Source organism: Apus apus, chromosome 20 (assembly GCF_020740795.1).
Source record: "Apus apus isolate bApuApu2 chromosome 20, bApuApu2.pri.cur, whole genome shotgun sequence".
Taxonomy (NCBI): domain Eukaryota; kingdom Metazoa; phylum Chordata; class Aves; order Apodiformes; family Apodidae; genus Apus; species Apus apus.
Genome location: NC_067301.1, coordinates 6354368 through 6425291, shown reverse-complemented (window position 1 = coordinate 6425291; position 70924 = coordinate 6354368). Strand labels below are relative to the sequence as shown.

Genomic DNA, 70924 nt, shown 5'->3' with positions numbered 1-70924 from the left:
AAACAGTTTCTCCATAAGACAAAGTAAAACAAGCCCTGAGCAGAACTGGTTTCATTACTCCAGCTTCCCCACAGATTGATCTCTCCAGTCCCCCATCCTGAGGACATTGCAGCAAAACCCCTCACCCATGGCTAGCAGCCCCTGCATGGGTCCTGTTGTGTTCTCTGATGTCCCACTGGGCACCAGGCACTGGCAAGAGACTATCCAAGACCATCCACTGTCTCCTGCTTGGGCACCTCAGCCCACCAAGGCACCACCCCTAGGACCACATTTGCTCTCCAAACTGTCTTTAGGAATGCTCCTCCACAAACTAGTCCTCCTTCACAGCAGTGTGGCCAGGGCCTTGAGGTGCCCTCAGAGAGTATTTAGGCAATAGGCTCCCTTTGAAGGCAGATCTGCTGCCAGTTGCACTTGACCAAACCATGCTCTGAGGGTCTCTCTTCCCCATCTAGGCACTGAAAGCTTTGCAGTGGACTCTGTGCCTCTTGTTCCTCTCATGTGGTCATGCAGGAGGACATTCACTAACCCCTTCCACTCCTTGGACCTCCAGTTACAGCACTCGGGCCTTGGGATGACTGACTGGGTGAGGATGCTAGCAGAAACAGGTGATGTCCACGTGTAGTGGAGAGAAGTCTCTTCACCACTGCCAGAGGTGACTCCTTTTGCAGAGGTACTTTCTGGCTTGCTCTCAACCCCCTGTATGCAAAGGTAGGCCAGTTGCCTTGGCTGGAAGGTTTGAGGTCCATTTGCCTTCTGCTGCAGCACTGTCCTTCAGTCCTTTGAAGGAATCATCTAAGCTAATAGCCTGGTCACCTTCTCCTTGATCCTTCCCGGGGACCTGCTGGTGCTGCCGCCTGCTCTGCTGCCTGTGCTGCCTCTGCCCCCACGCAGGGCTCTTGCTGCCACCTCTCACTGCAGCACAGGCAGGATCCAGGTGCTGTGCTGGCCTCACTCCTGCCCTCGGATCTGCTCGCATCTCTGCCACTGGTCACTCTGCTGCTGTCAAGTGTTCTCAGTCTCTGAAGGCCACGTGCTGCTCACCTTTCGAAGCTGTCACTCTGGACACAGGGACATTTGCTGCTTGGCAAATTGTATTTGCACTGCCTGGAGTCAGCTCTGCAGCCAGGCCTCCCTCACTGCCTCCATCTCTCTCCTGGCTGCCTGTTCTCCAGCTGCAGATCAGCCCCTAGCTCTCCTGAGACTCAGCTTTTCTTTCAGGCCCTCTCTGATTAAACCACCTCTTTGACATGTTCCATTTTTCCCACAGTGTTCCCGTGTGCCTGGGGTTGCTGTGCTGCACTTCCAGGACCAGCTGAAAGCTGCCAGAGGAATCAACTGCTTCAAAACCAGCCATTGTCAAAAAGAAGGTGACTGCCCTGACACCTTCCCTTTTCCTGCAACCCATTGCTTGTAGGAGCTGTGAGAAAATCTGCTTGAAGCTCCTTCACCAAGCTGGAGAACTCCAGCTCCAGAGGAGCTCTAGTGTCCTTCATGGACCAGCCTGCACTGGAGCAGCTGGAGGAGCAGAGCAAGGGGGGAAACACTCCTGTGATCCAGCAGTGCAAGAGCCCAGCAGACTCACCTGTGGTGTGGGACAGAACCACCACACCTCGCTCTTCCCAAGATGATTAAAACCCCACCTTTTGCCACCCCCTCAACCTTTGGCAGGAGATGTCTCTCCCAGGGCCATGGCTGGGCACCCCCTGGTCAGTGCTTGCACATAGAGGTGTGGGCCCCAAATCAAGAGCCTCTTGCAGCAGATCCTGCAGGGCTTGGAGAGACAGAGTTTGTCCTGATGAGGACCCTGAGAGGTCTGGCATGATGACCAAACTCAGAAGATGGCTCTGGAGTTGGGCTCATACCTGAGAGAACCATAGAATCACAGAACCATTCAGGGTGGAAAAGCCCCTTGGGATCATCCAGTCCAACCATCATCCCTGCTCTACCAAGTTCTCCCCTCAACCACATCCAGCAACACCACATCCAAACCACCCTTCAACACACCCAGGGATGGTGACTCCACCACCTCCCTGGGCAGCCTGTGCCAGGGTCTGACCACTCTCTGTGAAATAACTTCTCCTCATGTCCAGTCTGACCCTGCCCTGGTGCAGCTTGAAGCCCTTTCCTCTTGTCCTGTCACCTGTGAGAAGAGACCAGCACCAACCTCTCCACAATGACCTTTCAGGCGGTTGTAGAGACTGATGAGGTCTCCCCTCAGCCTCCTCTTCCTCACACTAAACATCCCCAGCTCCTTCAAGCCTTCTTCATCAGATTGATTCTCTAGGCCCTTCCCCAGCTTTGTTGCCTCCTGTGTCCTCACTCCAGCACCTCGAGATCTCTCTGGAATTGAGGTGCCCCAAACTGGACACACACTCCAGGTGTGGCCTCACCAGGGCTGAGCACAGGGGGACAATCTCCTCTCTGCTGCTGCTGGCCACACCATTTCTAAGACAAGCCAGGATGCCATGGGCTTTCTTGGCCACCTGGGCACACACTGGCTCATGTTCAGCCTCTTGTCGATGAGAACCCCCAGGTCCTTTCCTGCCAGACACTTCCCAGCCACACTTCCCCAAGCCTGGAGCGTTGCCTGGGGTTGTTGTGGCCCAAGTGTAGGGCCCAGCACTTGGTCTTGGTGAAGCCCAGACCATTGACATCAGCCCAGTGATCCAATCTATCCAGGTCTCTCTGCAGAGCCTCCCTGTCCTCATGCAGATCAGCACTCCTGCCCAGCTTGGTGTCATCTGCAAACCCACTGATGATACACTCCGTGTCCTTCTCAAGACCATCCATAAAGATGTTAAACAGAAAGGTCCCAACACAGCCCTGAGGACACCACTGGTGACTGTCCCCAGCTGGATTGGACCTCATTGACCACCACTCTCTGGGCCCAACTGTCCAGCCAGTGCTTGCTCCAACAGATCATTTGCTCATCCAGGCCATGAGCAGCCAGCTTTTTTATGAGAGTCCTATGGGGAACAGAGTCAAATGCTTTTTGGAGGTCCAGATAGACAATATCCACAGCCTTTCCCTTGTCCAATAGTCAGATCATCAGGTTATAAAAGGAGATCAGGTTTGTCAGGCAGGACCTGCCTTTCATAAACCCCTGCTGAGTGGGCCTGATCCCCTGGTTATCCTCTATCACCTCTATAACCAGTCTTCTAATAACACTCAAGTTGATAAGAGGTGTGCCCCAACCTTCATGAGAGTGGGAATTTTGGCTCCTCAGCTTTTCCCAAGCTCCAGAATATTCCAGTCCCTCTCAGAGTTACATCAGGTTCTTGGACTGGGAAGGTGGATGTGGTGCCAAAATCCCACTGAAGATGTTGCCTACGTGGCTGAGGCACTTCAAAGTGAAGTGTAAAAGTTTCCAACCAGCCAAGGAAAAATCATCCCTCCCTGTTTATTTGGTCTTTCACAGCAGAGCATCCATAACATGACCAAGGATGAGGATTTCCAGACTGTTTTTCCCCTCTACCCAGAAGAAGAGGCTGTTAAAGTGATTGAAGATCCCAGTGCACCAAAGAGGAGGGAACAAGACAGAGAGGACAAGAGTGCCTTTGCACAGCAGGTGGAGACCTGAGTCCTGCTTTCTCCTTTGCTTGCAAGTTTACATCCCAAGTCTTGTCTTGCCCTAAAGCCCAGGCAGGCAGATGTCCTGGCTGGGCTGCCACCTCTCAAGTTCTACCACATGCACATTAAATGAAGTGTCCCTGTCCTGCCCTTTGGGTGAGGTTTGACCCACGGGGTTGGAAAAACCCCTTATGTGCTCCTGAAGGGCTTTGCAAGTACTTCACATTCAGCAGAAGAGAGGAGCTGAGGGCAACCCATGGCCAGGGGTGACAGATGTCCTGAAGCCTGGGCTCCAGCCTGGCACAGGAGATATGGCACCAGGGACTCCCATGCAGGGGACAACCTCCTGAATGACCATGGTCCTAAACCTAAGCAGGAACATTTCTCATGTCTAAATAATTCCAAGCACATGGTCCACCCCACCAAGGAAAAGGCTCAGAAGTCAATGGGTTAGGTAAAGCCAAGGACTGGGCTGGGACTGGGCTCCTGATGACCCACTGATCATGTCCCCTTCCCTCCAGCAGAGCTGATGCCAATGTCCCCCCCCCTGTTGTCACCCCAAGTCAGCACAAAAGCACCACACTGGGTGTCACTGGGCATGGGAACAGCATCAGAAAGCAGCCAGCTACAGACTGAAGTCAGAATAGTGACCTGGAATCAGCAGGAACATCCCTGTGGCTCTTGGATTGTCTTCAGCCTGTCCCGCTTTGGCACAAATCCATCGCCCTTCCCACAGAGGCATTCCCAGCTCCAACAGGCAAGGACAGAGGCTTCTGGGGCTCCTTGGAGACAGCCCCCAGCTCTTCTGGCCCCAGGAAAGCAGGGCAGCACCCCCACAGCTCAGAGCAAAGCGTTTCCAGAAGCTGGAGGTCCCCGGTGAGCAGAGGGGGTGATGTTGGGAGGAGATGGCAGCACGTACTGGATCAGCTGAGGGTCTCCTTGGGGTGGGACGTGGACAAATGTTTCAAGCACCACAGTGAGATGCTGTGGCTCCCCTCCCCAGCCCCCCGAAACAGACTGTCAGACCTCCTCTGGAGAGACCTGTCAAAGGCAGCAGGCTCTGGTGGCAGGTGGGGGCAGCAGAGCCCCCCCAGGGATGGCCTGATGGACAGGCACTGGTGTGGAGGTGGAGGGCAGAGCTCCTGGGGTGTGGGCCAGCCCCCTGCTGGGGCTGCCAACCTATCCTCACCCACCCCACAGCCCTCAGTGCCCACCCAGGGCTGGCAGCAGCACGTCACACCGCAGCCCCATCCCAACACAGCTGCTCTCCTGAAGCTCCTGGACCACGAGCACGAGCTCCATCTGGTCCCATGGAGGGGATCAGGAACCAGGGACATTCCCACCTGGGCCAGGGGGCAGTGCCAGCTGCACCCCCCAGCCTGTGCCACAGTTTGAACAGTTCCCCTGTCACCCAACCCAGCCGGGAGGGAGAATCAGGAAAAGGAGACTCGTAGGTTGAAATGAAAATAGATTGAATAGAATAATAATCATCAACCCATATTAAACCCGAAGCCAGTATGAGATCCAGGGTTATGCTCAGCTCCAGGTCCCAGTTGTGAGCTGTGAGCTCCCAGCCATGAAGGCTGGATGCCCACACTGCCAGCACAACAGTTGGAACGTGATGGTCACAGCAAGTGGAGGAGAAGGAGGCCTCAGGCAGGGATGGCCAAGGGGATGGACGGGAGCCCCTTGGGAAAGCAGCCATGGCAGAAGAGAAACCCATCCCTACAAACCTCCCCATATACAGTGAGGGTGATGTTTATGATATGGAATAATTGGGTTGGCCAGCTGGGGTCAGCTGCCCAGGGCTTCACTCCTCCTTGCCCACTGCACCTGCAGGGTTCGAAACCATCCTTGACCTTGGTCACTGCAGAAACCCACATACCAGAACTAGGGATAGATGAAAACAGCACCTCTTATCTCCTTCCTTCTCACAGAAGCTGGACTCTGCAACCTCTCAAAACTCGTTTCTCTGAACAGAAAAATGATTTTAGAATTTTGTCCCAGCAAAACCAGGCCACCTTCTTGCTGTCCTTCACCCCCTCACACACAGAAGCTGAAGGCATGGCTCAGCACAGCCCACCAGTGGGTTTGCTCAGGAGTGTTGCTGGCTGCCCAGCCTGGGGCAGCCCAGGAGCTGGGAGGTCTTCATGGGATGCTCTCCAGAAGATGACAGGTCTCCAACTCAGGTTAGGGTGGGTTATCCCCTGTGCTCTTTGCTCCTCCAGCCAGCAATAAAGAAGGTAATTACAAGTGATAATTTACCTATTACTGGTTAACCCGTTTAGTCTGTCTAAGCCTGCTTCTAATCAGAAGATAGCACCAAGCTGCCTCTTCTAGGTGGTCTCCTTCCCTGAGGAGGCTTTTCCATTATCAATGCCCACTGCTGAGCAGAAAGGGAGGGGGCAGGACTGCTGCCCTCCCCCAGCCCAGCAGTGAGGTGCTGAGGAGCTGGGGAGGGCAGAGGGTCCTGGCTGGTGCAGGGAAACCACCAGCAGGACCGTGCACTGCATTGGAGGCTGTGCAGAAGGTCCTGGATCTCATTGCAGAGGGGTCATGTAGCCATGGAATGGTTTGGGTTGGAAAGGACATTGAAGATCATCCAGTCCCAACCCCCCTCCATGGGCAGGGACACCTCCCACCAGCCCAGGTTGCTCCAAGCCCCATCCAACCTGGCCTTGAGCTGCTGCCAGTAGATGCAGCTGGCATCATACCACGTCTGGGGTTGGGGGCATCCCAGGTGCTGCTTGGGTGTGCAACTGCTTTGGGATTTACAGACAGGAGAGGCTGAGACAGGCCCATCCCATCCCTGACATGGCCAGTGGCTGGCACAAGCATGCCAGGGAGGTCCTGAGCCCCTGTGTCAGAGCAGCAAAACTGGCATTGGCTGCTGCAACCAGAACAGTGCCCAGCATCCCATCCAAATCCTACAGAGAATCACAGACTTGTCATGGTTGGAAAGGACCTTTAAGATCACCAAGTCCAACCATCAACAGAAAACTAAAAAAAAAAAAAAAAAGCAACCCAAAACCAAAACAAACAAGCAAACCCAAATGAAACCAAAACCAAAACAACACAACTCATGACCTCAGCCACTAGAGCAGGCCCTGAAGTGCCACATCTGCATGTTTCTTCAACACCTGCAAGGATGGTGACTCAACCACATACCTGGGCAGCCTGTTCCATCTTGATCCTTCTTTCGGTATAGAAATTCTTCCTAGTATCCAAACCTCCCCTGGTGCAGCTTCAGGCCACTGTGAACAGGTAAGGGCTCCCTGAACAGGGCTTGGCTGATGATAGAATCATAGAATCATCCTGGTTGGAAGGGACTCTGAAGATCATCAGGTCCAAACATCACCTGAATCCACCAACCATCACCTCATCTACCCGTTCAGTGCTTCAATCATGTCCCTCAGCACCACATCTACATTTCTTTTAAACACTTCCAGGGAACACTCCACCACCTCCCTGGGCAGCCTGTTCCGCTGTCCAACCCTTCTTTGGGTAAAGAAATTATTTGATATCCAGTCTAAACCTCCCCTGGTGCAGCTTCAGGCCATTTCCTCAGGTCCTGTCATCATTCACTTGAGAGAAGAGCCCAGCTCCCACCTCCCTACAACCTCCTTTCAGGCAGTTGTAGAGAGCAAGGAGGTCTCCCCTCAGCCTCCTCTTCTTCCAACTAAACAACCCCAGTTCCCTCAGCCTCTCCTCAAAGGACTTGCTCTCCAGACCCTTCACCAGCTTGGTGGCTCCTCTGGACAACTCAACATCCTTCTTGCAGTGAGGGGCCCAGACCTGCACACAGGACTCAAGGAGCAGCCTCACCAGTGCCCAGCACAGGGGCACCATCACCCCTCTGCTCCTGCTGCCCACACTGCTCCTGCTGCAGGCCAGGATGCTGGTGGCCTTCTTGGCCACCTGGGCACACTGCTGGCTCATGTTAAGCCCCCTGTCAACCAGCACCCCCAGGTCCTTTTCTGCTGGGCAGCTCCAACCACTCATCCCCAAGCCTGGAGCGTTGCCTGGGGTTGGTGTGACCCAAGGGCAGGACCCAGCACTTGGCCTTGGTGAACCTCATACAAGTGCCCTACCTCCCTCTCCAGGAAACAGGAGCTGCCCTGGAGCAGTGATGCTCAGGGGCAATGCCAAGGCTCTCTTCTCAGTGGAGCTGAAGGAGGAGGCTGGATGCAGCAAAGTGAAAGGCAGGGGGCTGGGGGCAAGCTTGGCGTGAGGCCACTGGTCCTGCCTGGCCTGGAGCACGATGCAGCTGCTGCACCCAGGGAGCCAGGGCTGCTGGGCCCCCCTCTGGGCACTGATCTTCATCTCTTTGAAATATACATTAAAATACATGAGCCACACTCTCTGGCCAGGGCTCCCAGCACTGGATAATTGCTTCTTAAGTGCTTTCTAAATGCAAACTGCATGTCATTCTTACCACCACTGCCACCTCCCCTGCACCCAGGCTTTGATCTTCCACATGTCATGACAATATTGCAATTAGCCCGTCAGTGTCCAGACCTGGAGATGCTGGAAAACACTGGGATGCTCTGGACTGCAGAGCCCTGCCCTCCAGGTTGACTGGCAAGAGTCCTCTGAGCTGTGTGCTGGCCAAGCCTGCTGGTGGGTCCAGAAGAGCACTTGGGAGTCACCAGGGAGGAACACCTCCTGGGTTAAAGAGCAGGTGTGCAGCAGGCTGTGGGAAATGCTGGGCAGCCCCTGGCACTGCCTGTGGTGTGAAAGTTTCTGGGTGTGTGCTCTCCTTCCCCCTGGCGAGGCATCTGCAAAGTCCAGAGCCTTTAAAACTCAACCCCAGCTCCCTGCTTGTGTGTCTTTTTGTTGTTTGTTTTTTTTTTACTGTGGCCTTAAATGATGCTGAAGCCCAGAAATGACTCCACTGCAAAAGCAATTGCTGATTTTTGGGTTTGTGGGAAATGCTGAGGGGAAGAAGGAGAAAGGGAAAGAGGAAGAGAGAAAGAGGGAGAGAGAAAGAGGGAGAGAGAAAGAGGGAGAGAGAGAGAAAGGGAGAGAGAAAGGGAGAGAGAAAGGGAGAGAGAGAGAAAGGGAGAGAGAGAGAGAGCGAGAGAGAGAGAAACAGACAGAGAAAGATAGCGAGAGAGAGAGAAAGGGAGAGAGAGAGAAAGGGAGAGAGAGAGAAAGGGAGAGAGAGAGAAAGGGAGAGAGAGAGAAAGGGAGAGAGAGAGAAAGGGAGAGAGAGAGAAAGGGAGAGAGAGAGAAAGGGAGAGAGAGAGAAAGGGAGAGAGAGAGAAAGGGAGAGAGAGAAAGGGAGAGAGAAAGGGAGAGAGAAAGGGAGAGAGAAAGGGAGAGAGAAAGGGAGAGAGAAAGGGAGAGAGAAAGGGAGAGAGAAAGGGAGAGAGAAAGGGAGAGAGAAAGGGAGAGAGAAAGGGAGAGAGAAAGGGAGAGAGAAAGGGAGAGAGAAAGGGAGAGAGAAAGGGAGAGAGAAAGGGAGAGAGAAAGGGAGAGAGAAAGGGAGAGAGAAAGGGAGAGAGAAAGGGAGAGAGAAAGGGAGAGAGAAAGGGAGAGAGAAAGGGAGAGAGAGGAAAAAAAAGAACAAAAAAAGAAAAGAAAGAATGAAAGGAAAAGGAAAAGGAAAAGGAAAAGGAAAAGGAAAAGGAAACGAAAAAGGAAACGAAAAAGGAAACGAAAAAGGAAACGAAAAAGGAAACGAAAAAGGAAACGAAAAAGGAAACGAAAAAGGAAACGAAAAAGGAAACGAAAAAGGAAAAGAAAAAGGAAAAGAAAAAGGAAAAAGAAAAAGAAAAAAAGGAAAAAGAAAAAGAAAAAAAGGAAAAAGAAAAAGAAAAGGAAAAAGAAAAAGAAAAAGAAAAAGAAAAGGAAAAGGAAAAGGAAAAGAAAAAGAAAAAGAAAAAGAAAAAGAAAAAGAAAAAGAAAAAGAAAAAGAAAAAGAAAAAGAAAAAGAAAAAGAAAAAGAAAAAGAAAAAGAAAAAGAAAAAGAAAAAGAAAAAGAAAAAGAAAAAGAAAAAGAAAAAGAGGAATAACCCCCCAAAGCCAGTGTTCCTTAGGCCTGGTCCCAGCTGCTGATTTCACAGCACAGTTTGCAGAGCTGAGCTCTGCCCCATCCCGGGAGCCAGCCCTGCAGGCAGCAGGGCCCAGCCAGGCCCCCCTCCTGCTCTGCCTGGGGCTGAGGTGACAAAACCCTGCTGTTGAGCAGAGCACGGGTGGGGAAACCTGGGGGGGTGCTGTGGGGGTGCAGCGGGGAGGAGCAGCCCTGGGGTCTTGTCCATCCTCAGCTGCCCCAACGGGGATGGGGAGGCTGGGGCGGGAGGCAGTTCCCAGCAGGGCACACGAACTGGGATGGACATGCTGTGCAAAGGGCCTCCCGTGGTGGCAGAGCCTTTCGGGGTGTCCCAGCAGCAGCTCTGGGAAGGAGATAACCCAGAATGATGGTGTGGAGGCTCTGCAGGAGCAGTGTGGGTGGCACCTGCCCCAGGTCACCTCTGCGGGGTCCCTGTCACTGGGGGGGGTTCCCTGATCCTGGTGCTGCTGTGCCCAGGCTGCCCGAGGGACAGGGTGCAGAGACCTGGCAGCTCCCCTCTCCCCAGGGACAGGACACAGCCAAGTCCCCCATCCCACCGGGACACCCCAAGGGCCACGCTGCTTCCCGGCCCTTGGGGGAGGTGGCAGGAGGGACATGCACAGGAGTTATTGACACCGCTTTCCTTCCCTGCTCCTTCTCCATGGGAAACTCCCTCTGACTGCTCCTAAAACCTCCGGGACCTCTCTGGGTATCACTGCCCACATCATACCCTCCTCTGAGCAAGGTGGTTCCCCGTCACCCACCACTCTTACCTTGGAGTACCCAACAGCTTCTCAGGTGGGATTTTCCCACTTGCAGATCCCCTGGCACAGCAGGGGACACCCCAGGCTCAGCAGGGCACTGCCTTTGCACTCACCCCAGCTTGCATTTGGGGTCCCACTTGGTGGCAACCTGTTGGGGTGGGATGTGCAGCTGGGGTGGGAGGGTTCCAGTCCCCAATCTCCAGACTGGCTCGGGCTCACAGCCATTTGGGAAGGCAGATTCCCCTGCTGCAGTGGCCAGAGGGAATCCAGCCAACTCATGCCTGGCCAACTCATCAGCAGCATGGCAGTGACCTGTGGCCACCACCATGGCCTTTGGGCACACCAGCAGCCACAGCCAGGACCTGATTGGCACAGCTGTGGTTTGGACCCAACACGACAACAAGGAACCAGCCCCGTGGCTGCTCCCCCAGCTCCCCCCACACACCCTGGGATGGGGAGGACAAACCCAACCAGAAGCTCCTGGGTCCAGACAAAGGACAAGGAGGGATCTTCACCCATTAAGGTCCCGGGCAAAACAGACTCAACTTGGGGAAAAACAGTAATTTAATTTCACACTATTCTGGTTCCCACAGGACACAGACACCCCCAGAGCAGGGCTCACACACCTCACCCCACCCCTCCCCTCTTCCCAAATCCCTTTGTTCCCAGTTTCTCTCCCTCCTTCCCCCCAGGCACAGGAGGATGGGGATGGGGTTTAGAGTCAGGTCACAGGCTGGTGGTTCCTGCTGCTCCTTCCTCCTCAGGAAGAAGGATTCCTCACAGTCCTGCCCTGCTTCCCCACAGGGTCCCTCCCATGGCAGAGTCCTCCACCAACCTCTCCTCCATGAGTTCTTCCCACCAGCCCCGGAGCTGCTCCAGTCCTGGGGGCTTCGGGAACAGGCACCTCCCCTGGCCCGGGGGCTTCCACAGCTGCACCATCCGAGGCCACTGGCCAAGTTCCCCCCTCCTGGTGCCTCCAGGGAACGTCCCACCAGGTTCCTCAGCTGCCATCTGCAGGGAAACTTCTCAATGGGCAGCTTCTTCCCCTCCTTCCTCACCCACCAGCACCCTCTGCCTCTCCAGCCCAGCTCTTCCTTGCTCTGCTCAGCTCTTCTCTCAGTTCTTTCATATGTTAATCATTGAGATGCACCTGTTGACCCTCTAATGGCTCCTTGGCTGGTTGAGGAGCTGGGGGAGCTTCTCAGCTTCCTAGGAGCCACCCCTGGGGCCCTTCCCCCACTACAAAGAAACCTGTCAAACCAAACCAGCACAGCATCACCAAAGGGAAACATCACACTCATGAGCTGCTGGGGATCACCACCACTTTTGGAGAGCAAATAGAGCAGAGCAGAGGTCCTGCCTTGCTCAATGCTGGCAGGGATGTGGAGGGAGGTAGAGGCAGGTGCAGGCTGGTCCAGCAGAAACGAGCTGGTGGTTTGCCCTCTGCTTCCTGCAGCCCTGGATCCCACGGACACATCACCTGAACTCCACCAAAAAGCACTTTCTTGCATCTATTTGCCTGAAGGGCCATTTCAGTTCCCCAGGCACTTCATACTTTGTTGTGACTGGTGGATGTGTCTTCTGTGCCCCATTCACTATTATCTCCACCTCACCGTGTTTTCTCTCATCCGTCCCTTCTCAAACTAAATAGCTCCTTTCTTCTCTCTTCTCATGTGGAAATAATTCCCCAGCCATTATCATTTTCAGGATTTCACTTTCTGCTGTATCCTCTGTGATGAGACTCCGGGATGCAGGGGTTTGTCGTGCACTTCTGGGCATGTGGAACATCTGCCTTCACGCTGTCCTGTCTTGTCTTAATGCATGTGGAAAAACTCATTTCCTCCCTTTTAGTGGTGATACTGTCCCCTGGTGAGAGCTCATTGCTGCAGTTCCCAGGCCCTGCCTTGATACAGGGGCTTTGGAAACACATTGTGAGGGTCTTGTTCCCACCTTCACATGATTGTCTTCTTAGCTGTTGTGTTGCCCTCTGGACTTTCCTTCTTTTCAGCCTCTCACGTCAGCATGACAAGCCACACTATGTGTCTCTCCATGGTTCCCCACCAATTTTTTCCTGGATATTAAGGTTCAGCACAGCAGCTCAGAGGCTTTTCCCCTGTGGGCCCTGCACAGTGTGGTCCTGTCTCAGCCATCAGAGAGCTGCCAGCATCATGCTAATAGCACTTTCTCCAGGCCAGGCTCACACTGTGTGGAGCAGCCTCTCCCTTACACTCAACAGAGCCATCGTGGGACACGTCTCCACTGCAAGGACAGCACCTCTCCTGCCTGTGGTCCACTGGGCAGCCTCCCCCAGCCATGGCCAACCTGGCCACATGCACCATCAGCTGCTCCCAGGGCTGAGCAAACACTCAGGCTGGCACGTTCCTGATAAGGCTCTTTTTCATTCCGCAGAGCAATGTCACACTTCTTATCTGACATGAATCTGCAGTGTTGTTCCAATAGTCCTCCAAAGAGGCAATTGAACCCTGGACACGTTGGCATGAGCTTGGGTAATTATGCTCAAGCTGCCTCCAGCTCTGGGAGGGTGCTACAGGTGCTCTGTCTCAGCAAGGTTAGTGGGATTAGATGCACCATCCTCCCATCAGATGGCAGCTCAGTCCTGGAATATAAAGCAGCCTCTTTTCCAGGGTGATGTGTCACCTTTTTCACCTGACCCCAGAACATGGGGCAACCCTTCACACCATCCCCCTGTGCCAAACCAAAGCTTGCACAGGTGAGCAACTGGAGCTGGTCTTTGGGGCCTTCCAGTTCATGGCCAAGTGATTACTGAGTGTGGTCTCCAGGTCATGACCATGTGTCACACCAAAGCTGACCAGCAGAGTCTGGCAATGGTGGGGCTTACAGTGGCTCCCCCCCCCCTCAGCAATGGAAGCACTGGATTAACCCTTGCCACCCTGTCCATTTCCTGTAGAGCCAGGTCAGGTAATGAAAGGGCCACCACTAACTCCCCACAGCAGAGAGAAAGCACCTGCCTTCAGGACAGTCCAGAGAGATGCTGCCCTGCCTCAATGCTTGCTGGGCTCAGGGAGCTTCTCTGAAGGGCAGAACTCACAGCGGGGACAATTATGACACCTCAAGGGTGATTAATGAGCCTAAAGTGTGTCCCACTTCTCCACATGCTGAAAATAACCCAGAGCACTGTGTCTCCCCAGGTCTAAGCCTACAGACATCAAAGACAAGTATGTGGTCTAGACACAGTGGAGAAGGTGAACAGATCCACGCCTTGGTCATTGGGTAACAGGGCAGCAATACCTGCCCCAACATTGCCCTGCTTGGCCACCCTGCTGGGCACCACGGGCAGGGGAGCAGTGTGGGGCAGCACTGGCTCTGCCCACAGACCCACAGCCACTCAGGAACCGGATCCTGCCGGGGTCAGACTGGGACATGCTCAGGTTGGAGGGAAGGGATGACCATGGTCCCTTGGTGAACATTTGCAGGCTGATCCCAGGAATTCTCTCAATCCCTGATATATCCCACAGCTGCCGTCTGGTGGCAGACCTTGCTGCTGGAGGGAAACCTCGTTCATCCCCCAGGCTGTGGCAGAGGAATGGGAATTCCCCAGGGTCAAGGACAAAAGGGTGGATGAAGACCCCAGACATCAGCGTTGTTGTAGGGCTGGGGCAAACTTCAGGTCCGATCTCTGCATGTCTGATGGGAAGAGATGCTTCCCTACACAGGCTGTTCCACTGCAGTGAGGACAAACTCCAACACACACCCAGGGAGGCAGGCAGATGCCAGCATAATTAACCACTAAATAGACTTTTCAGCATCACAGGATGACACAGAACAATAAGAAAGGCCTGCGGGCTGATAATTCCCCAGTGCGCCTCGATGACAAGGAACTGGGACAGACCTGAGCTTCCACTGAGCCAGAGGAAAATGTGTTTTTTTTATTAAAAAAAAGCAGATTATCTGGTTAAACAGAGGGCAGGGGGCTGAGCCGAGAGATAATGGGGGTGCCTGTGACAGCTTTATTAGGAAGTGCCTAATGTCGGAGCGATTTCACAGCGGGGCTCAGCGCAGCTCCCGGGGCTGCGGGCTCAGCAGCCCCCTCAGGCTGCCTCCCACCACCACCCAGCCTGGCTCCTTGCTGCAGGAGATGATGGAAGGACAGGGATGCTTTGCAGGGGGTGGTCAGCTCCCGTGCACCCCTGGGGTACCACCTGAGGGGTGGGATGGGCTCTATTCATGAGCTGTTGTTGGCAGCTGGATTAGCTCTCTTGATCTAGGTGACCCTAGGTCTGGCAGGGGGGTTGGACTAGATGATCTTTCGAGGTCCCTTCCAACCCCTAGGATTCTATATTCTATGATTCTATGATCTGCTAAGAGGGGCGTGTTGGGAAACGTGGGCTGTGCCACTGTCTCCACCAGCAGTGCTGTCAGCCCTGCTCACAGCAGCTCAGGAGATGAAGGATACAACCCTCCCTTTGCTCACAGCTGCCTTCCAGGATGCTCTCACCTGCCTGGTCTCCTTGTCTTTTTGCAGGGCTTCCTTGCTGCTCCTGTCTTGTTCCTTGCTGTGTCATCTTCTCATATGGTGCAAAGCTGGCAGGGCATCTGTCCAAGCAGATCGCAGTCAGGGATGGTCCTCATCACATCTGCAGCACCTGCTGCATCCAGAGCCTGCACAGAGGTACCGCCTGCAGCTCTCACAGTCCTGCTGCCATGCCCCACACCAGCACCTCCCAGCACAGACCCCAGCAGGGCTGAGCTCCCAGAGCTCTGGGAGTGCACAGCTCCAGGGTGCACAGGTAGCACTTTGTGGGGATGCATGTGCATGGGCTACATACCTTCCTCCTTCAGGCTCTGCTGCCAGGACAGGGACCCAGCCTGGCATCAGTGTGGGAGGGACTCACTAAGACACCTGAAGTGGGAGCATCCCACTCCCAGGGATGAGCTAGCAAAGCAGGACACCAGAGGGCATGCATGAAACAAGGCTTTGCCAGTGTGACTCCTAGCTCAGGTCTCTGGGAGCACCTGGAATCAGGGACCGGGGCACTTGAACCAGTCTCTAATCTCAGATTTTACATGAGCTGAGCAGGTCCTGACCAGCTTGCCTGGGGCTTCTGGTGGGATTGACAGCCACAGCCACACTGCTGGGATGCCCTGGCCAGCCAGAGCTGCCCCGAGTGGCTCCTGTCACCCGGGCCAGGGCTTCCCTGGGATTCGAGGGCACGTCTGGGTGCTGGGACTGGTGCTGAGCTGTGCCCGGGCCTGGCTCTGTCCACCCTGCCAGGCAGAGGATGTAAAGCCAAGTCTCCAGGAACAAAAGGCTGCGGCGCCTCTGCCCCCAAAGCTGCCAGCTCAGCGTGAGAGGACTCCCCAAGGCACAGGGGAGCCAGCAATGAAGCTGTCTCTGACAGGGGAAACTAAAGATGTAAGAGGGAGCATGAAATCGTGGGTGACAACCAGAACAGGGACAGCTCCAGACGTTTGGGGGGAGGTGGATGGGGAAGCTGGAGCATGTGGTGGTGGGCTGGAGAACCCAGGTAGGAGATGGAGACATCCCCAGGTCTAGTGGTGCTCTGTCCCCTGTCCCTCACCAGCACCAGGACCGGGTGACGTGGCCCCAGCCCCGGCCATGCTGCAGCTTGCAGGCTCCAGCTGCTGGACCTTGCCACCCACCCCTCTGTTGCTGTGACACTCAAAGAAATACAGGGACCCACAGGGGGGATGACAGCACCTGGGGGCAGGATTACAGGGGGGGGTAGTCGATGACAGACGAGCCCCCAGACCGACCTGCCGCCTTCCCCTGCTCATCCTCCCTGGGCTGCCAGCCTGGGGAGCCCACTGGGACAGAAAACACTGGGAAACGTTGCTGTGAAAGCATTTCCTGAGCAGTTATCAGCTTAACACGGGTTTCCTGAGCCACCACACCGGTCCTGTCCAACCCCCTGGAGCTGCTGACACGCTGCCTGTGCTGCCAGGGCTGCTCCTGGCAGCCCCCCTGCCTCCCCACAGCCCCCAGCTCCCCCTTTTCCCTTTGTCTGCCTCTGCACAAGGGCACCAGAATTGAGTCTTTCAACTTTTCCCCCCCTCTGCTTTCCACCCCCCCACCCCCTGTAACAAATCAGTGAAAAGAGGGAAGAGAAGAGGCTCCAATGACAGATGGAGCTGGCACTATCATCTCTCTTAACTGTCACCGAGAAAATCACACGGCAGCCACTGAAATTCAAATTAGAGTTTTGCTGAAGCTGCTAAAACTCATCAAAAGATATCTTTGAAGTCCACTGGCAGGCTGGTCATTTCTTTTAAATTAGTCCCTGTTGAAAATGAAATTGCAGGGAGTTGGTGCATTAGCATATTGGAGTGGGAGAGGCAGCACAATCCTGCCTTTCCAGGGAGCAGAGGCAGTTTGCTCCTGCACAAAGAGCCCGCTCAGACCAGGCTCTTATTGCATTAGGAGAAATGAAGGAGTCATTTCAAAGCTCCCCATTAAGGGGGACGGGCTGGCAATCAGAGAGAAGATGGCAAAGACAGGTCAGTGCTGTCCCTGCATTCGTGCCCTCAGAGTCAAGCTCCTGGCCACAGCACCACGGATCCATGCCAATGAGGAGCTGCCTCATTAGCAGAGCCAGCCTGAGGGTGAGGGGAGAGGGACCCCTCCCTGGTCCCAGTGCAGGTGGGTTCCCAGAGTTGATGTGATGTGCAGTAGGTGCAGCTCATCACAGCCCTCAGGGGATGTAGAGCCAGGATTGGTCCCACCAAAGCAGATCCAGCCCCCTGAACACTTCTTCCGTGCTGTGCTTTCTTCCAGCACCTTCCAGACAGCCCAGAATTGGCATCCCAGAAGTAGCTGAGCCCCACGTAAGGGCCCTGGGGATCCCAGACCACCTCTGGAAAGCTGCAGCAGAAGCAGCAGGAGCCCAGGGCAGACCACTTCTGATTATTTGGCACTGGTCTGAAAAAGAAGGTCAGTCTCAGCTGTGGCTCCTCCTAACCCAAACCCCACATGCCTTGCACCTGAAAGGTGCCTGTTGGAGATGGGTGAAGGCATTCATGGCCCCTGAGGTCCTCGTGAGCCAAAAGAACATGGTAGGACTAAAGGAATCCCACTGAGACACTGGAAACCAGAGACTGGCCACAATGGGGTGGTGACCAATGCCCCTGAGGACAGCTGTAGCATCTCCCGTTACTGAACATTTCTCAACATGGACAATCCAGCTCCAGTTCAGTCCAACCCAGACATCTGCAAGAGATAATGGCCCTTAGGATCAGTACCAACCCTCTTCTCCCACCCTTAGCACCCCTCTCCTGTGGGGACAAACACAGCACTGTTGCCTACCCAGGAGGCAAACAGCCACCGTGGGCTCTTTCCCCAGCCTTGCTACCCCAGAGCATCCTCTGTCTGCCATGAATTTCTGAGCAGAGGCTTTTCTGTCAGCCTGAAACCTTGAGCTGTCAGCTGCTCTTGGATAGAGATGTTTCTTTCATTCCCGAGCTGATATGATGGGATTTTGAGTGGCACAAAGTTGCCCTCCTGCATCTTCACACGTAACGTCTTCGAGCCAAGAGCTGTGGGCTGCAGATTTCACCCGGCTCTGAGACTGGCTGGGAGCAGGTCGAAGGCAGGAATTGTGGCCAGATCCCCTGTGAGCTGCAGGAGCAGACAAGAGCAGAACTTGCCCCAGAGCATGTAACCCGTGACATTTTCCTGGGCTGATGCAAATTGCACCAACACAGATGGAGAGACGAGCTCCTGCCATCCCAAGCACACATGGCACTCGCTGAGCAGAGGCTTTTGCTGCAGGTTTTGTCAGAAAGGTCACTGCAGCCCAGGGCTGAATGTCCCTGCCAACTTGTTAGCTGCTTGCTGTGGATCTGTGCTGGATTTCTGATGAAGGGGCACAAGGACATGTGGAACCTAAGAACTACAATCTAAGAACTACACCGTCAGGGTGCAGAGCGAGAAGGTTTTTCTCCACCATTTTGGTTAGTTCATTCCCCAGCTATGGATCAGGTCCGACACCAGAGTGTCTGGCTGGGGTGGGGGCTTTCTAGGGTCATGCAGACTGTGTTTTGTGTAGCCCACCACCCTAATTTCCCAGGCAAGAGCAGCAAGAATAGCTGGTGTCAGGGTTCCGAGCACACGTTTCAGCTGTGCAACTCAAAATCCACCAGGCAGGGGGAGGACCTGAAGCAGCAGTTGCCTTTTGCCAAAGATCATCAGCCTCTAACTTGGAAGGAGAAGCAATAGCCAGGAATCACTGGGCACATCCACCACTGTTGCTTTTGGCAAGCTGGTGGCCAGCTGGTCTGTGACTGGTGGTATCACATTCCGGTCACCTTGGGCAAGGCGCTGCCTGAGCTGGAAGTTCAAACCTCTGAGCCTGGTTTTCAGTGTCTCACCTTCTCCCCTTGCATTCCCCCCAGGCCCCACCACTGCCAGCAGTGTGGACAGGAGAGGAGTAGGACAGCCAGAGAGCATTGCTAGAAAAAAATGACATAGAATCATAGAGTGATGAAATGTTTTGGTTGGAGGAGACCTAAAAGCTCATCCAGTCCCACCCCCTGCATGGGCAGGGACACCTCCCACCAGCCCAGGTTGCTCCAAGCCCCATCCAACCTGCCCTTCAACACTGCCAGGGATGGGGCAGCCACAGCTTCCCTGGGCAACCTTCACAGGCAAGAATTCCTTCCTAACATCCAATCTAAATCTCCCTCTTTCAGCTTGAAATCACTCCCCCCTCGCGTGCTCCTGCTCTTGAGCTCTGGGCTGTTATTTGCCCTGTCTCTAAGATGCTGGCAGTTGCTTTGCTCTGCAGCTCATTGTCTCTCTGCAGGCACCAGCAGTGCCAGCCTGGGTGCCCCAGGGCAAGGGCAGGACCTGTGTAGGTCCTTGGTGGGACAAGCAGCTCCATCAGACTGAAAAAGCCACCAGGCAGCAGCAACAGCAGCAGCCTTGCTCCGGATTTCTGCCATGGCAGCGCTCAGCTCCAGGACCCCAGCTGCAACAGGAGAGGCAGAGGCAGAGCAGGGGCCTCTGTTCCCACTGTCAGACACGTGGAGGATTGCTCCTTTCACCTGCACCAGGCAAGGAGAGGAGCAGCTGGTGCCTCCCCTGACCCATCCCCGCTGCCTTGGAGGACACGCCTGGCCCAGCATCCAGCTGGGGCATCAATTGGAGAGTGGGGAGGACTGCAGGGAAGGACAGAGCCCAGGTTCAGCAGGGCACAGCCACTGTCATTGACTTTTCATCCCATCTGCCACTTCCTCTTAGGGAGAAAGGCTTTCAGGACCTAAGAGGCAGCCTTTGGGTTGCAAGCCTGAGCCTGGCGAGGTTTCCATCTCAGCCCTTGCATGTGGGGATGGCAAGAATGGGCAGGATCCCACCAGCCTGGGGCTCAGCTCCCCAAATAGCCCCTCTCACTGAGCCTACAGAGCTTCACACATTGTGCAAGTCCTTTTCCACAATACTTTTGGCAAGCTTGTAAGAAAGATGGGATTGTTTCCCTGGAGAATCACACGGGGTCAAGAAGTGGCTTGGAGAAAGGAGTGGGGAACTTATGTCCCTGGCATGGACATGGTGTTAGTGCAGGGACCAGCCTGATGGCCACAATGTCCTACAAGACACTCATCAGAACAATCTTGACAATGCTCCATTTAAAACTGCTTGTTTTTAGCAGTAAAGATCCTGTTGATGAGATCAAAAAGCAGGTAAGTCATGTAAAAGCTCAGCAGGAGACTGTGTGAGTGGGAAGGAGGTTTTACTTCATGCCATTTCCAAGGTGACCCCATCCACTCACTGCTCAGCACTCACATGTGTGTCCAAGTGGTGTGGCCAGGATCACTTGTGGATGACAGAGAGAACACAGGACATCAGGCAATGAGCCCATCTCCAGCACTCATGATAACAAACTGGGTTTAATGCCCTTTGGGAGGCAACAGTGACTCCAGGTTGATCTTTCACCTTGAGATCTTACCTACTTCTGCTCTCACCCTTGAGCCAGGTTGTTGCCCATCTCATTTGGGTTTTTTCTGGAGGTCTCTCCCAGGACCAGCTCACAAAGCAGTTTTTATGCCCTCAAAGTCATCCTTCCTCTCCTGCAGGTTGTTTCCCAGAGCAAGGCAGAAAAGCTGGTTTAGAAGGAGGTGTATGGAGAGAGAAGCAGAGAATCACAGAATCAGAGGGCTTGGAAGGGAGCTCTGAAGATCACCAAGTCCAACCCCCCTGCTGCAGCAGGAACACCCAGGACAGGTCACACAGGAACGTGTCCAGATGGGTCTGGAAAGTCTCCAGAGAAGGAGACTCCACAGCCTCTCTGAGCAGCCTGTCCCAAGGCTCTGTCACCCTCACAGGTCACAAACAGTTTGAAACAAGGGTCTGGTCTGTGCCCTGTGGGGGAGGAAGAACTAGTCTGAATTTCTGCCAGCTGGTGAGAATTTACCCTCTGCTGCTCCAAGAGGACCTTCAAACCAACAAGTTCAACTTGGAGAGAGCATCCCTTCCATACCTTGCACAAAGAAAGGACCTGTCAGAGAGGCAAATACAGTTTCATAGTGTTCAAGAAAAGCTTTAGCATCCATTTGGGTTTGGCATCAGCCTTGGTGTCTGGTGGTGGATAACCCAGGGTTCACTGGGGCAGCTTGAAAGGCAGATACTTGGTGACTGCACCATGAATGCAGCCTTCTAACTATGAAACAAAGATCTCTCAAATGCTCCCCAAGAAGGAGCCACGCTCACAGGAAGGATTAATGGCAAGAGCAGCTCAGCCTGTGCTGAGCAGAGAGAACCACGTGCTCACCTCTCTCTGCTGGGGCTCTGACATTTTGTCTGGGTAGGGACAGTTGGCTCTGCCTTGATGGATGGCCTTGCAGCACCTCCCAGGGCTACTTGTCTCTTTGGGCTGGATCCCTCTAATGAAGTCTGACAACACTGCCCAGCCCTGCTCTCCTGCACAGCAGTTACATTAATGAGGGGGTAGATACAAAAGAAAACTACATAGATCTTATCTGCCCATTCAAGAGATAAATAAACAACCCACTAACAGGAGCAAGAGGAGCTTGAAAAGGCTGGTGCAGAGCCTGATGCCATCTAGATAGACAGGCTGGTGCAGCACATCACCACTCTTCTTGCATGTGCTGGCTTGTTGTTTTCCTTCCAGAAGCAGAAATATCTGCAAACAGCCCAGTTCCCACAAAGGACATGAAGGACCAGGACTGAGTTTTCCATCTCCAGCCAGAAGAGGAATTTACCTGCTGAAACACAGCCCAGGTCTGAACAGAGATCCTGAGCCTCTCCAGTCTGACAGCACACAAAGAGGTCACTGTAGAGATGCTGAGACTTCTGAATCCTCTGGTTTCCAAAGCTGTATTTTTGCCCAGGGCAGTAATTTCATACCACTGGCTTTGAAAGCAGCAAACTGGCATTTTCTTTGAAAAAAATATAAATAAATGACTGTCTTGCCTCACTGTTGAAGTCTATGAAATCCAGCAGGCACAGAGCTGGGGGGTTCCACACCTCTGCCATGTGTCCATGGTGAGCTCACCAGATGTGCTCACCGAGCATCTCCTCGTGTCCTGAATCCACACACCACCAGCTTGGTCTTCTCCTTCCCTACTCCTGCACTGCTCTAAACCTCCACCATCCTTCTGGTCTGGCTCTCCAGGGCAGGAGAGCCACGAGACTGCAGCACCTGCCAGGGATGGAGACCTTGGAGGCTCTCAAACCAGTCAACCTGGGAGCAGACTGCTGGTGCTGGAGGCTGTTCCCAGGAACACATCCCTCAAGCTCTGACAGGGCCAATCAATTCTGTGGCTGCTCTTTAGCAATCCCTGGCAGGGAGCAGCAGCCCTCCTGGTACTGCCTCTTGTCTGCAGGATGGATTAGGGGCCAGGGTGACAAGAGGTGGCTCTTCCCCTGCCACTGCCACCCACAGAAACCAGTCCCAGCCAGGCTGCATGGCCACAGCAAACCAGCCTGGAAGCAGGTGGGGAGGAGGCACAGGGACCAGGGCACACAGCCCACGTGCACAACTTTGCACCAGCACGTGTGGGGCTCAGGGATCTGCTGGAGGACAGTGTTGACTTTCTCAGGTCCCCCTGATCCCAGAGCCCACAGACCACTGCAAGGCACAGCAGAACACCCCAAACTGCAGCCGTGCTGGGCCAGAGGAGCAGCCCTGGGCCCACGGAGACGTTGCAATGTGGTGCCACCAGCATCCATCCATGCACCTCGTGTGCAATCCCACCACCAGTGGCAGGCACGTGGACCCCGCCAGGCACCCTGATTAGGGCGAGACAAGATTTTAGCTCAGCACCCTGAAATAGGTTTAACTTGTCATGATGCAGAGCCCCAAACCACAAAACCCTGAGAGCAAACCAAGAGCTGCAGCCAGCTGGGCCACTGCTCTCAGAACATCCCACGTGTGGCACTTGTAGCTCCAGTACTCTGACTGCACCCTCCTTCCCCAAAAGGTCCTTTGGGGTGGGGTGACCTCTTGACAGCACTTGCACATGTCTCTCTCCTGTCCCTGGTTGCACCAGTGCTTGGTGAAGAGCTTTCACCCAAACCCCTACATGTTGCTGAGCTGGCTCCTGGGGCCAGCAGCAGGATCCCAAGGGACTATGCACAGCCAAAGGCAGCCCAAAGCCACCCAGCAATCCTGCTGCTGCCCTGCCTGGGGGCTTCCATGGGCAAGATCCTCAAAGGCACTGGGGAAGGAGGGAGATGAAAGGTCTCCTGCTGACACCATAGGTCCTGCTGGAGCAAAGGACCAAGGGCTCGATGTGGAAGGCCAAAAGTCTGGCAGTGTGCTCAGACAACCACTCACGAAGTGGAGATGAGCCAGGGAAGGCAGCCAAGTCCATCCCAGGAAAGCCCATCCCTGCTTGAGAGCAGAAGCACATCAGAGCTCCTTTGTTGTCTGGCTGGACAGGAGCACGACAGTCCCGTCAGGTGCCAGGACCAGGTGCAGAGCTGCACCACCAGGTCAGTAGGACACCAGCACTGTGGTGCAGGGCCAAGATGACCAGGATGGTCAGGACAGTGGCTGGAGCTTCAAAGGACACTGCTGCAACCAGCCCTGTGATCCCAGCACAAACACTGGAGCACTGAGTCAGAGCATCAGAAGGTGCAGACTCAGACCAAGCGAAAGGCTCCTCCTCACTGGAAGAGATGGGGATGAGGTGGAGTAAAGGGTGAACCAAAGCAATGGGATCAGCTCTGGAGACTGGGATGAGCAGCTGTGGATGCTAAATCATAGAATCATAGAAAGGTTTGGGTTGGAAGGGACCTTAAAGATCATCTAGATCCAACCCCCTGCATAGGCAGGGACACCTCCCACCAGCCCAGGCTGCTCCAAGCCCCATCCAACCTGCCCTTCAACACTGCCAGGGATGGGGCAGCCACAGCTTCCCTGGGCAACCTGGGCCAGGCTCTCACCACCCTCACAGGAAAGAATCTCTTCCTAATGTCCAACCTGAATCTCCCCTCTTTAAGCTTCAAACCATTGCCCCTTATCCTCCCACTCCACACCCGTGTCAAAAGCCCCACCAGCTTTCTTGTAGGGCCCTTCAGATACTGGGAAGTTGCTCTAAGGTCACCACGGAGCCTCCTCTTCTCCAGGCTGAACAACCCCAACTTCCTCAGCCTGTCTTCACAGGGGAGCTGCTCCAGCCCTCCCATCATCTTCGTGGCCTCCTCTGGACATGCTCGAGGAGCTCTATGTCCTTCTTCTGCTGGGGACTCCAGAACTGGACACAGAGCTCCAGGTTGGAACACACCTCTCAGGCCAAGCCACATCCCAAACTCGTGCCAATATGTAACAGAAATCACACTCCTGCTGCAGGACCAGGGCAGGGAGCAGCAGGGACAGCACCAAGGGGTGCCCAGAGCAGGCCCTGCTGAGGAGCAGCCATCAAACTGATAAGAGGCTGCAAATAATCCCTGAGAGCTCTTCTGTGGCTCTTAGCAGCAATGAAATTGCTATTATTGGCCAAAGATCCCCAATCTGGGAGCAAAGCAGCTTTTCCCTGGGCCACAGCAGGATGGCAGAGGCCACCACTGCTCGTGTAAGGGATCTGCTGCTGCAGTGCAGAGACAGCCAGTGAAAACACTCTGGGATGGGGCAGCTGAAGTGCACCCAGGTGGAAGAGAACGACACAGGTGCCCCCAGCACCCTCCAGCAGAATGTGTTGAGTTTGGTGAAATTGCAGGAAATAGTTTAAATGCAACACAGGGCCCTTGCACAACCTGAGCCAGGAGAGAGAGTTTTGGGCATCAGGTTTTCAGGCTACCTTCTGTTGGAGAAGCACAGGCATCCTGGAGATCCAGAGCCATGCTTGGCTCCAGGGAAGGAGCCCTGGGTGCCCTGTCCCAGGATGCTGCATCTCAGCCCCTCTGGGCTGTCTGGTAAAGCAGGGAGGAGGAAGAACAACATGCATTGAGCAGATTAACTTTGTGCAGGAGCAGAAAGGCCACTGAGGCTGCTGCTGTGCCCCAGCTGGAGCTGGGAGCCTGCCCTGAGCAAGGCAGAACTTGCTGCCACGCAGCAGGTATCATTTGACCCTCACTAGCTGGGTGCTGTGTCTCTCCCCATCATTTCAAAGAGACAAAGAGAAGAGACTGTCTCTGCCTCCTGAAAGATAAATGCCTCCAGATTGTGGCCACTCGACAGGTCCCCTGAAATTCATCAGTTCTGACTTGAAATGAAAGCTGTAATAAATCTCCCTGTTGAATAGAAGATCAAAGGCAGATCATTAGAGCTCTTGGATTACCCAGTGAGAGTGCACTTCCATCAGCTTCTCTGCTGCTGGTTCTCTCATGTCCAGAATGACTTGTTCAGTGGTGGAGCCCTGACCCTTCAGAAGAGGATAATTTCCCTTGGAAGAGGCCAGGCTGTGCCCTTCTCCTCCTCACCTCTTCCCTGACTGCTCTCAGGTAGCTCTGCAGGGCTCCTGGCCACATCCTCAGCAGCCACAGTGGCACAAGCTGCTGCACAGCAGGGAGAGGAACATTGTTCCACTGCAGAAGATGGAGCTGAAGACCTTGGTGTTGACCCAGCCCTCCAGAAAAGCTCTTCCCCGCATTCTAAACCTCCTGCACCTTCTTCCCAGGGAAGGAAAACTCTCCTTGAGGTCCATTGCCCTCCTTTAACTGGAGACAGACCTCAAGCTGCAGGGTAGTTCCCTGCGACGCTTCAGCTGGGACCAAGTTTCTGTATCACTCCTGGCTTTGGAGAGATGTGTAAGGATGTTGTTTTACACCCCACCCTGCAGTGAGTCTCACTGAAGGATGTGCTGACCTGTGCCCATCAGGGATCAGAAACAAACCCTATCTCAGCCTCTCCAAACCCACTGTTGGGAGCAGCCTCGTCACTGTTTGACTCAGGTGCAACAACAAGGCTCCTGATCCCCTCCCACCCAGGCAGGGAAGGAGAGAGAGACAAAGAGGCTGGGCTGGATTGAGAACTGAACTGCACAGCTGGAATTAAACACTCCTGATATAAGAAAACAGACACAATTATATACAGATGTGTTCAGGTATCTGCAAGAGCCTCTCGCCTCCCCCCACCCCCAGCAACTCCCCCAGCATCTCCTGAGCTGGAACAGTCCCAAAAAGTCCCGGAGCTGCTGGAGAAAGTGGAGAGTGATGAGGGTCAGGAGAGCTGGAGCCTGGGGCTGCACGGGGAGGGAGGGACGGAGCCCTGCCCGGACGCCGGCCAAGGGTGGAGGAGAAGGGGAGAAGAAGCAGCAAGGAAGTTGTCTTGTGTGATCTCTGTGCTTCCCCTGAGCTCACGTAGCTCTCTGGAATGGAAGATCTCTGGCCAGTTTTGCTGTCTGTCTAACTCAGCCTCCTCTGGGGGGTCACAGATCTCCCTGTAGTGTCTGAGCAGCAGAATGATGTGACCTTGAAGCCCCAGCAGTGAGAGACACATTCCTCTCTTACCAGCCTTGGTTGGAAGGCTCTGTGACTAGTTAAAAGCTCACTGAAGGAAAAAAAAAAATCAGTAAAAGGAAAAGTGGCTTCATCCTGGCTCAAAGCAGGACAAGCCCACCAACAGCCTGGTAGGAGCAGGTCTCTGCATGGACCACGAGATCCCACACTCAGCCAGTCCCCTGCACTTCCTCCTTCTCTCCTTTCCACCTCAGCAGCCATCTTCTTGGTGCCACATCCAAGCTGGCATATGCTTGTGGGTGCAGGGGAAGGTTGTGTAGCAGAAGGTAAAGGAGGCCTCAGACTGCAGGTGGTGACAGCCTGACAGCCATACAGCTGCTTGACCACCCTTCCTGGCTCCTTGGTCCTGCCAGGGATGATCTCCCAGCCTAATGCTGATCTGGTCAGACAGTTGTGCCCGAGCCAGCTGGAGAGATGCTGGAGAGCAGACACCTCAGGGTCAACCCTGATTGTCTAAATGGTTTTATTCCTCTAACAGCAGAAGGATCTTCCCCATTGCCAGGGCCTGCAGACTGGCAGGTTGTCACCAGAACAAGCTGGCAAACACCCTCTGATGTCCCTTTCTCCCCACACTTGGGACCCACCACTTTGCACCACGTCTGGCTGGAGCAGAGCCTGGAGAGCCAAGGATGGCTGGACAGTCCCTGCAGAAGCCACAGAGAGGAGAGAGGTTTTATCTCCATGCAAAATGTGTCCCACATGACAGGATGAATTTCATTCCTGGAGAGATTTTTTTATTTTTTAATTTTTTTCCCCAGTGAGAGCAGGTTTGCTGAGCTTAGCTCCAAAATCAGGGACCATAATAAGTCCATTATCTTCAGAGGAGTTATCCTGAGCTCACAGTTTGACCTGTGATTCCCTGTTTTACAAAGGGCTAAACATGGAGAGGAGGTGGCTGCAGAAGCAAGTGAGAGACCCTTTGCCATCTCTGCACCCAGGAGGATGTGGCTGCCATGTGAAAATCAGCACTGGGGGGGAAAAGCAGGGCTGTGTGGGACCTGCTTCACCATCTGAAGTGTGCAGTCCTGGCAAACAAGCTTCTCCCATTGCAGCTGCCCTTCTGTGCTGCAGGACGAGGTGTCTTACACCAAAGGGGGTCTGGAGACACAGGGTGCATCACAAGGCCCCCAACTACAGGACTCCCCACCTCACGGCTTCGGAAGTGCAACCCAGCACGACATCCCCCCCCAACATCCACCAGCTCACCCCCCAAAAAAGCCCACAGCCCTTTGTGTCACCTCTGCCACAGGAGGTTTCCCAGAGCCCTGAGCAAACCCCCTCCCCGTGGACACTGGTGCAGGCAAAACTGCTGAGCAAGATCAAACAAAAAAATCAGTCCCCAGGCTCAACTCCCTCCCCTCCCCATCTCTTCCAGCTGCCCGGATAATCCCCCAGACTGAAAAGGAACCTGAACCCTGAGTGGTTTCTTGCAACTGGAAGCTGAGCCCCCCGAGCCCTCTTTGTAGCAGGATAATAGTGATGGTGCCTCACATCCCTGGCTCGGGGAAGATGAGCCCGGGAGCTGTCACCACTCCCAGCCTCACTCGGGCACCAACCACACTTTGTTTAAGGTAGTAGTTGGGAAAAAAAAAACAGAAAAAAAAGAAAAAAATATATATAGTAGCAGCAGCAGCATCTATGGCTTTGATCTTGCCTAAAGCTTTTATCACAGAGCCTTCGGTCCCGGGGAGCAGGGGGATTATCTTTCTCTCGCACAAAAGTTCACCTCCCGCTGCAGGTCACGGGAGGGAGATCTCACTGGAGGTGTTTTCTCTGGGGCATTCACCCCAAGCCCGGCATCAGCCACTCCCAGGGAAAGCTTTTTTTGAGCCAACTAACTGCCTCAAAGGCTTTCGGAGGGAAAGGGAAGGGGAAAGCCAGCCTCTGAGCAGAAGGAAGCAGGTGCGAACTCCCGGACAATCACTGCCAGCCACGTCCAGCAGGAGAGACCTCAGCCCAGAGTCCTGCTGCCTATCCCAGCTCCCAGCAAAGAGCCACCACACAAAGGAGTCACTCAAGGCTGTGTCTGATCCAAACCCCTGCCTGCATCAGGCTGGAGTTTGTCCCATCAGAGTTTGGGCTGGATCAGCCTCTTGGCTGTGCCCACAACACTGTTTTCCATAGAGTCACAAGGGCATCTCCTTCCCTCTCGAAAGGTTAATGCAAAAGGTCCTTGATGCCCTCACCACGGGTAATTGCTCTCATACTGCCTTCACCTTCCCTGGCACCAGGCAGGCAGCCTGATTTATATAATAATGGGATTTAGCACCAGCAGCTGGAAGCTGCTCCCTGCTCCCAGGGTCCTCCCCAAGAGGTGGGGGCAGGAGGCAGCATCTCTGCAGCCTGCCCCAGGAGGACACAGCCATGGCAGGGGGTCACCAGCCACCCCCCCCCTCCAGGAGCTGGGAGGAACCCAGCACTGTGGGCTGCCTCTGTGGCTGCAGCCAGGAAGGAAGGGTGCAGGGGGGTAGAGCCAAGATCCCCCCTCCTGGGACATTAATTGAACTGACAAATAAGCCTTGACATCAATTATGTTGCTTTCTTGTTCAGCCAAGAAGTAATTAACTTAAGTGGAGCAATTAGGTAAACTTATCAAGTGAGGTTTTGTGGCACCTGAAGCAAAAAGCTAATTGGGCTGTGAAGTGAGTGGGGAGAAAAGCAGATGAGGGACAAGGCACCCCAAGAGGGCTTGGGGGTCTCCAGGGGTTGAGGCTGCTGCTGCCATCAGTTCAAGGGACAAATCTGGAGTGAAATGTCCTTCCTTGCTATCAAACCTCTGAAGAATCTGGCACCCAGAGCAGGTAACTCTCCCCTCTCACCATCCCTCCTGCTCATCTCAGGGCACAGCAAAGAGGAAAAGACCCAGCCCCTGGGGTCTCCTAAGAGCCAAGGTAAGAAATGAAGGGATGGATGAGGAACCCTGCTGTGCACTGGAGATTCAGACCAACGGGTCTTAAAGTGTTTGCTGATCATAGCAGGTGAGGCAGAGGATGGAGAAGGATGCTCAGAGATGCTGGATTCCCTGCAGGGACAGCAAAGACTGTGTCTCTCTCCCAGTCCCCTACACCAGAGGGGCAAGACAAAGGGTTGGGATGTTCTGCTGGGACCAACAGTCCCAGGCAGGTGGAAGCACAACATGGAGAGACATGCTGGGCTAGGAGCCCCATGCCCAGAGATGCTCCCAGGAGCCCCTCTGCTCCCAGGACCCATCAAGAGACTTAAAACTCTGCAAAAGCTGCCTGGAGAAGAATGACAGGGGGTCAGAGCAGCCACGCCATGTGCCACAGCCCCCTGGCATGTGGAGGTGGATGCCACCCTCCCCTGGGCCAGCATCCTGGGCCAGCATCCGTGTGCTGGGTGGGGTTGCAGCCACTTCCCAAATATCCTTGAGGATTCTTTTCCTCCCTGGTGCATCCAGCCCAATTTCCTTATCTTTCAGGCCAATGAACGACTAAATTTGCAGATGTGATTCCCAGATTCAAGCAGAATCTGTGGCACGAGCTGCTTTTAACACTTGCTAAGGTATGGAATCAAAACACAACCCTGCAAACCATGAATGCAGCCCTGGGTGGCAATGGGGCTGGAATATTTTAATCACTGAAGGATGAAGTCAATACTCAGGAATCTCAGCTGTCATGGGAAGATCTGCACGGCTCCGGGTGCTCAGTGGGAGAGGAAATCTTGTGCCTTGACTGGATTTGCCCACTGGAGGTGCAGCCAGGAGCACAGCAGTGGTGGTTGGACATGAGGCTGGTTTTTTTGCAATGGTTGGACATGAGGCTGGTTTTTTTTTGCAATGGTTGGACATGAGGCTGGTTTTTTTTTGCAATGGTTGGACATGAGGCTGGTTTTTGCAACCCTGTTTTGTGACAGGCAGTGAGGCAACAACCTTTGCAGCACTTGCTCTTTGGGCAGTGTGATTGCTGGAAGGAACCAAGTCAAGCTCACCCGCTGCATGGCTCCTAGGTAGGAGCAGTGGTGACCTGAGCATGTTACAGCTTGAAGGAGTAAGTTTTCAAAGTGAGGACAACCAGGCTGCCTTGGTTCACAGGAGTTTGCTCCAGCCCCACTGAGGGCAGACTGGAGCCAGCCCAGAGCTTGACTGTCCTGTCTACACCACCAGAAGACTTCTTGGAGCTGGAGAGGCCCTGGAGGCAGCAGTATGGAGAAAATCAGAAAGGGCAGATGTGGAAGAGGGTGAACAGAAGGTGGAAGGGCCAAGTTCAAACCAGTCTGCAAATGCTGGGATGTGCCTGCAGGCAGCAGGAGACACCATGTCCCCAGCACAGATGGAGTGTGTGGCTTGGAGCTGCAGCAACAGCACGGGAGGGAGGACAGTTGGCCCTGCCAGGAGAAAGGGGAACAGGCATCAAGTGTTACTGAGTAAGACCAGCTCCTTCAAAGAAAGGAAACCCCTGGAAGGAGAGCATCAGGCTGGCAAACAGCCTCAGCCAGCACGGAGACAGGACACAAAGAGAAGTGCTGGTAGCTCTGCCTGCATCCCGCTGGGTCGCTTGTTGTGATGCACTGCTCAGGTGTGTGGTCCCACTGCTCGTCCGAGTCCAACCCACCTTGTGTGTCTGGCACTGTGACAAGTCCCCAGAGCTGCAGCCCTGGCAGGCTGGGGCTGCTGTCCAGCCACGTGCCTGGGAACTCATGGAAAAGTGCAAGGACAGAGTCACCTCCCTGAGACGGGCGAGCAGTGTGGTGCAGGATGGAGGGACCTGTCATTCTGGTACTTCCAGTGCCAGGTCCAAATCGTGTTCACCATAAGCTACAGCTGGTGGGACCTGTGGGAAGTGGGAGAGGTGAGAAACTGCCTCTTCCTTTCTTCACAAAGGTAGGAGCAGTTGTAACAGTGCTGTTATGGGGCTATTGCAGTGAGCACAGGGTGGTCACCTGAACCACAGGGAACTTCCCTGGCTCTGGAAAAAGCAGATCAAAGTACCAAGCACAAGCCTTCCTGGATCCACAGCCTAACTGGGCATCAGATATTCTTTCCCCAGGAGCCAAGTGAGACAAGATGCCCACCTTGAGTTGTCCTGCTCCATCTTATATTGGCTCTAGGGCTGCACTGAAGCCCACACCTAAGGTGTCTTTGGGTTTGGTCCATTTTTTCTCTGGCAGTAAAACAGATGCAGCACTGGAGCTTAGGGCTTGCCTGATGCTGCTCTGTGCTGCAGGAGGGATCCCAGCCAAAGCCAGGGACTCAATTCTTGGGGGAAAAACTAGAGAGATGTGCAATCACAGCATGGCAGAGGAGCTGAGGCTGAGCAGGACCTCTGGAAATCATCTCCCTCAACCCCTCTTGGCTCAAGTCCTTGCTGTGGCTTTTTCCTCCCACCAGGCCCTTGGAGATGCCACACTGGTGTAGGTGGTTCACCCCACAGGGTTTAACAGCACACAGGGGCAGAGTGGGACATCCACCCTTCTATGGGTGACCACCAGCAGTGCTCATCAGGTACAACTTCTGATGAACTTCAAACATGGCCATGTTTGAAGCCATGACTTTACAGGTGGAACATCCTGGAGGATACAGGTCAAGAGCTGACATGAGGGGCCTGCAGCAAGTCCTGCCAACTGGTCTCTAAATTAATTTAAAGGTGGATAACTCACAGGCTTTGCAGCAGCAGCAGAGGCTTTGGCATTCCAGCAGGGCTGACCAAAACATTCACTTAAAAACGGAGGGGGCTGCAATGCTCTGCAGGGATTTCTCTCCCCACCAGGCTGCTGAGGTCCTTGTGTGGGTGGCAGAGGATTTTCACCTTAGGAGCATGAGACCAGTTGCTTCTGAAGAAGAAGCTGGGTGAGCTGGACCAACGTGGCAAATCCCCTTTCCTCAGGGATTGTCTTGAAGCTCCAGAGGAAGCTGAGTGTTGTATTTGAGTGAGCAAGGGATGTTAGAGGCTCGTGCAGGGAGATTATAACTGGCACTGAAGGTCGTTCTCTCCCAACCCCTGCTTTTCAGGCATTAACTTCCCAAAAAAACCTTAAGAAAATAAGAAAAAAAAAAATCTTTCTGCTGGAAATGTCCCAGGCTTCAGCAGTGACAGAAGGATTTGTTGGGAAAATGGAACTGAAATCCCTGTGGATGTGTTCTGCCTGGGCTGAGCTTGGAGAGGAGGGGAGGGGAGGGGAGAGCAGAGGGAAGAGAGAGAGGGGAGGAGAGGAAAGAGAGGAGAGGGAAGAGGAGAGGGGAGGGGAGGGGAGAGGAAAGAGGGGAGGAGAGGAGAGGGAAGAAGAGAGGAGAGGGAAGAAGAGAGGAGAGGAGAGGAAAGAGGGAGGAGAGGGAAGAGGGCAGGGGAGGAGAGGGGAGAAGAGAGGAGGGGAGAGGGGATGAGAGGAAGAAAAAAAAAAAGAGGAAAAAAAAAGAGGAAAAAAAAAAAAAAAGAAAAGAAGAAAAGAGAAAAAAACCCAGGAAGGAAAGCCCTCCCTGCTGTTTGTCATAATCCTCTTCTTCCATCACCCTGCCCAGTAACAGCCACTCCACTCTGCTCCTCCCAGCACATCCAGGGCAGGGCAGGTGGGTGGACCAGGGCACCTCTGCACACCTGGACCATCCCCTGGGCAGGTAGCTGGAATACTCTGCCCACCCTGTCTTCCCACTTCCCTGTTGCCTCCAGGGGAGTTTCCAGGCAGGTTCCCTTGTGTTTGATGCCAGGACAAGGCAGGAGGCACCAGGCTCAGGAGATGATTCTTCTGGCCATGCTTCCACAGGGTTGGGAGGGGAAGCCTGGTCTGGGTCTGCCCATCCCATGCAGCCCCCCACACAGAGGGCACAGAGGAAGACCCACTCAGAGACATCACCAAAGGCAGGGAATGACATGGTACAGCTGGGCCAGAAGAAAATGGAGCAGAGACCTGCCCCAAACAAGCAAGAGCAGAGGATGCAGAAGGCTCCCTGGCATGCAGGGAGGGAGATCCCCCCAGCCTCACCACAGGGACCCTGAGCCAAACAGCTTCTGCAGGTTAAACTGCCAGCCCCCAAAGGCCTGTTTGGGGGTCTACTGGAGCACCAGCAGTGTGTTTTTTCCCCCAAAACACCACCTGGCAGCCCCATGGTATGGTGTGGTGGGCTCAGGGAGGACAAAGGGCCAAGCCAGGAGGGTTGGGGAGCACTGAAGATGCCAATGTCTAAGCCCTAAGGGCCCAGCCAGGGTCCCCAAGGGGCAGGCAGGTCCCACAGCCCCTTTTGGAGCTGCAAGCCCCCCCCCCACCAGCAAGGGGTTGCAGTTCTCCCCCTGACCTGCAGCCACTCATCCCAGCTGCTTTCAGACTCTTTGCTTCCTCTGGTGGGAACCAGCCTGGCTGCTTTCACCTTTAAACCATCACCAAGTAGAACTGCCTCCAATTATGGGTCTGAATCATCCCTCCCAGCCCCGGGGAAGGGATTGCTCCTGACAGGAGACCTCTACCTGCCATGAGCACAGCCCGGGAACAGGCTTGTAGCCCAGAAAAAGGAAATAGTGTTTGATCCCCTGGGCAAAGGGAGCTGCCTGCTCCTGGGAGGGGAAGGGGAGCTCAGGGTCCCCACGGGGGCTGCAGACCTTGGGCAGGGGGAAGCAGCCAGGCAGGCTCTAGAGGCAGGAGCAGAGCAGCCAGCAGCAGGCTGGGCTGTCCCAGGGCTGTGTTCCACACCTGCTTGGGGAGGTGGCTGTGCAGGGACCCTGATCACCCCTCGCTTCCCAGAGCTGCTCCAAGGTGCTCAAAAAATGATCTCTCAGGTGTTTGCAGCTCTCTGCCAAGTGCTGAATCATCCTTCTGCAATGTTTGCATTAGGCATGCAGGAGCAGTGAGAGCCTTTTGCAGTGAGAAATGGGAAGGAGGGGACAGGTGCCAACCCAGAAGCTCTGAGCAGTTCCAGCAGTAACATGCTCTCCATCCCACCTGTTCTGCTGGCCCTCAGAAAAAAATACATGGAGGAGCCTGGCAAAGCTTGGTAGTCACTGTGCATGTCCCAGAGGGACACGTGCAAGAGAATTTGGCCACACAACAGGGTTCAGAGTTTGGTTTCTTCAGCGTGAGAAGCTCTGAAGCATGTCCTACCTGTCCTTATCCTCCACTCGAGCTGCAGGCAGACCCAGCCCTGACTCCACAAAGCTCTGGGGATCCCACATCCCATCACCTACCACTATGTCCCATCAGCTCCTGGTCAGCTGTGGCCACCACCACCCAAGCTACCACATCACATGAACAGCAGAGCCTCTCACCTCTAAATAAGCAAAGCCCTCTCCCATCACTGAGAAATGGAGAAGTAAAAGTGGTTCATTTATTTAGACTTTCAATGCAACTTCGACAGTATCCAGGTCTGGGAGGTTTAAAATCTTGCAGCCTACCCTGGTCATGCACAAGGACACCAGAAATGTTGTGTGTTTAATAGATCCACTGAGATGCAGCAGATGGAAGAGGATTATCTGGGTTAGCCAGTGAGGCTGCAGGGAACTGCAGAGGGAATTCTCTGCTAACAGAGACTGGTTTTGCTGCAAGGGAACCAGAGTGTTGACACGTGGAAGTTCCTGCCTGCCACTGGGACCATCTCAGACCCTGCTGTGTGGCACCAGATTCACTGTAACCAGGCTGGGAGCAGCCCCAGGTGGCACTGGGTAGCTCAGTAAAAACAGCTACTAAATGCTCAGAGACAAGAGAAACAAGGGAAGGTTTGATGTGCAATGGGCTAAACAAATGTGATATTATGGTGCTGAGTATCAACTGACAGGCTGGACCTGCTCTAAATGCTGTTTAAACTGGAGCTGGAAGAAATGAAAACACCACAAGTAGGATGAAGGGAATGATGCCCAGGTTGGTAATTGCCAAGGGGCCTTTCCAGCCATCTCACTCATCTTCCACCCAGCTCAGAGACCCTCCTTGAGGCTCTGCAGAAGGCCAGAACAGGAGCTGCTTACCAGCAACAGGAGACTTGCCAAGTGTGCATCCACATGTCATCTCTACAGACAGCAAAGCCTTGCACAGGGCTCAGCTCAGGGCAAACCTGAGTCAAGATGCACCACCTGCAGGGGTTGAGCTTTGGGGAGGATGCTCTGGGTGATGACAGAGCAGATGAAGGTGGGTGGAGGGAACCTGCAGGGAGACCTTGTCCAGGTGAAGCACAGCAGAGGGGAGGGAGGAGGGTGGCTGGCAAGGACTGCAGCTCAACTCTTCCCTATCAAAGTGCTGGCCAACAAAGTCAGTGCCATGGAGTAGGTGGCATATGGCCTTGGCCTCCTTGGGCAGAGAAAGCCAGATTCATATGTCAGAGAAAGCCACCATCACCCCTGTTAGCAGGTTCAGCACAGCTGGAGGGGCACGGATTATCTCCACAGGCAGCTTGAAACCTGAGACAGAGTTCTGCTCACCTTCTGATAGCCAAGAGGAGCAGAACAAACTCCATCTCTGGCAGGAAGCCTCCTGTGGCCAGGAGACACATGGGCCGAAACCCTTTTGCAGGGCACCAAGCTAGATCTAATGTATCTGGACAGAGCCATTTGTTGGCAAGACCCTTTGTGCTCCAAGAGAGAGAACGGGTACAACAGACCCAGCCTGGCCAGTCCTCCCCATCTGTAGGAGGCCCTGGGGCCAGTGGGAGAAGGTCTGGGAAGCACAGAGAAGAGCACAAACTGTCTGCCCAGCCCAGGCTTCCCATGTGCTGCAGGGCTCCAAGTTCTAGGGGATGAAGGGAATACCAGCCAACCAACTTGACTGTGACCTCACCAGGAACCAGGCAGGGCCAGACTGCTCCTGTCTGAAGTGAAAAGGCCACCACGTGAGCTGCCCTCAGTGCTGGGCATCTCAAGGGTGGCCAAGAGGGAAAGGGAGATAAAGCAAATCCAGGCATTCCCGTTCTGCACAGATGGACCTTCACCAGCCCTGATACCCCTCAGCACCCTGCTGGAGTGCAGGCATGGGAGTGAACAGAGTCCAGGCCACTCCTTGGCCACGCTGAGCAACTGCAGCTCCTTCTCTGGTGCAGCAAGGCAGATTTTCCAGTTCTTGGCTTGTGCTGGCAGGTGCTCCCTGCTCCAGTTTGTCACTGCATGTCACACGCTGCTGTGGGCCAGCAGCTGCACAGGAATGACATGGAGTTCCAGCAATGGGCAAGGCAGGGGGACAGCAGGAAATACCTCCTGAATTCTGCCAGAAGCAGCTGCTACAGCCCCCAAGCATCACTCGTGGCTCCACACACCTCTGGTCACAACCAGAGACCCTGCCAGCACCCCCTCTCCTGGCACTGCCAGCACAGCCCCAGGCACGCAGCCTGATGTGTCCTGGTGCCAAGATCACACAGCTCAGCTGTGCCCACCTCCCAGGGGATTCAGATCCCCACTGCCCACAGAATCACAGGTCATGACAGCTGGAAAAGACCTCTAAGATCACCAAGTCCAACCGTCCACCCAGGGGGGGAACACAAAAAAAAAAAGAAGGAAAATCCACATAAGCACAATCACAGCCCACGCAACCAGCAACACCACACAACAAAAAACCCACCGTGCCCACTAGAGGATGCCCTGAAGTGCCACATCTACACATTTCTGCATCTCCTACCACTCCCAAGCTTAGTCCTGCATCCCAAAGAGCACCAAGTGGAGAAATAGAAAGCACCAACTGATCTCAAGGCCTCCATGGAGTGATAGTCTCCAGGGTCTGTTACAGGCACTCTGCTCTTCCTCCAAAAGCAGCTGGTACCTGCAACAGGAGGACACAGAGGAGGGCAGAATGGGCCTGTGCTCCAGCCTGAACTGGCAGTAGCTCCTCTGCTTCCTTATGGAGGATGACACCAAAACCAAGAGGTGCACAGGACCCCTCATAACCCACGGGGTCCCCCAGCTCCTGGGACAAGACCTGCAAAAATCACGTTTTCAGAAATAAGGGGTTTTCCCTCCCATCAATTGCTTCACGTGACACAGCTACATCTTCCATTCTCCACACTTCCTTTTTACAGAGGAAAAAAAAAGCATTTGCAGCATAGCAAGAAAGAACTAGTGAGCAGCATCTTCAGAACTGTACACACCACACCAGGACGTGCCCTGGGAAACAATTCTTCCTTCTGGGCAGGCTGCAGGTATTGCAACTGCTGCAGTTTGCTCCAACATGCACATTTCACCCAACAAGAAGGAACTGGAACAGGGTATCAGAGTTATTATCTCCTCATAATGATACAGAAGGCCTCTTGGTGGCCCTCACTGGGTGTGTCCTGCTGGCAGGTCTCTGCTGAGGTTACATCCATACAGGCTCTCACGAGGAATGGCCTTAAGCAGAAGCCATGAGCTTGAACCCCACCTGATGGGTGATTTTTACCAGAGTGTGTAGTGATAGGACACGGGGTAATGGTTTTAAACTGGAAGAGGGGAGATTTGGGTTGGACATGAGGAGGAAATTCTGGGCTGTGAGGGTGGTGAGAGCCTGGGCCAGGTTGCCCAGGGAAGCTGTGGCTGCCCCATCCCTGGCAGTGTTGAAGGGCAGGTTGGATGGGGCTTGGAGCAGCCTGGGCTGGTGGGAGGTGTCCCTGCCCATGCAGGGGGGTTGGATCTGGATGATCTTCTAGGTTCCTTTCCAACCCAAACCATCCTGTGATTCTGTGATTCACACTGTCCCCCTTCAACTGTGACAACACTCAGTCAACAGGGACCCAAACAGATCTAAGTCGAAATGCATCACTTGTGTGCTGCCCCAGCCCAGCTCCCTCTGCCTTATGAGAGGTTTATAAATAAGGCAACTTCTCCCTTCGCTTTTACTCTTCCACCAATTTTTCAGGCTCAGCTTCACCTCACACTCCCCCTGCAGGTGTGGGCTCCCAGATGAAAGCTGGGACATCTGCAAAGCACCTCAATTCATCCCTTGCCCCAGGGCAGTCATGCAGCCTGTGCTGGATTTCCAGCTCCCAGCCCCCACCGAGCCAGGAAAGGGGACACCTTCCATCTCCACCAGCTGGTGGGACAAAAATCCACCTCTCACCTCCCAGCACATCTGCTCTAAGACCATCAAGCTGCATTTGCTCTGTGTTCTGTCACTAGCCCTGCGCTCAGCCTGGGCTTCCACGCTCTTCTGTGTCCAGGCAGGCATGAGATGGGCTCCAGCAGTTCTCCCCTCTGCTCTCCTCCTGGCCAAGGAGGGTCCCAGGCTTTTCCATCAGCCCACCCCAGTAAAGATGTGTTTAACCCCTCCACAGCTGAGCACAGCCCAGCTTCAGGCTCTTATTTAAGCAGTCCAGGGCTAGGAGTTGTCCTGTCCAGGACCTAAGAGTTGTCCTTCAACTCGGCAGTGGCTCGAGAGCTCTTCAAGCCTGCCAGCCCAGGACTTGCCTAAGTTCTGGGAAGCATCAGCAAAGGTGCAGAAGCATCTGGCCACCAGCACCATCCTCAAGGCCTTGAGCACCATCTCCTGGTCATTCCTGGACTCAGTGGCAACTTAATCTCGTGCTTCCTCCATTTCAGCCTCACCACAAAGCCTGGGGGACAAGGCACACACGTTCAGCCGAGGAAAAGGGAGGTGGGAGCCCCTTGAGACACGTGCAACACTTCACCGGGGTCATTTTCTTGCTGCCCCTCACACAGAACGCCAAGCAGAACATCAGCTCCACCGAGTCTCTCTCCTGGGGCCACCCCTTGCTCTTCACTTCTTCTCTCCGAGATGTAACAGGAATGACAACCTACCTGGGTGGCACAACCCCCTTGGCACCCTCCTGTGTGACCAGGGCAGCCAGCACAAGGTGCTGCTGGAGAACTCCAACCTGCTCATCTCCTGAGCTTGGTGCCTCCAGGCAGCGGGACACAACGGGTGCTGCTCACCAGAGGGTCTCAGGCTGCAAGATGTGGGGATCACACCTCTCAGTCTGTAAACACTGCACTGGCAGAGTCCAACATTTTGGCAGGAGGGAAAGGAAGATAAATGCTAGCAGTCCCCTCAGAGCCACAGGAACCCTGCATCTCTCTAATTGCACTTCATAATGGATGCAGCAAACCGTTAATTACCAGATTAGATTTTAGGAAACTGCAGATTAAAAAAAAAAAAAGCTTTATGAAATTTAGTCTTAAAGGGGCCAGTGTGCTGCAATGAAGCTGCTGCATTGAGCTGGCACCAGAGGAGCAGGTTTACATGAGGAATCTGGATGCACTGCCCAGAGCAATGCCCTGTGTGCCAGGGGGAATGGCTACGGGGAGGCACAGCAGCTGGTGCACACTCGGACAGCAACACCTTCATCAGTGTCCACCCACTGATACCAGCAAGGAGGGACCCTGGCATGAAGGCACAGCTCCTGCTCCTCTCTCAGCAGCACAGCTTCAGCAGCATCTCATTGGTGAATTACAGATCTCCAGGCTGTTTGCTTGCAAAGAGCACGTGGAGCCCCAGACCTGCCCGTGACCCTTCTTAACAGAGAAGGCACGGGAAGAACAGAGGTGGGATGAGACCTGCACCACACAAGGCATCACCTGAACAGCTCTGGAGCCGTTTAGCACAACTCCCAAGAAGTCTCTGCTTCAGGAGAGGCCCAAACGGCAGCTCTGCACTGGGGGACATTTCCTGCTGACATAAGGGACAGCACAGAGGTACAGGGGAGAGCAACAGCAGAAACAAAACAACCCTTCTTCACTCTGTAGAGCAGCAGATACCTGTGAGCACATCACTGATTCAGCCATAAAAACCCCCAGCCCAGATTTTCATGACAGTTTTTTCTTTGGTTTCACATACCCACCCCACCCCCAACTTTGTGCTGCACTAGTCACAGAACCCCAAACTGGTTTGGGTTGGAAAGGACCTTAAAGATTATCTAGTTCCAACCCCTGTGGATGGGCAGGGACACCTCCCACTTGATCGGGGTGCTCCAAGACATTCTCCCTTGTCCCATCCCTCCCTGCCCTTGTCCCAAGTCCCTCCCCAGCTTTCCTGGAGCCCCTTCGTAGGGACCTTCCATGCCTGCCACACAGGAAAAACCTGAAGGGGCAAAGAAATCAAGAAAATAAGGGGGGAAAAAAGAAAAAAAAAGAAAAAAGAGAGGCATTCACAGAATTCACAGAGGGAGGAAAGAAAAGGGAAATAAACGCTTGTTTACCTCCCAGACAAAACCTAGCACGACCATTTTGGCTCTGCACACAGATGTTGCTGTTTCTACCCACCTGCAGTTTGCCATGGTGGGCTCCCAGAAGCTCGAGGTTTGCTAGAAGCCCCCCCTGACATTTTGTTTGGGATCACCCTCCTCGCAGGGTCCAACCACTAAAGAATCTTGCTCTTCTTGGGAGGGAAAAATCCCACCATGAGACACCCGGCCAGCCTGCAGGCACCAGTAACACCCGTGCCAGCCTTGACTGGCACTGAGGGCTCTGCCATGACCCCTGCCTTGCAGGCTGGGCTGCCCAAGCTGGGCAGGAGAAAAACAGGGATGGTGGATGAAGAGGAAGATCCCCTTAATGGAGAGCAAACTGCTGCAGGAGTGGCTAATCAGAGGACCTGAAGAGGAGGCTGGGGAAGGCCAGAGTGGGGAACTGCAGACAAAACCATGTAGGTGATGGAGATGTGGGAGCAGCCCAGGGCTCTCCCAAAGGATGGCGAGGCAGCCAGGAAGCAGATGGAGGAACAGGGCTAAAAAGAGGTGGATGGAACAAGCCAAACCCATGGCTGGGCTCCCGTGGGGAAGGCTCACCCTCAGCATGCTTCTTCTTGGTGTGGTAGGCAAGTGCTGAGGCCTGCATGAAGGTCATCAGGCAGTGCTTGCACGTGAAGGGCTGGTCCCTGCTGTGCAGCCACAGGTGGTTCTTCAGCGTGGAGTTGGCTGTGAACTTGGCCCCACACTCCTCACAGGAGAAGGGCTTCTCAAAGTGCTCGGTCAGCTTGTGGTACTGCATCCCTAGGGAGACATGTAGGACACCAAGGTGGCATTGGAGGGGTCAGCCCTGCCTGACCCTGCTGCACAAGCACCACGCCACCCAGCCCAGAGGTCCACCAGCCCACTCGTGACACTGGGGATCCACCAGGATATCATGAGCTGCCATGGAGGAGGCAAAGAGACACAGCTTCTCTTACCCATCCTACTAAACCAGCCGTGGAACTGAAACAGCTTAATTGTTTTTGTAGGCTTTTAAGTTTGCCAGTAGCCCCGTTTCTCCTTGATGAGCCATGTGGAAAACCAATTAGGGAAAAAAAAAGTCTGTGCTCAGTGGGGCAGCAGCAATGAGCTGAGCTGCATCCCTCACACACCGTGCTCGCAGAGCTGCAGGAAGGAGGAGGAGACTTCAGACTATCAATGTCACATATTGCCCACAGTTCTGTGCAGACAGCCCTGCTCACACCCTGCTCCCACCAGCCCTACCTGAGGCACGAGCCAACTCTCAGCCACAGATGTTGCACGCCACGGGGAGCCACTTCTTCTTCTTCTTGGCTGTCCCCACCACCCCATGGACCTCCAGCTGATGCTCCTCCAGCTCCTCCTTTGTTGCTTTGACCTCACTGCACTCTTGACACTGGATTTGCCTCCCTCTGGCCACCCCACAACGCTTCATGAGCACGTTCAGGCGGCAGTAGAAGTGGAAGGTCTTCTTGCAGGCTCTGCAGACAAAACTCTTCTTGGAAGAATCTTTTTCTCCGAGTTCCTTTAATTCCTTGGCACCAGCAGCTCCTGCCTTGTCCTCATCTTTGCCCAGAGCTTCAACTTGGGATTCACTGCTCACCTTCCACTTCCTGATCTCAGCTTTCTCTCCAATTCCCTCAGTCAAGAGACCTACAGAAATAGCAATTCCTGTTTGGTGATGACCAGCAGGACTCAGCACTAGCCCCTCAGTCTCCTGTTTCATGACTGTTCACAACAAGACAATTGTCCCTGCATAGCAAGAACAGGCACACATTGGACCCAACATAAAAAGGACATGAAACTGCTGGAGCAAGTCCAGAGGAGACCATGGAGATGATCTGAGGGCTGGAGCAGCTCTGCTCTGGAGACAGGCTGGGAGAGTTGGGGTGTTCAGCCTGGAGAAGAGAAGGCTCCAGGGAGACCTTAGAGCAGCTTCCAGTGCCTGAAGGGGCTCCAGGAAAGCTGGGGAGGGACTTTTTACCAGGGGAGGTAATGAAAGGACAAGGGGTAATGGAATAAAACTGGAAGAAGGGAGATTTAGATTAGATATTGGGAAGAAATTCTTCATTGTGAGGGTGGTGAGACCCTGGCCCAGGCTGCCCAGGGAAGCTGTGGCTGCCCCATCCCTGGCAGTGTTGAAGGGCAGGTTGGATGGGGCTTGGAGCAGCCTGGGCTGGTGGGAGGTGTCCCTGCCCATGCAGGGGGTTGGGACTGGATGGTCTTTTAGGTCCCTCCCAACCCACTAAATGATTCTGTGCTGTCCCAGCACAAGGCTCTGCCCAGAAGTGGCTGTGGCCAGGCACGGAACGGTGCATGAAGGAGTGGTCCTTGCATTTCTCCTTGGGCACATACCAGGGACTAGATTAGATGGCAAGGACCAGGGTCAGATTTTCCAAAGAGCTTGTACCTCAAACAGGAACAACTGTTGCTCCCAAGCATCTGCCTCCTTGTCAACCACATGAAGTTATGACCATGCTGAAATGTTTTAAGATCTGAGCCTCAGGTATGAAACCAACTCTGCCACCAAGAGTGGATATCCAGCCATTAATGACAAGAGCTCTCAGAACACTTCCCAAATGCAATCTCTTTGAAAGGGAGCAGATAATCTTGCTACGACCCTTTTGAGACTTCTGCTTAGGGCCCTGAGGCATTTTAAATTGCTCATTACATTCAGTTCTTACAAAGGCTAATGCTTTTCTGAGCCCCTCTAACACCATCATCTCAAAAAGCACAAGCTGGAAAATTCACCTAGAGTCTCAATCTACAGAAAGGACCCGAAGGGAATGCACATATGGAAGAAAGCAAAATACAAACAGATATATTTGGCTTCTTTGCTATAATGAGAGCCATGCAACTGTGTGGCCATGGAAACCAGTGCAGACTTCTCCTTTTGCCAACGCACAGAAACCTGTGCTTGCTAAACTTCATTCCTCCCTTCCTCACTATGGGAAGAGCTCAGCAAAGTGTCTTCCCTGCACAGATGCTGCCTTGGATTTCCAGCCAGTAGAAATGAAGTGACATATCCCAAGGGACTTGGAAACCTTCAGATGTCAAGTGCTGGCCCACTGACCTCTGAACACATCAAGGGAGAAAAACATACTGGAAGACTGGATTCCAGTTTGCCCTGCTGTGTCAACATGCCTTTCACCTCTAAGGTCTCTTACCACAACCCTAAGACCAACACTATCAGTCCTAAGTGAAGACAGATCTTTAAACCTCCCAGACATGTTGAATGTTAAAGTCACCGGGTTGGGCAGGATGAACATGGATAAAGATGTGAGCACTAAGGAAAGGGGGACTGGGAATGTCTCCAAGAAGCACCATGGCAGCAGGGGTGTAACCTGAGTCAGAGGACGTGGGGTCTTGTCACAGCCTCGGGTGCACCAAGAGCTGCCTCCTGGTCCTCCTGCTCTCATGCCTGTGAAAATGTTGTTCATGATTGCAAACCTTTAGCCTGGACACCAGCAGAAGACTGGAGTGTTATGAAGGCAGGGGGTGCTCTCAACTTCAGTTCTCTGTCATGGGGAAACACATAAAGGAGTTCCAGGGGCAGGTGTCTATCTTCAGGAGATACCACTCCTGGAGAAATGGATGTACTACCCCTGAAAGAAAGCTGGAGCAGACCTTGTGAAACTGATGGCTAAGTACCTGACCCTGTCCTCCCATGCCAGTGCAATATATACCTCCTGGATGGGAGTAGGAACCTTGCCTGATGGTGCAATAAGCCCTCAAAAGGCTTTCAAAGTCTGACCACCATGAGATGGGAGAATGGGAGACGTTGTGATACTGATGTGACAGTAAGGCCAGGTGTCAGGTTGCTGAACCTGCAGGTTTCTTTAACAGCATCAAGTACCATGGACTGGTGGCACAGAGGACACACAGCGTGGCTACATCAGGGCAGCAATTCCTTTCCTCCTGGCAGCCAGAATGTCTCCCCAGAACTCCTCCTATGGGCAAAGACAACATTTTGCACATCGTGAATTCAGACATTGGAGATGCAGGAAGCTAGGAGGTGAACCTGAACACTCCTGTGAGAAATAAGACCAGACTGCAGAAGCACATAAGTTTGAGAGGCAGGAACTTAACATGCCAGGACCAGAACTGCTCTGGCCATGCCCCTGGCTGGGCTTCCTGGGAGCACACAGAGCCTGAGGGTAAACATACCCAAGGAAGGTCCCAGACATGAATTCCAACTGCAGAGTCCTCTGGAGCTCTGGACTTTGTGTCACTTTCCATTCTCTGGTGGCAAAGACATTCAGCACTGGAAGAAAAACCCTGCTTTTGATGGTGATGTATTTCATACCAAATTCTCTTTCTCCTTTGTAAGTGGTCCTCCAAGTCTGTAATCCTGGTGGCTGCTCTACCCCCTTCCCTCTCAATTCATGACATATATTAAGACTCCAGAAGCAGAAGACCTCTTAGTGTGTGACCTTCACTCTCCCACTTCTTCAGCTTAAGCTGGAGGCAAATTCCACCCACATCTTTGTATCTTGAAGGTCACTCTGATGGTTGCTGGCACACAGGGTGGCTTCTAACACAGAACTTTTAGAGGGAAGAACAGTGTTTTGCTTGAAGACCCTACAGTTGAACAACTCCAGGGGCTGATCCAGGCTTCAGTTTATTTTCTAAACTCTGCAGAGGAAAAACCCTTTAGTTGAAGTTCTTGACACATTTTTGAGATCTGGCAGTGAGGCATATCTTGACAACCAAGAGGCCCCAAGAAATGACTTTACAGAGCCCTGGAAAGCAGCTGGCAAGAGAGGTTATGGAGCAAAACCTTGTCCTTGCAAGCACCAGCCAACAGTGAGAGCTGAAGGGACCCAAGGAGAAGCCAACAGATTTCACACTGTATCTCCACCAAAGAAACCAAGCAATTACTTTGATAGTGGGAGATGAATGCAGATGGTTTCCACTACAAGGATGCCTGATGCTTTCCAAGTGGTTCAGCTCAGCTACATGAGGTAGCAGAAACTTGCTTTCAAGCAGAACTGCAAACTCTCTGCATTTCCACGTGGCACGTATGTTCTTCAGGAATAGATCTCCTCTGTTGCAAGAGGAAGCTCACATTCCTCAAACATGAGGCCCACAGTTATCACTCTCATGCCAAGTGATCACAGCTGCTGATCCATAAAGCCACATTTAGGGCTTGTCAGCAGTGACATCAGAGCTGAGGAGAGTGGCCTAGAAATGGAGATATGGAAGGTCAGTGTAAAGATCTGTAGGATGCCAAAAAGGGGCCAGGAACTGGCAATCCTCCTCTGGACAGCTCATACAGAATATCTGTTTTTGCAAAGTAAATACTATTTTTCCAGGGCACTTGATTTTGATGTTGCTTCTTGCTTGATTTGCATCTCAGCCTTGGCTGGGAGCCCTGCAGACACTTAGGAACAGCAGCCTGCTCTCTTTGATACTGGTGCCAGAAAAGCTGGCATCTGCCAGAGCAATCTAGCTGCCTCCCCAAGTGCTGGCAAGCACACAAGACACCCAGGACCTGAAATGGGCTGCATGTTCACAGACATGTGCCATTTCTGTTTGCTTACCTCCTCTGGAGTCACCAGGGCATTACCCCTGACACATCCCATGGTCAAACAGGTTCAAGGGGGGCAGGGCAAGTGCCTGCAGCATCAGATGGGGACAAAGAAGGAAAGACAGATAAGAGGGAATCATATTTTCTCTGGAAATCCTCATCAGAGCCACGATCAGGTGAAAAAGCCAACTGGATTGGTAGCAGCTCATACTGGAGTTAGAAGAGGACTTAGATTTGAACTGGGCATGAATACTGGATCTGCAGTGTAGGACATCTCTCAAGAAGACCACCAAGGCCACTGAGTAAAGGAAGGGCAGCAGAGCATGTGCTGTCACCCTCTGAGCCCTACAGCTGAAGCAGTAATCCAGGCCTTTGGTTTCTTTTACACACACACCGCTCTGAGGCACCCAGTCCCCTCTCCCACCCCAGGAACAATCCCTGGTTGCTCAAGACTGCAGGCCAGCTGAGGAAGCCAGGGTGCAGAGAGTCCCTGAGGGGCAGGGCCCAGCACACAGGGCACGTGGGCTTCACCTCTCACTGCCACACGTGAAAAGACAGCAAGTGTCAAAGCCAGGAGAGTGGTCAGTGATAAGGACCCAGCATGGTCCTGACCCAGGTCTTCAGACAAAGCAGCTAAACTTTCTATTTAAAAAAACAAAAGGACAGAACCTTATTAACAAGCTGCTTCCTTTAACTACCTAGCAATCTGCTGGGATTTCCACACTGCACCATAAGCTGAGCAGCTCTGATGGATGGAGCTGAACCAGTGCCCGTGCTTGGGTAAAGATTCCACTGTGGAAGCTGCAGCCCAAAGAACCTGCACTTGGAAGCACTGGGAAGCACAGGGCCATCAAAACATATGCAAGCAAACCTAGTAAGGCACATTTGCAGCCTTTCCAAGAGGATGCAGACCTGCAGTGAGCTTCCTGGCTGTCTGTTATCCTTCTCATTAAAGCACTGAATTCTGTTCAGCATTTTTCTTTCAAATGGTGGATGCAGAGATGCAATTCAGCTCAGCTGAAAAGCATCCCACAGCTCAGGGCAGGGTCCCACCCCTGCTTATTGCTAGGCATTTGGTTGTGGAGTTCACCAAATTGCAAAGGTAATTCATACCTTTGCCAAGCTAGTACAGTGTGTAACATTCCCCTGCTGCTGTGGGACCCTCCCAGGGGGTCATTTGCTCTGTAAGCCTGTAAGTAACAGGATGAAAATCAAGCACAGAGAGAAAACAAATTCAGAAACTAGTGTGAGACTACAAGTTGCACCATCATGGCCATCTTTGCACAAGACAAGTGTGCTCCCATGAGGCCTTTCCACAATCAGCCTGTGAAGTACCCACACACGCAGAGGAAGTCAAGGGATTGTCACAGAAGTCCAAGTTCAAGAGCAAAAGAAACCCCACAGGTTAAGCATCAAAATTCTTAAGAAGAAGCTAATAATGGTACAAATCACATAACAAGTTGCTTAAACTCTTCCAGTGCAAGGACTGGGCTGGAGAAATGCAAACACAATCAAGGAATAGCAATATGGGATCAGTTACAGTCTCCACGACTGTCATGTACAAAACTTCAATCTGATGCAATTTACCAGCAGGAGAAACTCATGCTCCAGTGCTTGGATCCAAAGGTCACCCCTGTGAATCCTCCTGGAGGTACAACCCCCAACATTTGGCCAGGGCATAGTTCTTTGAAATGACCTCAGGCTATCAGGACACTGAGGTCCACCACCAAACTGGCCAAGACTCCCAGAACCGTGTGTAAAAGATGACACAAGGATTGAAGCCTGTGCTTGTCTTACCCACCTGCCCCAGCTCCTGCATCACTGGCTGCAGGTCTGGGAAGGACTCGTGGACATTGCACAGCAGCTGACAAATCTTGATGGCTGAGACAGACTTCTCCTGGGCTGTACTCAGAGCTGCTTTCAGGGAGGCCTCTGAATTTTCGTTCCGAGCCAAACTACTCAGTAGCTGGAGAAGCAAGAAGAAAACATCACATGACAGAGATTTGGGGCTGTGAAAGGTCCGGATGGTCTGCGAGTGAGGGCACATTTGAATCATAGAATCATAGAATCCTAGGGGTTGGAAGGGACCTCGAAAGATCATCTAGTCCAACCCCCCCTGCCAGAGCAGGGTCACCCAGAGCACATCACATAGGAACTTGTACAGGTGGGTTTTGAATGTCTCCAGAGAAGGAGACTCCACAACCTCCCTGGGCAGCCTGGCCCAGGGCTCTGTCACTCTTACAGTAAAAAAATTTTTTCAGATATTCACCTTGAACCTCCTATGCTCCAATTTCCACCCATTACCCCTTGTCCTATCACTGGTCATCACTGAGAAGAGCCCAACTCCATCTCCCTGACACTCACCCCTTACATATTTGTAAACATTGATGAGGTCCCCCCTCAGCCTCCTCTTCTCCAAGCTAAAGAGACCCAGCTCCCTCAGCCTTTCCTCATCAGGGAGATGTTCCACTCCCTCCATCATCTTAGTAGCTCTGCCCTGGACTCTTTCCAGCAGTTCCCTGTCCTTCTGGAACTGAGGGGCCCAGAACTGGACACAATGCTCCAGATGCAGCCTCACCAAGGCAGAACAGAGGGGGAGGAGAACCTCTCTTGACCGACTAACCACCCCCTTTCTAATGCACCCCAGGATCCATTGGCCTTCTTGGCCACAAGGGCACATTGCTGGCTCATGTTTTTTTGCTTTGTTTCATCTCCACTGCTGCAAACCTGCTTGGAGAAACCAGAAAAGAAAACCCTTTCCACACAGGTCTTTGCCCCTCCACGGATGCATGCTCACGAGCTGAGAGAATTTCAGGAGTTTTAAAAAGTTACAACAAATTAAATGATCAGACTTTTGGGGTTGGTATTAGCTCACTTAAAACCACCTTTCCATGGAGAGAGCAGCACCTGAATTCCAGGCTTACCTAACTCATCAACCTCTGCCCCACACCCAGCTCTCTGGGCTCCCCCCCCCCCCTCTTTCTTTCAAATCCAAACCTGCTCCAGCCAGCCACTGCAAGGAGGACCAAGGTGAGGATCTGCCCACATCTACCTCCCACTTCCAGATCTCCAACAGCAGCTAATCAGAGCAGGAATGAGAAACTGCAGACAGCTTGATGGAAAAGACCAGCTTGGTACTAACACAGCCCATTTTCCTTGTCAAAGGGAAGCCAGGCAAGGCACAGTGGGATGCTACACAATCATGGCATCCTCAGGGCATTTTCTATGAGAGTTTCATTCTCATATGTCCTGGAACAGCCAAATCAAATATCAACTCACTCTCTGGCAGCTCTGCTTTCTCTAGGACTGCAGCACTCTTGCAGAGCTGAAACAGTTTGGCTGTGTTTGAATATCAACCTTTCCAGCCATTGAGAAACTCGCTGGTAATTTCTTTTCCCTAAAAACTCTGGCAGAATTTATATAAAACACCCAACAAACTCTCACTTCAGCAGAGGGGCACCTCCAACTTCGGATGGCTTTCCCAACCCAAGTGAAGTGCCTTCATTTCAGTGCACACTAGAGCCTGCCCATACTTTCTGGCCTGAACTATTCCTGCTCCAGGAGCATTCCCAGGGATCTTCTGTGATCCTGCTTTTTTTTACTGCTTCTGTGAGTCCTGCCTCCCCTGGAGCCAAGCTCTCCAGGTCTGCTCTCTGCTGGGTGGCCTCTGAGATCAGCTTGCTGTGCCACAGGATGATCTCAATGGCTGAGCTCTCCCTGGTGGCCACTGAAGAGGAAAACAAAAGTAAAGACATTTTAAAAAGCACAGAACTCAGGGAGAACCTGAAGGCCTCAGCTTTGCTCAGTTTTGTCCAGCCCACTCCTGAAGCTGAGCTGCTGACATCAGAAGTGACCCCTTCTGGGCAAAGGAACCACTGAGCAACAAGAGGCAAAGCCCTCACAGACCTCACTTCTCACTGCTTCTCCAGCTTCAGGTGAGATCAGGTTTTCCAAAGCACACTCTTTCCAAAGGAGACACTGACAGCCTCAAAAGGCAGGCAGTTACTGACACCCTGTTCTGCCTTTGGCAGAGAAACAGGCGTTTTGAGGCACAATTTGCCTCATCCAAGGACAGCCACCTAAAAAGCAGCTGGACGCACCAGAAGTGCTAGAGAGCACTAGAAGGGCTGGAGAGCAGCCCTGAGGAGAAGGACTTGGGGGTGGGAGGAGATGAGAAGCTGGACATGAGCCACCAGTGAGTGCTGGAGCCCAGAGGCCAATTGTGTCCTGGGCTGCATCTAAAGAAGTGTGACCAGCAGGGCCAGGAGGGGATTCTGCCCCTCTGCTCTGCTCAGACCCCACCTGGAGAGCTGTGTCCACCTCTGGAGCCCTCAGCACAAGAAAGATATAGACCTGTTGGAGGGGGTCCAGAGAAAGGCCACCAAGATGATAAAAGGCCTGGATCACCTCTGCTATGAAGACAGGCTGAGAGAATTGGGGCTGTTCAGCCTAGAGAAGGCTCCAGGGAGACCTTAGAGCACCTTCCAGTACATGAAAGGAGCTCCAGGAAAGCTGGGGAGGGGCTTTTCATCAGAGAAGATGGTGATAGGACAAGGGGTGATGGTTTTCAACTGAAACAGGGGAGATTTAGGTGAAGTGTTAGGAAGAAATTCTTCACTCTCAGGGTGGTGAGGAACTGGGATGGGTTGCCCAGGGAGGTTGTTGATGCCCCAGCCCTGGAGGTTTTTCAGGCCAGGTTGGATGAGGTTTTGTGCAGCCTGGTCTAGTGGTGGGGGTCCCTGCTCATGGCAGGGGGGTTGGAGCTGGATGATCTTTAAGGTCCCTTCTGACCTTAATGATTCTATGATTTTATAATTCTAAGTGCTGGGTTCTTTGCCCTGAGGGGATGGAGGAGTTGGGATGGAGGTATCTGCCCCATGGCACCTCACTGCAGGCAGGTGAAGCCCAGCTTATGCCAGCAGGGCCAGTACTCACAGCCAGGCTCTGTGCAGCCTCCCCCTCCTGCTCCACAAGACCACCAACCTGAGCACTCCTCACACAGGAGATTTTGACCATTTCTGGGGAAAAGAACAATTTAGGTTTTAAAGTAGGAAAACTCAAAGCAAGCCAGAGGCTGAGGCTCTGGAGGGGGAGACAGGGTGGTGGTTGCACACAGACCTCTGGTGAAACCCATGCTTTCAGTCTGACAGGCCTCCAGCTGGAGGACAGGACAGTGACCAGCTCTCCAAAGGCTGGCTCATTAAAAAACCTGAAGGCACACAGCCACAAGCCAAGTAGCCACATTTGCAAACCAAAGAGCTTTTCCAAACCATCTACTTCTTCGCTGAAGACATGGGTGCTGAGACCCACTCGAATGAAAAAGCTTCCTGGGTAGGGAGAGGGCAAGAAGTTAGAAAGCAGCTCATGCCAGCAGCAGGAGGAGCTCATGGAGGACATGGGAGGACACCAAGCCTATTACCTGTTTGGAAGAAAAACTCTGCCAGGCTCTTTCCAGATCTCCTCCACGAGCAGGTTCAGTGGTGCAGGTTCCTGAGCAGCCAGAAGCAACACCATCACCCTCACACTTCACAACCTGCTCCCTCACCTTGGGAAGACCTTCAGCGAGGCACCAACAAGGGAGCTCATCCATCAGCCCTGCATCCTGCTTAGCCACAACCATGGCTCATCCCAGACCCAGCCCTCCCTTGCTCCTGGCCAGCTGAAGGCCTGGCTCAGTGCAGCTCAGAGGAAGCCCAGCCCTTCACCCAAACACATCAGCCATCTCCTCAGCTGATGGAGCATCTCTCCTTAGTGCCCAAATCAGCCACTCTTACTTGCCAGCCTTCAGCTCCACATGCAGCACCTGCTTCACTCCTGCTATGGGACACCAAGGAATCATTCCACCAAGGACTGCCCCCCCCCAAGCCATGACAGGTAGTAAATCAAGTCACCAGGACTTGCAGGGATCCCAGGTGGAGATTAAATCTCAGTATCTGCTTGCACACACGTGGGAGACTGCTCACCTCTGTCTCAGCAGGAGCCAGGCTCTGTGCAGCAGAGATGCCCTCCAGCAGAGTCTCAGTGTCTGTGAGAAGCTTCACTAAGTTTTCTCTGTATCATTTCAACAGTTTGGCTCCAGAATCCTCTGGGCTCCACTTGGCTGAATGCAAGGGAATGAAAATAAAAGCAGTTCAGCTTGCAGCATCTTCCCAAAGGGCTTCAGAGCTGAGGGGAACTAAAAAAGCCAAGGCAGCCAGCTCTCCCTGCATAACAAACCCAGCTCCACGCTCAGGACACCTGGCTCTAGTGCCCCCAACACAAGAAAGATGTGGACCTGTTGGAACGTGTCCAGAGGAGGCCATGAAAATCACTGCAGGGCTGGAGCAGCTCTCTTATGAGGACAGGCTGAGGGAGTTGGGGTTCTTCAGCCCAGAGAAAAGAAGGCTCCAGGGGATCTCATAGTGGCCCTTCCAGTGCCTGAAGGGGCTCCAGGAAAGCTGGGGAGGGACGTGTTACAAGGGCTTGTAGTGAGAGGACAAGGGGGAACGGTTTGAAACTGAAAGAGGAGAGATTTAGGTTAGAGATCAGGAAGAAATTCTTTAGTGTGAGGGTGGTGAGACCCTGGAACAGGCTGCTCAGAGAAGCTGTGGAAGCCCCATCCCTGGAAGCACTGAAGGGCAGGCTGGATGGGGCTCTGAGCAGCCTCATCTAGTGGGAGGTGTCCCTGCCCCTGCAGAGGGGTTGGAACTCAATGATCTTTAACATCCCTTCCAACTCAAACCATCCTATGGTTCTATGATTTACCTTCAAGCAGAGGATCAAACACAACAAATCAAAACTTCTCTAAACCAAACGAAGACAACACAGAATGCCCTCTGCTCACACATGCCTACAGAAATTCACCTCTGGCACCCAACACCTTCCGAGTCTCAGTCCTGGTCTGAGCCCAGAAGAAGAAAGTCTCAGTTTTCAGCCACGCTCAGCAGGCAAACATGTGGCCTTGTCTGTGAAGACAACACCTCGTTCATCAGCCTCTTCTGGTGCCCTGGAATCACAGAGACCCCATTACTGACTCTTACTGTAGTTTCATTGAAAGAGGACTGTGAGAGTCTTGGATCCACTCCCCCAAGAAGGAGCCACATGCTCTGTCTCAGGAGGGTGTGACCATCACACATACAAACACCCAGATGCTTCAAGGTAATCAAGAAGTTATCAGGCTGAGTAAGGGAACACAAACCAGACTCGTGATTGCAAAGCAGCACAAACATCTTCTTCCTGACACCAACAAAATACAACTTTAACCTCCTTCTTTCCTTCTCCCATACCTCATTTCCAGCTGGGTCTGCTGAGGTTTGGCTCTGATGCATCTGAGAAACCAGGACTCTAGAGTAACACCACAAGCTTCTGGAGACACCCCAGTAGGACACAGTGGACTAATTCAAGAAAGAGGAACAGTGTTTATTCAGGATAATGAAGAGATTTGGGAGATATATACTGTGTACAAAAGTAAGAGATGACTGTACTTGTTGCAAGACTTGTTGATAAATGAAACTTGAAAGTGCCAGATTCATTTTAAGAGGACCTTTTTGCCTCATGGAGTTACTAAATTGGAGAAGATGCATCCTTGTCCTTTTGTAGGAGAAACCAAAACCATAAAAAGTAGTTCATCCAAGACACCTGTGTGTGGTTTTTGTTTGCATGCTTAGGTATTTTAATCATTTTGGTTCAGGAACAAACAGAACAATCTATTAATTGCACAGCCCCTGGGACCCAGGAGACATACAGTGCTGGGTAAGAAGAGAAAGCTCTCCCAGATGGAGCAGGAGGCAAGGCCAGGCTGTGGGAATAAGAAAAGAAAGATTCTGAACTTATGTGAAAAATTCCCTGGACAAAGAATTCTTGGAGATATGAGTCTACTCTCTGGCACAGCTGAGGGAACCTCATCAGGCACTTGAGCTCTGGAGGGTTTAGGTATGGCTTGGATGTGCTCCACATGGATCAGGGGATGGTTTACAAACAAGTATATTTCCCCTGTTCTCCCATTGGAATATTTCTGATTTTATTACATAAATTTGAGTTATGAATGCACTCTCACCTCTGCTGCTGGGCCCAGGTGAGCTCCACAGCCAGAGCATGCCCTGCAGCACTGCACAAGTTGTCCTCCTTCCTGCCAGCAGGACAGCACAGCAAAGGCTGCCATCACTGTCTCAAATCATCCCCCCCCCCTCCCTCTTCATTTCCATGATAAGAAAGAGTTGTGCTGCTGTTTGCTCCTGCTGCAACTTGAGGAGATCCAGCTCTATTTAATTAAGGAATGCTCCTGCTTGGAATGGGAATCACCACCAGATAATGAACCATGTTGGGAGCCCAGTGTTTCAGGAAAGCAGTCGTGCTTAACAAAGGACAAAGCAACCTGTCTGTTGGGAGTGTTTGCTACAGAGGAAATTATCAGCATTATGAGCAGAGTTTTGCTTTCTATTAAGCACTCATTTACATTCCACTGCATGTTAATTCAGTTCTTAATTTGTACGTGAGTTCAGAGCTAATGAAGTTTCCCTCTCTCCCTGAATAGCTCAGGGTTGTGCCTAAACCCAGGTAACCCAGGTAAGACATTCTCTGTACTTCATGTCAGGACATCTGTGAAGTTTTACATATTTGCTTTCCAAGCAAGTGCCATCATTTGAAGTCACCAATGGACCAGAGTTTGGTAAAGCTGCCTTATCTATGAGGCATTTATGATGTGACAAATTGGACTTGATGATCCTCAGAGGTCCCTCCCAACCCTGATGATTCTATGATACTGCTGCTTCTAAGTGATTCAAAACCAAGAAGGAATTTGACACTGGAGGGAACAGTTCCCCTGTTTTCCAGAGATGACATCCTAGTTTCTGCCCTATCTGTGTCAAACTCAAGGAAGGAGCCCAACAGGCCCCTGTCCCCCACTGCTCATTTCATCACAAAGCAGCCACCTTCTTGTTGGCCCAAGTCCTCCTACCCCATTGCTCCCAGACCATTCCTGTTTGAATGGAAGGGCCACCCCATTCCCTTACATGGAAGTAAGATTATAAGAGCACAATGAAGTCCAGGCAAACATCCAAACTTCCTGGCAATTCCCAGGCTCTGAAGTTCAGTACACCCACACCTTTGGCAACAGAGACATTTCCTGTTGCCACCAAGTTGTCTAGCAGAAGCTGGAGACCAGGGAATGATGCTTTCACAGCCCCCAGAAGTTTGACCAAACTTTCTGCTTTCAGGGTTTTCTCTTCATCCACCTTCCTGAGCAGATTGTCCATGGCTGCTCTCAGAGAGCTGCCTTCACAGCAATCCAAAACCACCTGTGACCAAGAGCCAAGAACCTGTTGGTGAGAGTTTCCTACAAACTCTTGGATCTGCATAGAGATGAGAGAGAAAGGAGCAGTCCCACAGTCCTGCAGGAAATCTATATTCACTGCTTCCACTAACTGGATTAACTGGGAGGTGTTAGGAGGTCCTAGATACAGGAAGATCCAAACACATCTCAGGTACATCTCACATGTGTCACCTTGAAAACTACCCTGGTGGGCTCTTCCACCAACTTCAGCTCTTAGAAGTGGCTGACAAGCAGAAATCCTTTTTCAAAGGAAACAAAAATAGTCTGAAAGACAGGGTTCAAAACAACATTTCATTTAATATTTTTAGCAAATACCCTTTAAATTGGCAGTCTCTTTTCCCTTGCTTCCCCAATTTTTCTGCTTGTCATCAAAACACAGAGATGGACAGGAAAAAACCTCACTACTTCTATTATTTAAATGAGTATCCTATTAACAGAGTGATTATTTCTATGACAAGGCCACATAAGAGACCTCTTACGTGAGGTACAATCACCACAGCTTGGAAAAGCTCAACTATGCCAGTATAAGAATCACAGAAGGGTTTGGGTTGGAAGGGGCCTTGAATATCTTTTAGATCCAACCCCCTGCATGGGCAGGGACACCTCCCACCAGCCCAGGCTGCTCCAAGCCCCATCCAACCTGCCCTTCAACACTGCCAGGGATGGGGCAGCCACAGCTTCCCTGGGCAGCCTGGGCCAGGCTCTCACAGCAAAGAATTTCTTCCTAAGATATAATCCAAATCTTCTCTGTTTCAGCTTGAAACTCTTCCCCCTCACCCTTTCACCCCCTGCCCTTGTCCCAAGTCCCTCCCCAGCTTTTCTGGAGCCCCTTCAGGCACTGGAAGGTGCTCTAAGGTCTCCCTGGAGCCTTCTCTTCTCCAGGCTGAACACCCCAACTCTCCCAGCCTGGCTCCAGAGCAGAGCTGCTCCAGCCCTCTGAGCATCTTTGTGGCCTCCTCTGGACTCACTCCAACAGTTCCATGTCCTTATTGTGCTGAGGATCCCAGAACTGGACCCAGCCCTGCATGGGGGGGTCTCACCAGAGCAGAGGGGACAATCCCCTCCCTGGTCCTGCTGCTGCTGCAGCCCAGGACACAGTTTGTTCCTGGGCTCCAGCACATGGTGCTAACTCATGTTGAGCTTCTCAGCAATCAACACCCTCAAGTCCTTCTCCTCAGGGCTGCTCTCAATCCATTCTCCACCCAGCCTGGGTTTGTGCTTGGGATTGCTCCAACCCAAGTGCAGGATGTTGCACTTGGCCTTGCTGACCTCCAGGAGGTTGGCATGGGCTCACCTCTCCAGCCTGTCCAGGTGCCTCTGGATGGCCTCCCTGCCCTCCAGCACATCGACTGCACTGCACAGCTTGCTGTCCCCAGCAAACCTGCTCAATTCCACTGTCCATATGTCCAACAAAGATGTTAAACAGCACCATCCCAGCACCAACCCTTGAGGAACACCCTGGTATAATATCTACAAGGCTTCTACAAGGGAAAGGCAGTTGACAAATACAGGTTGACCTCCTCCTCACAGACACTGTGCTCCTAAGCACTTGAAATGTAGGACTGGCAGGAGCTCTGTAGGTCACAAGCCCAGATCCCTCCTTTCATGAGCCCTACACTACACAGTCCCATTAATAAAATTCTTAAGATCTGTCCTAAAACTAGTTACTTTTTTGCTCCCTCTCCTCTGGTTGCAATGCTCTTCCACAGTCTCATTCCCTTGTTGATTCTTCTAATTTTCATCTTAAATTTATTCATGGCCAGTGTATACCCAGATGTTCATGTGCCAACATTATCTTTTAGCTTAAAAAGCCTTCTAAACTCTCTGAGGGGTTTACCCTACCCCTCCTCTCCAATTTCTTTATAAGCATGATCATATTCCCTCTCAGCCTTCATTTCACTTGTCTAAATAATGCAGCTTCTCTCATAAAACAGCTCCTCCACTCCTCTGCTCTTAGGACTGATCTGTTTCTGCTTCAATACAAATTCAACAGCCTGGAACTGCACAGAGACATTCCAGATGAGGTCTTAATTCTTAGTTCTTGTTACTGCACCTAATGGTTGCCCTTCCTTTTATATTACCCCAGTGCTTCATGCATTCTCCAGCCTGGCCCAACACACACAGCCCTGTGCAACCACAGAGCTGACTGCCTGGCTCACTGCTTCCCCCTGGCAACATCTGTCCTGGTCATCAGTTGTAGGGAGCCCTCTCAACTTGGAAAACACAGCAAGAAACGTTGCTGTCCCTCCCAAAGCACCACGTGCCACCTCCTCCAGACTGCTGGGGGGATGCCCTTCAAGTCATGGTTTTCAGTTCAGGTGCAGGAAACTCCTGTTTCCATGTCTCTCCTGGATTTGTCACAAGGCTCAGTCATGAGTTTCCTCCTTGTACTTTTTCTTTACTTGGTCAGACCAATGTTGGTTTCTTGCCATGATACAGGCTGTGATGTCCAGCAGCCTGACATGCCACAAAGCCTCTCTTCAACTCCTCTGAAGTACATTTCCTTGCCAGTTGGACATTCCAGTCATTCCCTGCAGGTCCTAATACTCCTCTTCGAGTTATTTGTTCACTCACACAAATTCTCCCCTCTTTTTGAGGATGAAAACTCCAGTCAGTTCTCCCACCTTTGACATAAAAGGAAGCAAATCCAACAGCTCCTCCTATGCTCTTACAAGCAGCTGATCTCATTAATTAACTTCTCTCATTTCTAAAACCCTGCCCTTTTATAGACAAAACTCCATTAGTGAACCTGCTGGCCCATCCTCACCTCTCATTCACACTGGATTGCTTAGTCTGAACTCATCTTTTGAGAGAACACAAAAAGGGGTGCAAGAGCAGCATCCTTCTGGGGAGCTGTGACCTACCACAGCTTCCAGGCAACTATCAAGAGGCACAGAAGTGGTGGCCCTGGCAGTGGGGCTGGCCTGTGGACTGGTTGCTCTGAACTCTGCAGCAACCAAAGCCATGGGACACCATGGACAAGAGGTTACCTGCTCTTCTTTGCACCCCAGTTTACTTCTCTCCAGTGAGGACCTGCAGCAAGACATCACCCAAATGCTCCACCTCACTTCTCTGTCCTATGGAAACACAAATAAAGCCACAAAGTTATGCCCTAAAAAATTAAAACCATTAGGTAAAAAGTGCCCCAGAAAAATGGATTTACCAAGAGGCTTCACAACACATCATGGACTGGCTTTCCAATATCTGACCTGCTCCATGCACAGCTTGCACCAGGCACAGAAGGAACCCAGTTGCCTAGAAGAAAAGGCCATTGCATGTAAAACTCAGGCTTCTCTTGCTTAATAAATGTGAAGCTAATGAGGTTAGTGACTGTGACAAGAAAAAGAAAAGCCTCATCTTTATGAACCCTTGGAGAACTAGATCCTATCTCTGCCAGCCCAGAGCTGTTGTGCAATGCTGGATGACTCAGGGAAGATGAAACCTTCAGAGGTGGCCACGAATTCCATGTTCATTTTCCCATCATTGCACCTGAGACACCAGAGATCACAACTGCACCTAAGCCACAGGCCCATCATCTGAATCAATTTAACTTCTTAAATAATTAAGCACTTTTCCACTTGCCTGGGGGACGAGGGGTGGGAAATAAACAAATAAACCAAGTTCAAAACAAAAAAAAAAGGGAACCCCCTAAGCTCAGTCTAAACTTGGCAATTTCTGCCTTGTTCTCCTGTGCCACAGCAGGTAAAAAGCCACTCACCCAGCCTCACTGGAGTGCTTCCCAAATACATCTGTTACTTGCTGGGAAGCTGGGAGCTAAAGCAAGAGCACAAAGGGATCCCAGAGGGAGGAGGATTTTGTATTTGGAGGAGGATTTTGTATTTGGAGCAGGGTTTGGGGGCTTTGCAGCAAACGGAGCATATAGAGACTGAAGAATCCAAAGAAATACTGAATAACACCTCCCCTTCATCAGACAAGGCAGGAGTCCTGCAGTACTTGGTGATGCCATTAAAAGCTGTATCCTGTGCCCAAGGAGCAGAATTGTGATTGCAGAATGGTTTGGGTTTCTTGTTGGGTTTGGTTTCTTTTTCAGTGAGAAGGAGGATAAGAACTGGTTGCACTTTCCCTACCTAATTCCACGAAGAGAAAAGGAAGAGTGCAGGGAAAAGGTGCAGCCTTTTAAAGCAAGGCCATGCTGCAACACAACAGGCAGATATGAAAACCCTTCATCCCCCCGTGGCTAAAGCAGCTTTCACAGCCAGGAGCCCAGCTCCAGGCACCTCTGCACAGGTCTCTGCTGACAGCTGCAATATCCCCAGCAGATGCAGAGTCCTCTGCTGCACCATGCTTTTTCTCCTCTCCCATCCCCACTCCAGGCTCAGCCATGCTGCTTTCACAGGAAAAAAAAATCATCAGCTGCCAGTTACAGCCCAGCCCCTGAAAGCAAGGTGGGTGCCTCTGCTGGCAGCACCTTCTTTAGCCCTCCTGCACTGAGCTGCACCCACACTCAGGGCTGCTCCATGTGGACACTTGGTCAGGGACCACGTGCAGGTGTGCAAGATGTTAACTGAGGGACTCAGGAGACAGGCAAATGTTCTCAGCCCACCCGTTGTGGCTCTGGTCAGGCTCACTGAAACAGAAAGCAGACATCATTCATGCCACTGAGCACAACAGAGCTTGCCACTCGCTGTAACCCAGCATCAGGGGAACTAACTGATGTGACAAAAGAGGACAGGAGGGCTGCAAGCTGTGTACTGAATGCAGGATGCCAGGGTACCCTGCAAGTTTCAGCTGCACAGGGAGGGTACAGCCAGCACCCCCAAAACATTAATAAAAATCAGGTTGATTTTGTCAACACAATCTTTTGTCCTTTATGGCTTCTGCACATCAGCACACATAATGCAAGTGCTTACAGGAAAGCACTCATCCTCCTCAGCAGCTGCTGCATGAAACACATAAATAAATAAATAAGCAGTCAGTGGATATTCTATTCTTGCAGTCAACTGTGTGATATGAATTAAAGAGTGAAAGCTGAAAGGGGAGGTGATGACCACATATACGAGGCTGTAACTGGCAAGAAGGCAGCACAGAGGCGGGAGAGGTTCTGCTGAAACCAGACTCCACTACAGAGCCTTCTCTGGCCTCATGAAAAGCTATTTTCAGGGCCTACGAGGAGCACCAGGCACTTCCTCTGCCCCAGGCTCCACTTGGAGGGGCAGCTGACACTGCCCCAGGCAGGGTTCCCCCTGCTCCTGAGGCTGCCTGGGGAGCTCGGCTTGCCCGGCTCCCACCGCTCAGCACGGAAGGACCCGGGACAAAACACACGTGCAGTCCATGCTGTGCACAAGGGAAGGGAAGTAGCCAGGTGAGGCTAGCACCTGGCAAACCATGCATTAAGATGTTGCCTTGCAGACACACACATATCCCCTTGCCCGCTGTTTTCCCTATTTCAGATTTTATTTTTCCCCGCTTCCCCGCGGCGGGCAGAAATCCCTCTTCTGCTGCCTCCGAGAACTCCAGGATGGGGCTCAGCTGTGTCACACTCTGCAGCAGCTCCTCCCTGTGTCCCAGCAAGCGAGAGGTCAGCATCTCTCCCTCGTCTGTGTTCTCTGGGGGGAAAGGGATTCAGAAACACAAGAGAAGAAACAAACCGGTCTGAAGGAACTGACAGGCTCCTGAAGTGAGCGAGACTCTGGGAAAGATCTAAGTGAATAGCAAAGCTCATCCCAGGCACAAGCAGCAGAGGAAAACCACTTTACTATTCTCTTTAAACTCTATGAAAGGAAAACGTCTCATTTATCTAACAGAGCACAAAGCCATCAAGCAAGCTGGAGGTTAACACCAGGTTTGCAAGGCCAATGCTTTGTGCCAGACTGGAGTAGGAAAGCAGCTCCCAGTCCCCAGGCTGGCTGTGCAGCCATTGATCCAGCCCTCCAGGCAGCCAAGGTGCCTGCACCCTGCTGCTGCAGGACAGGGACACTCCAGGATCTTGGCCAGCAGGAGATAAAGCCCCGTGTCTGAGTAAGGACACAGACAAAGCAGGGCTCCAGAAATTCCATAAGGTTGCCCACTCGCTTTGCCAGAGACTACACCCAATTCTCTACCTGTTTGCTGCAGGGCTTCTCTGCTGCCCCGTTCCCTCTCCAGCAAAGCCAATCTCAGCTTGTGATTTGCATCTTGAAACAGCTTCAGGAAAGACAGGAGGGTCTGAGCACCCAGGGTCTGAGCATCCTTCACTTTGCTCAGCAGCTTCTGGACCACCGACTGTTCCCCCACCTCTGCCAGACAGACAAGCAGAGCCTGCACCAGAACAGGCAAACACAGGCAGGTTTTGGTTAGAGTACCCACTGCCCTGCACAAATGGACACAAAAAGCAAAATCCTGGGGCTTTTGCTCAGGGGGCAAAAACAATAAAACAAAAAAATAACCACATAGACACAGACCTCAACTCAAGGTCCAGTCTGTGCCACCAGCCCTGGGAAGGAGAGCAGCAAGTCCTGTCTGCCAGCCTTCATCTTTACACTAAGTCCCACTATTGGGAGCTGGTTCCAGCATCAAACATCTCTTCATTTCTTCCCCTATGCCAAGAAGTTTAAGAGACTTAATAAAACATGGTTTAAACACCATTACTTTGGAATCCCAAGGATAGACGTACCAGACTTCAGTGCAGAACAAGGAGAGATCACTTGCACAGAGAGCATTTTAAGTGGGTCTTTCAGCAGTCTCCATCCTCAGGTCTCACTGGAGTTGTGTCTCCTAGAGAAAGCTTTGGAGAGGAGGCAGGCAAACTCCAAAAGTCCTGAGGTTTTAGCACGCCTGGCAATCACGCCCACAACTCCAAAATCCACTTCAGCCACCCAGAACAGCAACCAGAGACAAAGAGGCCCATGCAGTTAGAGAAATAAAAGGAAAAGAAGCTGTAACTCTTGCTCCCATTTCCCCAGAGCCCTTTATTGCTGCAAATCTTGCCCCTAAAGACACCCACTCCCCAGCTCTCCAGGAGAGATGCCAGCCTGCCTGAGAGCCTGCAGGGATGCTATGAAAGTACCTTTGAAGTGGAGAGCTCAGCCCAGCTCCAGAGAGGGAGGCCATTTTCTGCTGTCATTGTCATTTTTCTTTCCATGATAAAAAGACTGAATGCAACTGCTCGGGGGCCCACCAGGGGGGTGGTGGACTTGCTTTTCCTAGCGGGTGTAAACACTCAGATATCAGGGCAGCGTGACAGAGCAATGACCTATTGCAAAGAGCATCCACAGAGGGGAAGCTGCAGGAAGCTCTTCCCCTTCTAACTGCCTTTTTTTTTCCTGCTGAACAGACAGACGTGGACATGAAGGGCTCTGCTTCAAAGGAAGAAAGGAGATGCTGCAGACGTGATGAAGAACAAGTTTAAAGGTTTATTGCTTTTTAATTTGAAAGCAAACATTCATTTGTAGTGAGACCTGATAACCAGATCATGTTGGTTCTCCAGGTGTGCATGCCTAGCCCTTTCCAGACAAAAATGATCCTGTAAAACACAGAATACCTTGACTCTCACCACCCTAGAGGTGCTCAGCACCCTGTCAAATATGTTTTAACTAATATGGATCAACATCCATTTGCATTATGCAGTATTTTTTCTAATTAGTTGTTTATTCATTAAAATCTGCGCAGCATTGCTACCCAGAACTCCAGATAACATCCCTTCCTCAGTGCATGTTTGGTGAATGGAAAGGAGTTTTCAGAAGCTGAAAGGATCTTCCTCTTTATAGTCTCCTTCTGGAAGACCTTGCCTCAGACATACTGCTCAGTGGGAACAACAGCCTCATTTTGAAAGAGCACATAGTGCATTTTAGACTTGCTTTGAAGCACGAACAATTCCCAAAAATCCTGGAAAAAACTGAGAAATACTGATATTAAGTGGAATCCCAGCTTCCACTTTGTCACAAAGTGCCCACACGTTGCAGGCTGATCCATCAGGCTTTCACCACCTGGGACACTTGCAAAGCCCTTCGGTGGCCAAGCTGGCACCCATCAGCACCCATCTAGCTTCCATGCTGAAGCAACAGATCATCACTCTGAGCAGGGAAACTGAGTCTCCAAGACCTGCCTCGAGCTGTTCCATCAAACAGGTTCAATGCCTTCCAAGAAGTTTGGTCCTAGTTGAGGATGGCATCTTTGGTGGCCACGACATTCCTCACTCAGTACCACAATGGTCCCACACCATGAAACCACCCTCCTCGTTCGTTTCAAACCTCCACCTCTCCACAGCAGCCCCAAGGCAAGCTCTGAGCAGGGATCTCTGCAGGTAACACCACAGGAGGAAGGTCTCCTACCTTCATATCATTTCCTCATATCATTTCCACATCTCTCCGTATTTCTTTCCTGACACATTCAATTCCTACACTGCTGTGTCCCTTCACCCCACCACAGGTTCTCCTGCTCTGCTCCTTATTATCTCCTGCACCTTCCAACGTACCCTTGCTGCTCTGGGTAGGAAGATGTGCAATGCTGCTCATGCAGAGACACAAGCTGCTTTTGAAACGTGCAAGAGGTGAGTTAGCACGGTGTCCTCCCAGCCAGACACTCCTTTCCCTCCTCACACCAATCCACAACACTCCTAATAAGTCAGGGCCTCCAAGCCCTCCACCTGCCTCTCCAACATGACTGCGAGATGAAGCTTTTCTGGGGGGGGACAGGGATGCTCAAAAAGCAGCTGGTGGCTGTCCCTGCAAGGAACAACCCTGAGCCTCAGCCAGGCTGAACCTGGTTGGTGTGCCACCCTGAGGGATGTCCTAGGACCCAGAGAAGACCTCAGCCAGATGGGCAAGTCATGCACATCCCAGAGTGAAATGCCTGTAACGGAGATTATAAAGAGGGATGTGGGGAGAGTGGAGGGCAGGTCAGTTGAGCCACCAGCCCAGCTGGCCACCAGCCTCTTCCCTGCAGCTGGGGGAGCAGGGCTATGGCCTTTCATGCCTCATCCACACTCCTGCTGTCACCATGAGAGCACAAAAAGCCATTTTAGTGACCAAGTGATGTCCCTCAAGCGTCAGCTTTAGAGCAAATGCAAGTACCCCAAGGGTGGGGTGGGACCTGCAAGAGACAGGCTGGACAACAACCTGTTCAGGGTAACAGAAGGAACTAGCCTTCTTAGCTTCCTTCACGTCCTTCCCTCACCAGCCAAGGGACATTCAGTTAGAAGACTAACTCCTGAACATGGTGAATCCTTTGCCTGTACCTCAGTGCCACCTCCATTCCCCAAGGAGAGCTGCACTGGCCGTTCAGTGAGCTGCAGAGTCCCTGGCAGCAGGAGGCTGGGCACCACGGGGAAACTTCCAGAGACATAATCATCAGTTGTCTGTGAATGCAAACGGATTTAGGCTTTTCTACTGGTTGACTTTTGCTGTGCACAAAGCCATTGGAAACCCACACAGCCAGAGATGCTCCCCAGAGGGTCTGGGCCATGGACAGCACGGGGACTGGCTCTAGACATCTTGACCACAGAGAAGCTCCTAGGCTATGATGGCACCATGAAAACAATCAACTATCTCTGTGCATAGAATAATCAGAGAAAAACTGGGCTCCTGTTTCTGGTTCAGACACCTGAAGTGCTTTATTTTCAAGCCTGCATTTGTACGTGACAGATGAGGGAGACCCCAGCACCAGGAAGGCTCCATGAAAAATGCTGGCCCCTGCTTGCTCCATGCAACAGGAACAAGAGCTCAGCCCCAAGCTCCACACAAGCACACCAGAATGGGAGACAAAAAGTTGTGCAGCTGTCACCACAAAAAAAAAAACACCTTAAAAACCCTCACAAGCTATCACTCCTAATCAGGATGCAGAAGATAAGGGGAAACTGCTGCTGCTGCATCCAGAAATCCCTGCAACTGCAAATGAAGGACAACAATAATTGGACAAGCCCACAGGCAATGGAAATGATCCACAAGCACAGTGACATTTATTCTAGGTGGGAGAATCAATGCTCCCCCACTTCATCTGAACCCAGTATAGAGGGAACAAATGAGCTGTGCAATAACTTGAATCGAGTTTCTCTAAGAGAGCATAGGAAGATAAGACTTGACACCAGCAAAGCTCTTCTATGCTTCCCCAAATTACTGCAATTTCAGTCTTGTTCTTATTTCCAAGCAAGTTTCATCTAAGCCAGATAGGAATTAGATAGGAATAGTTTGTGAGATACACAGGCTCTACAGCAAAAACAACCCCCAAGCCCCCACCTCCCCAAAAAGAAAAGAGACTCATCCTCGTTTTTCAGCCTGGGGAGAAGAATGTAACATCAAACTTAGAGAAAAGCAATAATTCTCACAAAAGCAAGCTCTGCACCACAAGCCCCACCACCTAACAAATCTTCACGGGAGGTAGCAGGAAATAAGGCAGCAACACCAGAGGGGAGGAGGCAGGAGCACTGCAGGGGACAAGGCACCCATCCAGGGACAAGCTCACCTGGAAAGGAATGGAACTACTAAGGCTGCCTCTGAGGCAAAATCCCACTGAAATCAGAGGAGCCTGAAGACCAGGACAGCTGCAGTGTTAACAGACAGGTGTGGAAACCCCCCCCGAACACCCCCAGGCCTCCAGGCTGCCCAGGCTTTGCTGTCCAGAACACCCCACTGCTCACCCACAGTGATAAGTCACCCACAAAAGGCTCCTGAGCTGAAGAAGGACGTGCACAAGGGGTGGGAGATCTCCCCTGCAGCAGGACAAGCACACCCAGCGAGACAGCTTGGTGCAAAGAAACAGCTTCTCACCAGCTTTCAGACTGACTTCTGCTTTCCCCAAGGCACCTAAGAGCCTTCAAGCAAAAGACTAGCAAAATGATGCAGAAAAAGAGGGGGAATAAAAAAAAAAAGGAGGAAAATAAAAACTAAATCCATTGCCAACTACCAGTCTCAGCCTTAATTATACATCCCGAGCTCTTTGGAGCTGAACTTGCACTTTAAGCATGAGTTTAAAAACACTCCAGTGTGATGCCCCTGAAGAAAACATGGGGTCCTTGTGGGAAAATGCTGCTTGATCTGCTGGAAACAGAGCCCAGGCTCAGTGCTGGGCCCACAGGTCCTGCCTGTCCCAGAGGGCAGCTCAGAGATGGACAGATCTGACTGAGCCCTGGCTTATAATGGCCCGCAGCCTGTCCCCACCACCGCCCTGGGGCTGACACTTTTCATGCTTGTCACAGCTCAGCAGTGATTTTTCAGGAAGGCTTAAGGAAAATCCATCTCTCATTTGTTCAGTGTATCTTTATAGCTGCAGAAAAACGGTGCAGCTGCCGTTTCATGGTCAGACACCCAAGCTGCTTCTGAGCTCCACGACCTCTCGCTTGGCTCCTGCTGCAACAGCTCATTTGGGAGCACAAAGGGCCAAGCACGGGCCTGTGAACCTTAGTTTCTGGGTCTTGGAGCTGCTGAAGAAACATAAACCAACAGTTACTGCAAAGCAATAGAAAATGGGGCTGCTGGGCAGAGCAGAAGCAAGGCAGTGCCTTGGGCACTTGGCAGGTGTAGCTCTGCCCTGCACCCTGGAGGTTGGTGCTGGTCTCTTCTCACAGGTGACAGGACAAGAGGGAAGGGCTTCAAGCTGCACCAGGGCAGGGTCAGACTGGACATGAGGAGAAGTTATTTCACAGAGAGTGGTCAGACCCTGGCACAGGCTGCCCAGGGAGGTGGTGGAGTCACCATCCCTGGGTGTGTTGAAGGGTGGTTTGGATGTGGTGTTGGTGGATGTGGTTGAGGGGAGAACTTGGTAGAGCAGGGATGATGGTTGGACTGGGTGATCCCAAAGGGCTGTTCCAGCCTGAATGGTTCTGTGATTCTATGATCCCAGAGGCAGCACAAAGCAGAGCAGGGATGGAATGGAGCACAGGGGCTCCCTGGTGGCATGGCTGCATGGACCTGCCACATCCCTTCTGGCAGCCCCCATGCACATCACACAGCAACCTCCTCTTCTGCACCTTGGCAGTTGGGATAAAGCCTTAAACCTGATGTATTTTTCTAATCAGGGCAACAAAGATATGAAAACCTAATCCTTCCCAGGGCAGGCAGGCATGCTGAGAGCACTCACAGGTGATTGTAAGCCCAGCCAGGCTTGGGCTTGCTGCTACAAACATGAATTAGGAGCCACATCTCCCTCCTAAAGCCTCAGAGATGTGAAGTTCAACACCATCAGGAGGGTCAGCAGCTAAAGGAACACAGGCTTCCCTCCATGAACATTTCAAAACTTGTCAGAAAAGAAACCTAAACTTTCCAACTCAAGGGAATTCTCCTTGCTGCCATATGGGTTTTGTTCTAATAAAGACATTGCCTTGGTTTTTTTCAAGCAGAATGCCACCACAGCCAAAATGTCCCATGGTCATATTGGTACTGGAAAACAGTTCCACTCTCACTTCTCCACATACAGAAGAGGTACCCCAGGCATTTTGTGCAGCCTGGTATGAAAACAGCTCAATCAGAAATAGCCAGGGTGAGGAGAGTAAGTACAGTCCCATCCTCACTCTGTACAGGCCAAAGCTTTTTCAAAGACCCTGCAGTGAGCAGCAGTGTGGAGTCAGCACCAGAACCCTCCCAGACCTACCACAACCATTTCCAAGCCCCATGGCCTCCTGCACCACTGCCACACCAACATGGTCATAACTTCTGTTCTGTGGTGGCTTTGAGCAGGTTCAACAGCTGGTATCTGGCTACCTTTGTTCAGAGCCCAGAGTACCCCCCAGCACTAACCAAGCACCAGATTCAAATATCCCCTCCAGCAGTAACTTGAGCATCATCCATCAGTGATGACAGATTCTGGAGTGGCCCATTGCCAGGAGAAGCACTGTGAGCAGCACCCATGACCCCCCCAGGACACCACCCACAAGCAGCTCTCCCTAGGCAGAGCAGATGCTCCATGACAAGCAGTCGCCAAGGGCTGGAGAAGTCTATTTTGGATCTCATGTGTCAGTCATTCACAAGTCATTACAGCTCCCAAAACAAGTGCCATAACCAGGAAGACACAAATCAGTGCTGGAGCTCTCCTACAACACAACAAAGATATCTTCAGGGTAGGAAATACACTTCTTCACCTACACGCACAAGCATCTTACAGATGCTTCTCTCTGAGGTGTTGCTCGAGTGAGCAGGTGTTGCCCTTCAAACAACCAAGCACCAGAGCCCCAGTTGCCCATGAAACCATTTCCTAAGCAGGGCACAAACTATTCCAGCCCTCAACACGATGAAGAAAAAAACCTGTTAACCTTTACCCGAGTAAACACATCGACCTCCTTCGGAGAAGCATCCATTTCTCTGCCCTCTCCTAGTCTTTTCAGCACAGCCTGGGCATCAGAAAGGGCCTCAGAGAAAACACTTTCAGATTGAAGAAAGAAATCCAGATTACAGGGTTTGCTCTCTGCTGCTGCGTGAGAGAAACAAGATGATTATTGCTAATTGAAGGGCTTCACAGAAAGCATGATGTGAATAAAAGCCAACAGTTTGTAACCAGAACATTGTCTATAATAGGGAAACTGACCCACAAATCCCTTCTAAAGGTATCACACAGCCTGAAGGGAAAACCAACAGTTTATTTAACACCAGTTGTAAATGAAACATTTATTTTAAACCCAGTAGAGCCTCTGTTTTCATCCCACGCTGAACAGGAGTTTAAAGGATAAGGTAGCACTAGCAGGCAACTTTGTTCTCTTCCAGATTGCCTTATCAACCTCCTGTCCTGAACTGACACAGGTCCTGCTGTACATCAGATGAAATCACATGCAGGGCTAAGAAAAGTTTTCCTGACTACAGCTGTTGTAAAGGGGTGAGAGTGAAGCAACTGCAAAGACCAAAAGAGAATATGGCACGGAGCCAAAGGAAAGAAGTCCCTGCAGACAAGGGGTGCACGTCATGCCCCTCCAGACCCAGAACAAACTAAAGAGAACAAAGCCAGAGGAAAAGATCCCCCATAACAGGAAAACAGGAGTCAACGTGGCTGCAAAGAAGAGGCAATGCTGTGAAGTCTCACCTCAATCCCTTGCTGGTCCTTTCTCCTCCAGAGGTTTAGCAAGCTCCTCTTCTGCACAGCCCCCCTGCTTGGCACAGGCAGCCTGATCAAGGCAAGAGCCTGAATCTTCCTGGAGGGACCTGGAGTCACTTGCTGTCACATCCTGCTGAAACCAGGTATGATTTGTAGTAAGCTCCTGGCCAGAAGGAGGCCCATCTCCTCCTATTTCTGCTTCTACCGTGGCAGGAGAAGGAGAAACTCTCTGAGGGGAAGAGGATATCTGTTTTTCCTTCAGCAGGTGTTTCAGACAGGGGCAGGTTATTAGCTTCAACATGACTTCCAAATGAGTCTGTTGCGTGGCCAGAGACTTTTCTCACTACCTGGTCCTGAGCTGGACAACTGATGAGGTCCCTGAGAAAGTTTTTACAACTAACAGCCACATCAAACATCTGCAGACTATCTGCCACTGAGATTACTTTGGTGAAATGGTGTTTCCCCAGTGGGAGTTTGCCACTGTACATCATCTCCAGCACAAGTGCAAACTCCTCAGGGGTGACCACAGAAGCATTGATGGAGGTGGTGTCTGTGCTGTCCAACAAGGATTTAAAAAGCAGGCTGGCAGCAGCCAAAACCACCTTGTGTGCTCTGAAATGGGCATTGCCAATGGAGATGGTGCAATCACAGAACTGCTGGTCTTTGCAGAGAGTGTCCAGCTGCTGCAGCAGCTGTTTGCTGTAACTGGGAAGCTCCATGGCACCAGAGCCTACTGGCCTCCTCTCACCATGGTCTCCACACCACTCTCACAAAGCCCAGCTAGGGAAAAACCACAGGATTCTGTTAACACTTCACTCAGATTGTAGCAAGACAGAAGGAAAGAGTGAGCAAAAATTACTTTTCAGTTTACATTCCCAAATAGTTTACTGTGCTGCACTTAACTGGTTACAGCAAGAAGGAGCCACCTTCTGAACTCACACTCCCCAAATTCAGCAGCTTACCCCACTGGAGGTGAAGAGTTTAGATACTGTTCAAATGCAAACACTTCAGAAAGAGTTTTGAAAAGAGCACTGGGTCCTAGGAGTTAAAAAAAGGGAGACAAAACTCTCTGATGTGCCCCTGAGAGTGTTCAAGGAGGTGTGACTACTCTTCAGATCAGGCACTGATGATGAATTCAGTAGCTGGTTTCTGAAAGGGCAGGTGGGGAGGCAGTGCAAGAAGCCCTGTTCAGACCATCGACCAAACACAGAAGAGAATCTGAGCTGTTGGTTTTGACCTGCAAAGCACTAAGTGGTTTGGGGTGAGTTAATTTTCTCCCCACATTACTGCCAAGCTCAGCAGGGACACAGGAGGGTTGGAGGTAAGAGGTCTGTTTGCAGCCCAGGGCCTTCAGCACCTCCCTTCTCAGCACACCACAGTCCTAACTTACAAGCCTTTTACTCCAAACTGTAAATATCTTGTAGAAGTCCACAGCCCTGATCCCATCTACCAGAGCCTCCCTTTTACTTCCCCCCTACTCTGCTGCAGGAGAGACAGCAGACACGACATCTGCCAACAGAATTTTTATCAGCAGGATATCTGGAGTTTCTATCTAAGCTGGACAAGATAAAGATGTTACTGCCTTGTCTACACACTAGGATACCTAACAGTGGTGCTGACAATGATGCTGAAACAAAACAGCATGAGTACTAGGTGAGCAGCACCTGAAAGGACATGATTTACATGACCTTCAACTGCTTAACATCTTTGCACTCAGCTTCCTACTGTCTTGTGGAAAGCAGGAGAAATATTGCCTATCATCAGGGCACAAGG

At 52.2% G+C, this 70924-nt stretch overlaps 1 protein-coding gene across 1 annotated transcript; it reads right to left on the bottom strand.

The window, feature by feature from the left end:
* Window positions 1-31736: 31736 nt before the first annotated feature.
* ZBTB40 (zinc finger and BTB domain containing 40) lies at window positions 31737-69870 on the bottom strand. Its single transcript, XM_051637681.1, is given in 14 exon segments — window positions 31737-31831; window positions 40938-41141; window positions 41604-42011; window positions 47686-47857; window positions 49485-49615; window positions 51308-51327; window positions 51329-51490; window positions 51826-51988; window positions 54971-55164; window positions 60624-60765; window positions 61261-61456; window positions 68403-68536; window positions 69140-69386; window positions 69388-69870. Coding segments are annotated over 14 exon segments (2751 nt in total).
* Between the last annotated feature and the right edge of the window lie 1054 nt (window positions 69871-70924).